The 72,089-nt window shown below is 38.8% G+C and overlaps 3 protein-coding genes across 10 annotated transcripts in view; all 3 read left to right on the plus strand.

The window, feature by feature from the left end:
- Window positions 1-1,114: 1,114 nt before the first annotated feature.
- On the plus strand, window positions 1,115-34,297 carry LOC132119236 (4'-phosphopantetheine phosphatase-like). 2 transcript variants are annotated; one of them, XM_059529035.1, is made up of 19 exons: window positions 1,115-1,269; window positions 1,682-1,774; window positions 5,230-5,440; window positions 5,574-5,757; window positions 5,869-5,961; window positions 6,064-6,217; window positions 6,520-6,701; window positions 6,888-6,969; window positions 7,066-7,166; window positions 14,103-14,258; window positions 18,120-18,232; window positions 18,433-18,520; window positions 18,748-18,899; window positions 19,000-19,055; window positions 19,152-19,201; window positions 31,324-31,428; window positions 31,530-31,630; window positions 32,856-32,924; window positions 33,044-34,297. In XM_059529035.1, exons 1-19 carry the CDS (start codon window positions 1,152-1,154, stop codon window positions 33,270-33,272), a joined length of 2,337 nt encoding a protein of 778 aa, XP_059385018.1. In that variant the 5' UTR covers window positions 1,115-1,151; the 3' UTR covers window positions 33,273-34,297. The 2 variants fall into 2 exon arrangements, with proteins under 2 accessions (XP_059385018.1, XP_059385019.1); XM_059529036.1 differs by having other exon boundaries at window positions 1,682-1,764; window positions 5,232-5,440.
- A 2,599-nt stretch (window positions 34,298-36,896) lies between these two features.
- On the plus strand, window positions 36,897-57,348 carry LOC132119238 (draxin-like). 5 transcript variants are annotated; one of them, XM_059529040.1, is made up of 7 exons: window positions 36,897-37,033; window positions 46,438-46,924; window positions 49,550-49,785; window positions 54,067-54,187; window positions 54,389-54,520; window positions 55,586-55,675; window positions 56,024-57,348. In XM_059529040.1, the coding sequence occupies exons 2-7, from the start codon at window positions 46,456-46,458 to the stop codon at window positions 56,134-56,136; spliced, it is 1,161 nt and encodes a 386-aa protein (XP_059385023.1). In that variant the 5' UTR covers window positions 36,897-37,033; window positions 46,438-46,455; the 3' UTR covers window positions 56,137-57,348. The 5 variants fall into 5 exon arrangements, with proteins under 5 accessions (XP_059385023.1, XP_059385026.1, XP_059385025.1 ...); XM_059529043.1 differs by having other exon boundaries at window positions 54,428-54,520; XM_059529042.1 differs by having other exon boundaries at window positions 49,550-49,749.
- Window positions 57,349-61,599: 4,251 nt separating this feature from the next.
- Window positions 61,600-72,089, plus strand: part of agtrap (angiotensin II receptor-associated protein) — an 11,644-nt gene continuing 1,154 nt past the window's right edge. For 2 of the 3 annotated variants that reach the window (XM_059529046.1, XM_059529045.1), the window contains exons 1-5: window positions 61,600-61,753; window positions 62,403-62,437; window positions 62,836-62,947; window positions 63,191-63,392; window positions 72,058-72,089. The exon at window positions 72,058-72,089 is cut by the window's right edge. In XM_059529046.1, the coding sequence (XP_059385029.1) occupies window positions 61,727-61,753; window positions 62,403-62,437; window positions 62,836-62,947; window positions 63,191-63,392; window positions 72,058-72,089 (408 nt within the window). In that variant the 5' untranslated portion in view covers window positions 61,600-61,726. Of the gene's footprint in view, window positions 61,754-62,402; window positions 62,438-62,835; window positions 62,948-63,190; window positions 63,393-68,071; window positions 68,389-72,057 lie in introns of those variants that run through there. The other variant, XM_059529047.1, reaches the window with a different exon arrangement.

The raw sequence follows: 72,089 nt of genomic DNA on the forward strand, positions 1-72,089 counted from the left end.
ATCACTTCAATTATTAGGCAACACAAATAATTCAAGAAGCCTCACATTGCCAAAGCATCAGTTACATTATATAGCAGTAGCAGTCATGCACAGCACAAACAGGTCATTACAGAAAAAAAGCAATTCACAAGATTTAATATTTATCATAGCCTAATTTTTAATTTAAATGAAAAAAAAATAAAACAATTTCTAATTCTTCATTTTTGGAGGGTTTGACATTGCAAAACAATTAATGCACTTTTTAATTTATTATTATTATTTTAACAAAAAATATCCTATAGCCATAAGATGATAATTTTTTATTTTGTCATTTTTTTTTGTCGATATAGCCAATAAATAGACAACATAAAAATGATTTACTAATTAAATGATTTACTTATTTGTCTGAATAATAATAATAATAATAATAATAATAATAAAAAAACACTTTTAAATCACTTTAATAAATTCATATAATTGATTCAAGTGATTTTGGCATAAGAATATAATATATGAAAATCTAAATGTTACATGTAAATCATTATTAAATTATAAGTGTTTTTAAAGTGTTTTCTAAATTTACAAATGAATTGACCAGGGGCCTGTTTATAAAAAAATAAAAATAAAAAACCCAGGCTTATTTAAGTTATTCTGAACCAAAATCAACTGATAAGTCTGACTAACTTAATAAACATGGCTTATTTGGTAAACTTGTTTTATGAAACAGCCCCCATGTACAATTACCCAATATTAGCCGAAATTAGACTACATACAATTTTTAATTTAACCAATAATTTAACAAATCTATAATATCAGCAACTAACCAATTTGTTACCACTAAATTGCCCATACTCAAATTATAAATCAAATAAAATCAAATTAAATTAACTTGTTCACCTACATATTATAAAAAAGTTAATAAAAAAAGTCTTTTTAAAATATTGTACAGCAAATTGGACAACTGTTGTTTTTTTTAAGTGCATTAAATAAGACGACAATTGTTTCCAATTGAAAATCAAATAGGTAGTTAAAAAAACTATTCTATTTTTATTCTATTCTATTCTATTCTAGTCTGCGTAGGAATGAGACTTTTACTGTAAAATTTCTCCATAACTCTGAGCTTTGATGCGTCGTTCACGTATCATAGCAGTTTGCAAAACAGTCGCAGTAAGATGGCGCTGTGTGGCGGGAAGGACAGAGGATCCCACAGCATGGATAAGAGCATTACACTCCCCCCAGATGAAATTTTCCGCAATTTAGAGAACGCCAAGAGGTTCGCTATAGATATAGGTATTATCACATGCCGACTCGTACACTTGTTCTTTTCTCGATAGTATTACAGTCACTTGTGGAGTTTGGACGTGAGTTAGTTGGCCAGGGCTGCGTTAGCGCGTGCTGCTAATCTGACAGTTTGTTCAATCCATGCGAGGACTAACAACACTATCATTATTTATGAAGAATTTGGGGCTGTAAAAATACAATAAATAATGTTCATTATAGAAATAGTGCGGAACGAGGACAGGTTTATTTGTACTGCCTTACTGGGCTTCAAGTGCAAACATGTCATATGCAGTATTTAAATGGACCTAAACAACCTGATGTAACGTTAATATGTTAATAACAGAATAACAATCGTATACGAGAAGGAGAAATGTATATCAGCTTAGAATAAAGAAATGATTTGCCTCATCTTATCTTACAGGCGGATCTTTGACAAAACTGGCGTATTACTCCACAGTCCAGCATCAAGTTGCCAAAGTCAGATGGTTTGATCATTCAGCGAAGGTAAGCTTGCAGATTTTTTCATTTTACACATAACATTAGGGGCCTTTTTTGGAGACAAGGGAGGCATTGTAAGAAAATCTAATGAGAAAATCACCCACTGTACAAAAAGTAAAACAAAACAAATATTACTTTTTGTTAGATTTATAGGGGTCCTATTATGATTTTTTTCTTTTCGTTTTCCTTTAGTGCATAATGTTTCTGTTTTTGCATGAAAAAAATCTGCAAAGTTAGAAAGCAAAAAGTGAATCCCGAAGGGACTTTCTGGGCCTTTCCCAATACCTACACTTGCACAGTCTTGGGAAGGTTACTTTGGAAATGTAATAGGTTACAGATCACAAGTTACCCTATTTAAAAATTTAATAGTAGTGTAACTTTTTCGATTATCTGTTAATCATCTTCAAACATTTACACCATGCAGGTTTAACCTTACAGTAGTGCTAAAAAATGTCAGACTTTCAAAATCCTTCATCACTTGAATGATGATCAAATTTGAACACATCTACCACAAAATCAGACTTTAGTTCTGCCTTTTACTTTGAGATTGATCTGAAGTTTAATGCAGGTTTAAAAGCATAAAAAATTGTTTAGTGAAACTGTTTTTGAAACCAAATCTTTGCATAATTACAGGAAACACTGCTTCTAACAATGGTTTGAAAAAAAAATAGTTAATTAAAAAAGAATAAATAAAAGCATATACATCAACTCAAATATGGTTATCTAATAAGCATACATCCTATTCTGTGTACTAAACTCCTGAAACATTGGTGTCTCTTTGTATATGATAGTTTTTTCAAAACAAGTTAAATGCTCATGAAGTGATTCAGAGCAGTTCTAGAGATTATGTTTATGTGTTCATGTACTCATGTATTGAGGCGGCAGAGGTTGAAAACACTACGAGTTTCAGTAGGCCTATGTATAGTAAATGAAACCAAATGTCTTTGCCATTAATTTCCACGAGGGGCGGAATAGGAAAAATCAACCGGGAAATCTCAAACTCATTCAAACTAATTCACGGACAACACTATGTTTTGTATGGACCTGACATAAAAAATGTTTAAATCTTTAGTTTGGGGACATGCATCTCTCCTGAACTGCATCTTCACTTCCATTTTTCTTTTCAATCTCTTTATTTTGCCCTGTTATCCATCTCTCTCATGACTTTAATACTCAAGATTTAACAAAACTATACTTTCTAAATTACCTACATGTCAAAATGAGTGCATCACTACAATATATTTATAGAAAAATCTTAATACTGAACATGAGTCATGCTTTGTCCCTTACAAAAATTAACTATGCTTTTATTATATAAAAGTACAGTAACCATGATTTATTTTTGTTTGTTTTTGCAAATGGATTACCATTTGTATTTATTTTTAAATAAATGAATCTGTAAATTAATTTTTAATTTGTGGCATGGCTTAACAATAGTAACCTTTGTCTCTGGATTTATAGCAAAATATTAAAACGTTAAGTTTCGTAAGGGTTGTGTAGTTGTCTGTCGTAGCTCCCCCTAAACCTATAATAAAATCAGATTTTTTTTCAGCTAAATTACTATAGTAACATTACAATTGATAATAATGATGTCGTTTATACAGTATTTTGAGTGAGTGTGAGCAATGTGCTGCTGCTGCTTGACTAAGTGAACAAATGCAAAACTACAAAAGCATCTTTACAGATGAAACTGACCTGCACTTGAAACCCTGAACAGTAGTTTTGCTTCTCTGCTCCAGCTGTGCGCTTCCACAGTCAACTCCATTGGAGAGCGCGCGAGCCCAAGGATTGCCAGTCACCGGACGTGCAGGATTCATATATTGTCTTTTGCGGCTTAATATTCACAGACACTAGTCCATAACATGCTTTGATTCAAGTGTACTGACCTACTTTTGATTTATTTGTCCAAAATGTGGCATATTCAATCCGCGTTTCTACGAACGAGACTATGTTTCTGCATATGGCCGTATGCCTCAGAATAGTCAGTGCAATTTGGTAAAGAAATCAATTAAATCTGTATGTGGACCTGAATCTCTTCTGAGTTTTATCCTGTCATTCCTCATGTTCAAGGAGCTCACAAGCCCCAAAATCGTGAAATGTCGAGGAAAACTTTGCAGTGTAATTAATTTAATTAGATATCACACAGAATTTATGTAAATTGTAAAATGTTGCACATTTTATTGGCACAAAGATGTTTGTGTATTATGTAAAATATTTGCTACTGCTTTTTATCACTTGACTAGAAACACCACAATTAAATTGGGTAATTTAAAGGGACTACTGAATGGAAATTTAGATGTTTATTTTAAAGTGCAATTTATTACATGTTCAAAATGTGTAAATAAAGCTCTGTGAAAACTTTGTTTGCATTATTACAAAACTATATTGTGAAATATACTGTAAGTGTGTCCCATTGGTTAATAAATATTCCTAGACACACTTGCGATCTTCACAGCAACTGGAACACTTTTGCCAAATACAGAAAATGTGTCATGCAAGTATCTTTATCATGCATTTTTCAACAAAATATCTAAAGTAAAAGAGCATAGTGGTCATTAACTATAGCTATATAAATTATAACTATATAAATTATCGATGTGCATGGCATATGGTCCCAGTCTATCAAGGTGTTGGAGGATGTATTGCAGTCCTTTTTTTGACTGCACAGCAGTCAACTTATTGACTGCTCACCTATTGACTGTTATGGGGAAGTCATGGCCTGGTGGTTAGAGAATCGGACTCCCAATCGAAGGGTTGTGGGTTCGAGTCCTGGGCCGGCAGGAATTGTGGGTGGGGGGAGTGCATGTACAGTTCTCTCACCACCCTCAATACCACGACTGAGGTGTCCTTGAGCAAGGCACCGAACCCCAACTGCTCCCCGGGCGCCGCAGCATAAATGGCTGCCCACTGCTCCGGGTGTGTGTTCACAGTGTGTGTGTGTGTGTTCACTGCTCTGTGTGTGTGCACTTCGGATGGGTTAAATGCAGAGCACAAATTCTGAGTATGGGTCACCATACTTGGCCGAATGTCACTTCACTTCACTTTTTTTTTAAACTTATTCATGGTCATGAATTCCTGGTAATTTTAAAATGTAAAAGCAATGCATATTGAAACGGTTTTGAATTTCCCACAGAACATTGAAGAGTTAATAAATAATACATTTTATTAAATAATAAAAAGGTTTCATGGATGTTAAATTAATGTCTATATTTTGTTATTAGAATACAGTTTGCTTTGTAATTCCTCCCATCTGGGAGCATGTTTTGGAAATTAGTCTGTATATAAAATAGATCAAAACTCTCTTACAGTTAACATTCTAGTTTAAAATATTACATTTTAATGTAGTTGTAATATTTTAAATATTTTAAATATATATATAGCACTTTATGTAAATATTATTTTCATTTATATTCATTACAACAACAGTTTTGTAATTATTTAACTGTATAATTTTTCATTATACTTGTTTCTAGGAAACAGATGGTGACCCACTTTATGAGATATCTGTACAGGAAGAGATCACTGCCCGTCTTCACTTTATCAAGTTTGAGAATGCTTACATTGAAACCTGCCTGGATTTCATTAAGGACCATCTGGTCAACACAGAAACCAAAGTCATCAAAGCAACTGGTGGAGGGGCACACAAGTTCAAGGACCTTATAGAGAAAAAGTTAAAGCTAAAGTAAGTGAAATTCTATTGCTTACAAATGCTTGCAGTTCAATGATTTGTTGTAGATTGTTGTAATGGTAAATAAATCTATGTATTTTTGTAAAAAAAAAAATATATATATATATATTGTTTGGTTTTCTTTTAGAGTGGACAGAGAGGATGAAATGACTTGTCTGATCAAAGGATGCAACTTTGTTCTGAAGAATATCCCCCATGAGGCTTTTGTGTATGCCAAACATGCTGATTCTGAATTCCGGTTCCAAAATACACATCCGGACATCTTCCCCTACCTGCTTATAAATATTGGCTCTGGAGTCTCAATAGTAAAGGTATATCTGTATTGCACTGGATCTACATGGCGTTGTGACATTATACCAAAAAAACAAAAATCCTGAGTTTACTGAATTTCTAAAGAGAGCACCCATATGCTGTTTTTGAAGGTTGAAGCAGAGGACAAATTTGAGCGTATTGGTGGCAGTTCTATAGGTGGTGGTACTTTTTGGGGTCTTGGAGCTTTACTTACAAAAACCAAGGTGGTTCATTTTGTGAAGTATTACTATGCATTTCTACATTTCTGTTTTTTTTTTATTCATTTATTATTTGTTTTTATTATCCCTTCCCATTCTCTGTCTTAGAGGTTTGATGAACTTTTGCAGTTAGCATCCAAAGGACAACACACAAATGTGGATATGCTTGTGAAAGACATCTATGGAGGTGCTTACGGGTCCCTGGGTTTAACTGGCGACCTCATTGCAAGTAGCTTTGGGAAATCAGCCACCACAGACAAAGGTAAAGCAGAATAAAAACTATATAGTGGTTTGATTTTAAACATGAGGCAGCTTGTTATATGGCCTGTTTTACTCACCCAGGAAGAGTCATTTGACCCTTCATCCAGTTTGCAGTGTTATTAATGTGAAATTAAGCCAAAGGTCTTTGGTTTCACAAAGGCATACATGAGGAAAGTGTAACAGAGAGTTTTAACACTTTTTATAGTCTAAATAACACAGGCACCATTGTGCACCATGAATTAGAATTAATAGTTTACATTGCAGATCTCACTTACTTGGGCATTTTGTTGCATATTTTTAAAGAGTTCTCCAAAGAAGACATGGCCAAGAGCCTACTGCACATGATAAGCAATGACATTGGACAGCTTGCCTGCCTCTATGCCAAACTGCATAACCTTACCAGAGTCTATTTTGGAGGATTTTTTATTCGAGGACATCCTGTTACCATGCACACCATCACCTATAGCATCAATTTCTTCACTAAGGTTTCCAACCTTTTTTTCTTAATCATAATTTGTGTAATACTGTATTGATAATGATTACATGAGTGTTTGATACAATCATTAATATTCCCAAATTCTGTCAAATATTTTTATTCTCAGGATTAAAAAAAAAACTTATATTGCTGTGTTATGTGAGCATTTTGAATAAATAATTGTGTTTATTTGTAGGGGGAGGTTCAGGCTTTATTTCTAAGACATGAAGGATATCTTGGTGCTATTGGGGCCTTTTTGAAGGGGGCAGAAGAAGACAGTAAGCTATTGCTGTGTACTAAATCAAACAGTTATTATTTGCTGCAGTGAGTGTGTGTGTGTGTTTTTTTTTTACCTACTTGCTTCTTTGTGTTAGATCCTAACCAGTACAGCTGGGAAGAAAACTATGCTGGCAGCTCTGGTCTCATGAGTGTTTCTCCGGAGCTGAATCCTGTGCAACGGGCTCGTAGTGGAACGGTAATTTGCACAAAGAAGAGGCTTAGAGTAAATTTGCTGTGTTTCCTCTTTTTTTGAAAGACAAAGTAGATTGTAGTTGGAGTAGTATTTTAAATGCACTATATTTATGGATTTGGCCAATTGAGATGCATGCTACTTATCTTTCATGACCCATTTAATGTTCTCATGATACTCTTATTTCATCTCTTTTCTTTTTTGTTTTATTTTCCACTTCTCCATCTGTCCATTCGTTCATCCATCCATCCATCTTCCCTATCTATTCCCTAATATTTTCCCTTCAGTTTCCAGTAAGTACATTTCTATCCATGCTTTTCTTGTGGTTTTCCCTGCTTGCTCTTTCCTTAAAAAAAAGAAAAAGATAAAAAGAAAATGTCATTGGTGGTAGCGTTTTCTGGAGCTTTTTTTTCTTATCATTATGAATGTATGTGGTGTTGCCATGGATATTATTCAGAGTGATGCAATTATTTTTCATGAGTATAAAAAGTGCAAATTATCTACAGTAGTTTTAGAAGAGTACTCACTGTCTTGTATGTTTGACAGTTGCTGTTGAGAGAAATTAGAAATTTTGTCATAAAGGTGGCGTTTTGATCGCACTGTTAGGGCCCGTTTAGACACGTTGTTGTGTTCCACTGTTTACTTGTTTCCAATGCAAACGTGCTAAACAGACATCTTTAAGTGTTGCAGCTTTGTCATTGTTTTTTTACAAGTGCTGCATAAAGTATGTGTCAGGTTAAAAGAAGTTCAGCTCTTAAAGATGTCTAGACACTGCCTTCTTTTCCAATCAGCAGCACTGTTGTTCTGTAGTTGGATACTGTTGCATCTGTGTGAATGGTAAATGGACTGCATTTATATAGCGCTTTCCACAGACCACATGGCCATCCAAAGCGCTTTACAATTTTGCCTCACATTCACCCATTCACACTCACATTCACACACCGACTGCGGTGTCTGCCATTCAAGGCGCCATCCAGCTCGTCGGGAGCAGCTGGGGTTAGGTGTCTTGCTCAAGGACACCTCGACACTTGGTCAGGTGGAGCCGGGGATTGAACCACCAACCTTCCGGTTTGTAGACAACCTACATGAACCACTGAGCCACTGCCGCCCCAATGGGCCTTTAGGGCCACAAATAATGGTTGGTTTGGGTAGTGAATAGTGTGTTGTCTCAAGAACACATTTAAGTTCTGGGTCAAGTGTTTTTGCTCGCTGGAGCTTTGCTATGTATAAAACAATGTGTGAAATTTATGTGAGCCACCACTTTTTCCACAGCATCGCTCCAGCACCGTCTGTACACACACTGATGCACTCACCCCACGACAGTCCCTCTTCTTTTAGTTTGTTGTCAAGTTTTTTTTTAAAAAGTCCTCACCTGTGCATGTTCCCTCAAGCGTGGTGCAACGCAGAATGTCCTCATTAAGTTTCCCCTCAAAAATGTATCTGACGAATAAAAGCAGCTGGGCAGGGTTTGATACATCTGTAGATTCATCAAACTGTAAAGCATATTTCCCTTTCTTCCCTCTGTCCACCAGCTGACACTTTATGTCAAGGGCCATGTCGGAGATGCGCCAGGCAATAGTCCCGTTAGACAGGCACTGCTTCTAGGTCATGGGCCAGTTTATCCCCATGCATAGCCGACTTACAGCTATAGCAGCGGGTTTGATAAGGGTTTCCCTGATTGTGTGTGGCTTTTTTGCCTGTGCAATTAAATATGCCACCTCATATGACAGCTGTAGAGCTTTTGCAGGAATTGTTGTGTGTTTAGTTAGGACTTTCTTTTGGCCAAATCTTGCTCCTTTCATTGGAAAAAAAAATCTACTGGTTTAGCCACAAGAGAGGGGTGCTTGGGTTTCAAGTGCCAGAGCATTTTTTTACAGGCTTTAGGCTTTCATGTGCAAGCACCTCAGTGCACACTTTACATTGGAGATGTTGTACTTACGTTGACAATGACACATGTGAATCCATACTGGATAAATTCATCTCTATACTTTCGAAACTTGGAGAAAGGCTGATCTGACTGCTCATGGATGCCCTTGTTAAGTACATGATAGGCTCTTTCCGTACCTGAGGTTGATGGCATTTCTAAAGGTTGTGCTTCTTTGCTCTCCTCCGCTGTCCTCTCTGCTGGCCAACATTGTCTTTGGTCGATATTAACCAGCATTTTATAACGACAAAAATCGGTTAATATACTAAACTTAAAGCCCAACAAATTACCTACGTGCACATGTCACATTTTGTAAATTTATCTGCTGCAAATTATGCTGTCGCTAATATGTTGTTAATCTGTCGTAATCACCTCGAGTCACGGATCTAGATCAGTGATTCGCAAAGTTGGGGTCGCGACCCACCCGTGTTTATTTCCAAAAAAAAAAAAAATACATTTAACGATTAGAAATGGCTAATTTTATCTGTTAAAGTAAAAATATAAAAACCAATATGCTGCGGCACCCGGGGAGCAGTTGGGGGTCATGGTATTTAAGGTGGAGAGGGTGCTGTGCATTTCTCGCAACATTTTGGATTAGAAGTCCAACTCTCTAACCATTAGGCCACGACTTTTGAAAGCTCCATACTCTTCTCAAACTTTTCTGCAGGCTCGACCTGCGAACCCCACGATTTGAGTCTATGCTGTCCACCACAGGTAGTGCTGGGCGGTAAACCGGTTCATACCGAAAACCGGTGTATATTTTTGTTACAATGTTAATTTTAAATGTACCGCCATACCGGTGTATTTAATTACTCAGCGTTCGGAACGAATGTTATGCTGCGCCGCGGCCGCGCTACACTGTTTCAGACAGACCCTTTACAATGTTGCACTTCTAAGCAGCGACTGTGAGGCGTGGTGAGGGCAAACTCAGCAGTGCTGTGGTGTTACGTTATAGCGCCTGTTTCACACATAGTCCGTCTGCTGTGCGTATTAACGGATTCCAGCTGCACTAGGTTGTGGTCAGGGTGTTCAAGGAGCGGTACGTCTGCAACAGTGCAGCGATTGTTACTGAGTCTATTTTTGCTGTGCTGCAGGCGCTGAATTAAAGTGAAAGCGCATTGTTCGCGGGAAAAATTAACAGCAGTCACATGGGTTTTTGGCTAGGTTTAAAACAAGAAAAAGAGCACTTTTAGATAACCAAGGAAAACAATATATATGTTCACTTTTATGGAAGCAGAAAAACAAAGTTCATTAAGACCCGTGGGTTTGCTTGTGATATGAATTTAAATGCAAAATGCACGAGACTGTTTCTGTATGTGGTGTTTTAATTTTAAATATTTTAACAAGAAAAGTAGGCTAATTATTGTTTAAATGTTTTGCCGCTTGCTTGAGCAGCTTATTATACAAACCTAGAAGTAAAATGCATGAATAATGCATTGTTTATATTTATTGAGTTTAAACTAATGTCTATATGAAAGATTGTCACTGTTCTGTGATAAAAGACTTACAATGCTGAAAAAAAAATACATACATGAATAATGCATTGTTTATATTTATTGAGTTTAAACTAATGTCTATATGAAAGATTGTCACTGTTCTGTGATAAAAGACTTACAATGCTGAAAAAAAAATACATACATTTTTTTTTACATGATATGAAATCAAAACAATGAACAAATGTGGATCAGTAGCGGACTGCAAACACGTCCTGTGTGAAAGCACAATGAGTCCGTACTGCGGACTGCATATGCACTACAGGCAGATTATGCATATATAATATCCATTTTATGCAAGTGCTGTCGGGCTAAAATTGTCGCCAAAGGCGGCAACACGAGCAATTTGCTCCAGCACCTTGGAATATCAACCAGCAGAAAATGCATTGTACACCTGATTATGCATGAAAAAAAAACGTCATAAACCGGAAAACCGGTATAATTTTGAAAAAAAAAAATGGTATATACATTTTTGGTCAAACCGCCCAGCACTAACCACAGGAATTAAAAAAATCAGGCAACCAGCTCAAACTCATTTACAGATCCAGCTGTATCACAGAAAACATTTTGTTGAAAACAAAATGTTAGAAACAACCTACGCTAATCCTCTCTTCCCTCTCCCTCCCTATTCTCACCACTTGATGTGAAATGTGCTACAGACATTTTATCTTCACTTTAACTTCCTGTCTAGACAATATCTGTCCTCTGTCCTCCAGGCCAGCATGTACTAACACCTCTGACCCCTGGTTAACCGATGTTTTCTGTGAACACTGGTCCAAACTCAGGGCTGCAGAGAGAAAATGAACTCAACTCTCTCCTCTGCCCCCTCCTACCGATTCTTAACAGCTGATGATTTTGCTAATTTCTTCACGTATAAATCTATAAACATCAATAGTTAGTTTTCAGCTCCACACACACTTCAGTCCAGCTACATCCACAGCAAACAAACTCTTCTCCTCCTCTTTTCTCAGGGTCAAAAGTATCTAAACTTCTCCTCTCCATTCATCCTACCACCCGCCCTCTAGACCCTGTCTCCTCAAATCCTCTAAAAGCCATTTCTCCTACACTTTTACCAGCACTTGCACACATCAACACATCTCTCCACACAGGCAACTATTTATTTTCAACCGGCTATCATCATTCCTTTCAAAGAATTAGCAGCTGGATGAGAATCAATCAGGGTTTAAAAGTGGCCATTCAACTGAGGCTGTCTTGCTGTCGATTGCGAAAGATGATTTCAGATTATCAGTTCTCATTCTGCTTGATCTATCTGCCACTTTCCACACAGTCAATCATAAGATCCTTCATTCCACCCTTTCATCACTGGACATCATAGCAACTCCACTTCACTGTTTTTCACTTTTAAATCCTGTCCCTCTGGTAAGTCTTTAAGGATTTCCTGGAGTATCCAAAGCACATCAGCTGGTCACAGAGGTTCCTTGTGGGTCAGTTCTCGGACCCCTAATCTTCTGCCTATACACTAGAGCCCTGCATTTCATCTCGGGACCAATGGGCCCCAGCTTTTTTATGCCACTTGGGCCAGGCCTTGGGCCTGTTTTAGACTTCTCCTTATTTTCATATTTTAGACATCCATCAAAAGTGATGAAAAAATAATGTCCTTGAGGCATGTATTCGCTGAGTTTCGGGTAATTTTTGAACTCCTGTTAAAGACGAGACAGCAGAAAGCGCATCATGTTTGTTTTCTTTATTTTATAAAAGCATAAACTTTTGTTTATATTGTGAATGCACACAAAAAAGTAGACCCTTTGCAGTTACGAAAAGATTACTCTTACCTTAATGAGCAAATATGATGGCGTATCCATTGGAAAAAAAATGCAAGTGATCACACTGGCACCTCCATGTCCCGCAAAGCGTCTCCGCACAAACTATTGAATATATTCTATATATTTGCACATTTATCTAGGTTTTATATCTATAGATAATTTTAGGCAAGTCATGATGATTTGAAAAGGTTCAATTGATCAAACATAGGCTCACTGTCTGCCGCTGGCCCTTGGTCGTAACTTAAAAAAAATAAAATAAACTATATTTAACAAACAAAAAATTGCTTCAAATGTTTTTCTAAATTAACTTAAAACATTTTTTTAACAAAATATAATCACTTTGCTATTACATATAAAACGTAACTATTTTAATAGCTAAAACATATAAGCTGTTTTGGGAGAAGGGGAAAAAAGAAGTAATTCTGATAAGCTGTCGGACACGGGCTGGGCAATGGCCTAAATCTGAGGCCCATGCAGGGCTCTACTATACACTACAGCACTGGGACCCATCATACAGGCACATGGTTTATCATACTATTGCTATGCTCTATTTTTCACTTCAACCAGATGGTTTAACGGTAGCTGTACGGATCTCAGACTGCCTAGTAGACATCTTGGATGAAAGAACATCACATCCAGCTCATTCTGGCAAAGATAGAGCTTCATATTATCCCTGTCACTCTGATTGTACAGCTTAATTTCACCATCCATCTACTGTAGGTTCATCAACAATAATCCCATTAAGTTCAGTCGGACGTCTTGGGGTAATCTTTGATGACCATCTAACCTTCAAAGACCACATTGCAAAGACAGCACAGTCATGCAGGTTTGCATTGCACAACATTAGGAAAATCAGGCCCTTCTCAAAGGAGCATGCTGCACAACTTCTTGTCAAGGCTCTTGCCATACCTAGGCTGTACTATAGTAATGCTCTTCTGGCTGGGCTTCCAACATGTACAGACAAACCCCTACAAATGATTCAGAATGCAGTAGCATGTTCTTCAGCGAGCCCAAGAGACCCCACATCACACTTCTCTTTATCTCTCTGCACTGGCTACTGGATGTGGCTCACTTCAAATTCAAGATATTGATGCTTGCATATACAACATCCAAGGGCCCTGCACCCTCCTACCTCCATTCACTCTTATGAGGCTACATCCCCTCCAGAAGCTTGATATCTGTAAATGAGCAATGCCTCATGGTAGCATCACAGTGAGGAACAAAATCACTTTTCAGAAGGTTTTTGTTCACTTCCTTGCTGGTTGAATGATCTTCCCAATCCTCAACTGGAACACCCACAGCTGAAAACTCATATCTTCTGTGAGCACCTAACTGCATCCTGCAAAAAAAAAAAAACCTCTCTGCTTACACTTTTCCTTAATTCCTCCCTTTTCTATCTTACAATTTTATCAGATATGTATTACTAGCACTTCTTGTGTTTATTGCCTCTTTATGATGAATTGCTGGTTTAATTCCCCATTTGATTATCATTTTGTACAAAACATTGTCTAAATTTATAAATGTTCTGGGTTGGCACTTCAGAATTCTAAATGAAGGAATCAATATTTATATCATCATTGAACCTTAAGTTAGATGTGTTTGCCCGATTTATTTTTTAACCTCTTCTTAGTGTCACCAAATGTCTGCCGAGGAATTATAGCCTTTCCTGTGCAGATGAATGCACAAATTGACGTTCAGTGCATTGTGGGTTCTTACTCCTCTTTATTCATATTCTCTCCAGTTTGACATGTTGGAGATGGACCGTCTGGAGAGGCAACTAGTCAACCTCCCCCTGCTGCAGGACGCGACCTCTTATATTCCAGACACAGTGGACCTGACTGAGGATGCATTGGCTAGGGAGTACTGGCTCTACTGCTTTGAGGAGGCATTAGATGGGGTAAGGCCTCAAGGCTCTGTTTTTTTTGTCTTTTAATTTTACATTTTTTGCTATGATAACTTCTTGTCATAAAATAAATATGTAATTCTCACAACTCAGCATAAAGGCTGGTCAACTTTGCTGCTTATTCTGACCAACAACCAACCACTGGGACTTTCTGACTTGAATTTCCATAAGTTCAAAAGTAGAAACAGGAGAGAAATAACTTTCTGGTTAGGTATATGTTGATATGTAGATATTTTGAGGTCACTAACCTGGCAAACTTTTTAAAATGTATTAGTTCTTTCACAGAATTGCTCATTATATGAGCTCAGAACCTACCCAAATAACCATGATATGTGACTGTTAAGTAACTTCAATGTAATATGATGACTAAACTTCCGTCATGGCAACATACTAGTAATGTTATCACAACTGGAAAAATGTAATTCCTGAATTCTTTTCCACAATGTAACTTTGTGATCTTTGTCAGTTAGCAGGTTAGGTGTGATGCTTTGCTCAATAATCTGCTCAAGGCCAGTATCGCCACGGCCCAAACGATTGCTCCAATCATACTGCTTACACTCACCAGTAAAATGTCGTCAGTTACATCTGCCTCTGACATTAAATTTCTACTGTACTATATGACGTTCTGTTTGTAATGAATTTGTCGAATAAATGTCTCAATTACAGTAGACCTATAGATAATAGTTATGATTTTTTTGGCTTTAAAGCAATATTTTAAAGTGGGTTAGAAATAAACATGACGTGACTTGATTGGATAGTGCCAACATCGCTTTGTTTAGATGTTTTCTTAACTGCTGTTTTCTCACTGCTGTTATTTTTGTTGTATATTTGTTTTGTTATTAAAGGGATAGTTCACTTTCAAATTAAATTTTGGTATGTTTTCGCTTACCTCAAGGGCACCCAAGATGTAGGTGTCTTTGTTTCCGCAGTTTCCCGCATATTTTTAGGTCAAACCGTTCTTGTCTGTGACTCATATAATGGATGTCTATGGTCACCACCTCAAAGAGCATGCACAGAGAAGTCCAAATTAAACAATTCCCCTTCGTAAGTACACATTGATGACCTAAGACACGAAACAAGCGGTTTGTGTGAGAAAACGAACAATATTTATATTGTTTTTACCTCTTGTACACAACCACGTCCAACTGATCTGAGGGCGCACGTGCTTCCTGGTGTGTGACGTGTGCGCGTTCTGGGTTAGTCTGCGCAAGTGCGGAAAGCGCCGGAAGTGATCTCTCGCCTATGTACGGCACTCATTGTGTACTGTTTACCACACGAAACGCCACCAATTACTTTATTTATTTATGTGTATATTTGTATGTGTTGTCTGTAACTGCAAATGCTGTCAATAATAATAATAATAATAAAAAACAATACACTACCAATCTGCACTGTCTGAAATATAATGTATAGGGGTGTAACGATACGCGTATTCGTATTGAACCGTTTGGTACGAGGCTTTCGGTTCGGTACGCGGTACGCATTATGGACCGAACGGTTCGTTGGACTAATTAATTATATTTGGAAAATAAAAAAAATTGTGAAATATAATGATATGCGTTCAACAAGGTAGCCCAATAACCCAAACGACGTAACAGGCAACGCCCCTGACACCCCCGAAGAAGAAAAAAACACCAACTTATATGTTTATGTTAGGCTACTCAGTCAGGCGCTCGCTCACTCAGTAATACAGGCTGAAGGCGCGTTGCAAAATGGCCAATGCGTTTAACAGGGAATCCAAAGTGCACCCAAACACCAGACCTGTTGGTTATTGGAGGATCTTCTATTTCTGGTCTGTTAAACGCATAAGCCATTTCACTATTTTTTTCACAAGAGCCACATTGGCAGAGCAAAATCAAAAAGCGAGCCACTTTTACGACAACATACTAAGTCACCTTTGCAAATGTGCATTTCTACATATAAATTGGACATCCCACAAAAAAGAAATAACACGGCCAATACATTTTCGTTTAAGAACAGATTTTCTTTAATAGTGGAATGAGCGAAAGCTGGCATGCATGTCAAACAAAATGCCCCCAAAAGAAAAAAAAATCTCTATGTTTTCAGTGCTGATGCATTCATGTAACATTTAAGGGCACCTAAAAGCTGTCACAACAAATTAATTATTACAAATACAAATTAATGATTATGAATATGTAAAATATAGCAGAAGACATTAAATTTTTTTTTATGTCTGTCGGCTAGCAAGATGCTGACTCGTGATCTTCACAGTAGTGAACGCGCCTGAGAGAAATGCACATTTCATACGGGAGGGAGAGCAGTCTGTTTTCTTTCGTTTTGAGTTGTTTTGTTTAAAAGTAGACATTTCAAGCTTTATATATAGCCTATTTGTCGGGTCTGTGAGGCAAGTAGGCTATACGCTGAGTTTCGGTTAATTCATGAGACAAACTCCAGGTTCACACCGGCTCCTTCTTTCTATTTACTTCTTATTAAATCCAGACAATTGGTTGATGAAACCTTGATTAAAATTAAGATACAATTAATACAAAACGAAATCAAATTTAAAGACAGGCTTTGTGCTTTCTGTTTGAGGTCTCAGTGAAAGTTTTAAAGCAGTCTTAGTGCCGCTGTCAGAGCGCTCACGTCCTTAACGGCGAACTGTCCCGTACATAAGATTTTTTTTATATTTTTTTTTATACATTTCTAAATAAATGTGACTTATAGTCCAGTGCGAGGCTATATGTTTTTTCTTCTTCATGGCGCATTTTTTGACTGATGCGCCTTATAGGCTACTCCGGAGCGACTTATATTGATAGGCTACACCTGTATGAATTCTCATTTTACTTTTTGAACTCCATTATTGAGCCGAGTTTTGCTTGAAAATAGTCTACTGTTGATGACTGTGCAAGACTAATGGATTCAGGGTCAGACTTGAATGAGCATGCTTCAGACTCGTGGTGTGAGCAGAGCGAAATTGGAGCGGGAAATGCGACGCTCAGTCCACCGTCCTTTTGAAATTGCCGCTCTGCGCTCTGTCCAAGATCCGCCTGCTCGCACTGCCCGCTCGCTCCCGCCTCACATGCTCTGAAGGCAAGTGGCAGTGTGATACTGTAAGCTACTATGCGAGCCGCCAGTTATAGCTTGACGAGACGCATGCGGCTCGCGAGCCGCGCAATGAGTAACTGTGCTGTAGTGGAAAACGTAGGTTTTAAGAACATGCTTAATGTAACTGAGCCCCGTTACAATATTCCTTCACGAGCTCATTTCAGACAGACCGTAATTCCTGCTTTGTTCCAACAAACATAAGCCCTATAGAGAACCAATTGAGTAAAAACACACTCAATATAAAGAGTTATAGAGTTCCATATAAAAAGTTACATCTTTGTATTTGTTCATAACTAATATGATTGTAATTGTTCATAACTAATAAAATTTTCATTTTTTTTATAAGGAGCTGTTTTTGTTTTATACAGTATGCTGCTAAGAAAACACCATAGAAGATGGGTAAAGAATAGCTCCATCATTGTTCAATGTAAAAAAAAAAAAAAACATACTTTGTTAGTTTTAATAAATAAAACATTTTTATAAAAATCAAGGAAATTTATCTGCTAATTTTTTCTTTTTGCTGTATCTAAAACGTACCGAACCGAACCGTGACACCAGTGTATTGTATCGAACCGAACCGTGAATTTTGTGAACCGTTACACCCCTAATAATGTAGTAATTTTACTATCATGACATAAAGCATTTGCAGCAGGCTAGCGTTTGTTTTGGTGTTGTGTAGTTAGAGGATAAGGTTAGAAGTGTCAGGTTTGCTGTCCACTAGATTTCCATAGCAAAACAAAGAAATAAGGAAATCATGAATGGTCATGAACTCATTTTGTTTTTTAACAGGTGGTGAAGCGAGCTATAGCTAGCCAGAAAGACCTACCAGAGGCTGTGGAAAGAGCAGAGAAGTTTTGTCAGAAATACCGTCATAAACTCCAGACTCTTCGGCACCAGCCTTTGTAAGAGCAACCATGAACCTTCAGCCTCTTCCACAGCTCATCAAGGGTTCATTCTTCAGCTTGGACTGATATATCTGTCGCTTAATATTCATCAAAATCTTAGTAGATATTAGGATGTTTTATGAGTTAAAGTCTAGTGTGTGTGTGCTGGATGAGTGTTTCTCTCTTCTAATGTAGCTTGCCTCTCCTCTCATCTCTAGTGCTTATGGATCCCTCACCGTCAGAAGTCTTTTAGACACAAGAGAACACTGTTTAAACGAGTTCAACTTTCCTGATCCCTATTCTAAGGTTTACATTGAATCTTGAATTATCCTTCAACTTGCCTGTGGTGCTTCAAAATACATCAGTTCCCCACAATCTCATATTTCAAATCTTGAAAACATGTTGTTTCTTTAATTAGATTGTTTCAGACTTTATCTCTATGCATGTGTGTGTGTCTATTTTTTTAGTGGTTAAACCATGTTAGGGCTGATCGAGTTCAACAGTTCTTAGTCTGATTCTCTGTTTGCCTGTAGATTAAGCAGAAGGAGAATGACATGGCCCTGAAATACTATCTGAAGGTGGTGAAGTCAGTCGAGGAACTGAGCTGGGAACAGAGACAGTTCACTTTGGCCAAAGGCCTCCTTGCTGGCAATGTTTTTGACTGGGGAGCCAAAGCCGTGTCAGAGTGAGTATATAAATAAGTATGCTTAGAGATTTTAGTTTTTTTTTTTTTTTTTTGGGTCACACACACATTGGTTATATCCTTACCTTTAATTGTTCTTTAGTGTGCTTGAATCAGATCCAGAGTTTGGGTTTGAACAAGCAAAACAGCAATTACAAGGTATGAAAACTTATTAAATTATAAAAATAATTATAATAATAATAATATATAATTTGTTCTATCTATATCTAATTTATATAAATTTCTTATTCCCAGAGAGGCCATGGCTTGTGGATGCCTACAACCAGTGGATTGAGAGACTGAAGGTCAGATCTTAAATCGACAATGTCTTTAATAGGCCTCTCAAATGCTGTATTGAACTTGAAACTCTGTCCTAACTAGGGCTGTGCAAAAAAAAATCTAAGACGATTTTCATGCGCATCTAGTCAGTAAAGGCCCTCCTGTAATTAATTAGTAGTATATCTCCAGCACGTGCGTTCAAGTCAGGATTGCCAGGTTTTCAAAACAAAACCTGCCCAATTGCTTCTCAAAACTAGCCCAATCGCGTTTCGTTCCAGGCGATAAAATACACATTTTTTGGCGGGGTTCACTTGGTAAAATTTGCATTATATGGGATAAATATCACGTTATTGGGATTGGGGTCGCTTCAACCCATGGACATGAAAAACAACTGCAGACTTGGCAACACTGGTTGGCATTTACTACACAGAGCCGTAGTTCACTGACAATCTACACAAAATCGATTTTAAAATCGCAGGCGATTCTTTGCCAATTTTGTCGGTGAACTACGGCTCTGGGGTGCATTTCCCAAAAGCATCGTTAGCCAACTATGGTCGCAAGTTCCATCGTTACCAACGTAGTTCAACGATTCGGTGTTTCCCGAAACCATAGTTCAATTGAACATTCGCAAACTGCGTCGCTAACTTGTGTCGTTAGAACTGTGGTTAGAAGCATGCAGAGCCCCTCTGACGGGCACAGCGAGTGTGTCGCATGCTTGGGGAAACCCCACGTTGACACAGCACTTGCGGGAAATTTCTGTTCTCATTGCGAGAATCGCTTTCTTTTTAGAGAGCGATCTCGCTCCTCGCGCCCTCCTGTTTTCTTCCTCCCGCGAGCCGGCAAGGAAGAATAGGAGGGGGAGAGGATTAAAGCAACAGGATGAAAGCGAGCTCACGCCGGCTCAGCCTCCGCGTGCCTCGTTTTCTCCACCCAGAGGGGATTCCCCGGCCCTCTTTATTCAGCCAGACCAATGTCCCTCTGCTGCCGCGAGTGATCTGGTCTTGTTTGGAGGGACTGAGGAGGAACTGCTAGAGGACAGCATGTCTCTAGCTGCTTCAGATGCTGAGGAGCTGTCGGTCTCGCCGGACCCCGCCCACTCGACGTTATCTGAACCCAGCCGCACGGAACTCGGGATGGATGCCGAACTTATCCGCGTTCTCTCCAGGGCAGTGGATGAGCTGGGTCTGGAATGGTTTCCTCCAGAGGAACCATCCCGTAGCCGTCTGGATGAATGGTTTCTGCCGGGGTGCCAGCAAGCCCCTTGTCAGAGAACCGCCCCGTTCTTTCCGGAGGTCCACGACAAGCTTATAAAATCGTGGCGCGCCCCCTACTCGGCTCGCTTGCGTACTTCATCTTCATCCGCCCTCACCTCGATTGACGGCGCTGAAGAGAGAGGATACGAGCAATTGCCGCCGCTGGACGAGTCTGTGGCCACGCATCTCTGCCCGCCCATGGCTATTGGATGGAAAGCCAAGGCCAACCATCCATCCAAACCCTGCCGTAGGACATCGGCGCTAGCCAGACGTGCTTATTCATCAGCAGGGCAAGCAGCCGCTGCGCTCCACTCCATGGCAGTGCTACAAGTCTTCCAGGCCAAATTTCGGACTTGCCACTGCGTGCTACCAAGAGCTCTGCCCAGGCCATAGGGTGCTTGATGGCTAACCTGGTCATCCTGGAGCGCCACTTGTGGCTTAACCTCACGGCGATCAAGGATGCTGACCGAGCCCAGTTCCTGGATGCACCGATCTCCCCCAGCGGCCTCTTCAGTCCAGCGATTGAAGGGTTCGCTAAACGCTTCACGGAGGCACAGAAGTCGTCCCAGGCAATGCGACACTCCCTGCCAAAACGCGCTTCATCTGCTACTGCCAGTTGCCCCAAACAGGTGCCGACTCGTCAGCCTCCCAAGTAAACGTGCACTGCTACCGCCGCTGCCCAGCCTGTGAAATCTGTGAGCCTCGACACTGTTCTCCCTCGGCCACCAGACGGTTTCAGTTCCCTAAATGCATGGGACCCCCGGCCCAAGGTAGTGCTGGACCCTGCGCCACCGCCGTCATCCTGATCTACAGCCAAGAAAGAGGAGGGGGCTAAGTCTCGCTGTGGCGGGACCACCCCCCCAAACTGCCCCGTGTGTTTTGCCGTCCATCTCCAGGTGTCGACGAAGTTGTTTTTGCTGCGTCTCAGGGTTTTACAGCCGTTACTTTCTAGTTCCCAAGAAGGATGGCGGGCTGCGCCCCATCCTCGATTTAAGACATCTGAACCACGCCCTCGCGCCAGCGCTTCAGAATCATCACGCTGAAACAAATCCTCTCACAAATATGCTCGGGGGATTGGAAAGACGCTTACTTTCACACCCAGATAGCCCCCCGTCACAAGCCGTTCTTGAGATTTGCCTTCGAGGGCGTGGCTTCCCAATACAAGGGCCTCCACTTTGGGCTGTCTTTGGTGCCTCGCATGTTTACGAAGTGCATGGATGCGGCTCTTTCCCCTCTCAGGCAGAAATGAATCCGCATGCTCAATTACCTCGACGACTGGCTAGTTCTAGCTCAGACAGAGGGGGAGGCATCGAGTTACAGAACTTTGCTCCTCAGCCATCTGGAATGCCTGGGGCTCAGGGTCTAGTGGTGTGACTATCGCAGAAATTTGTGCGGCGACTGGTTGGAACTGCCCGTCCACATTTGCTAGATTTTATAATCTAGACGTCCCGGCACTTCATGCTAGGGTACTTTCTGTGTAAAGGTCACCTTTTTGTTCCTCATTCGCATGCTCTTCGCAATTCTTTGCCCAAGACACAAACTCTGCTCGTATGCACTCGATCCCTTTGGTACTGAGGCGATACGAACACAGGATGATCAGGCTAGGCCAGGCGTAACCTCATTGAGCTTATTCTGCTCCAAGTTGCTATTATTATATCTTGGTATCACAAATCAAGTATGATTGCGTTGGTCGTCCCCCCTTCTTAGCATGGCGTGATTGAACTGGGTTCCCATAAGCGTCTTCGACTCAGTACGAGTGAAGTATTGAAAGGGAATTTACTCTGTTACTAACGTAACCTCGGTTCCCTGAGATACGGGAACGAGTACTGCGTTCCTTGCCATGCTAAAAGGCTGCACGACTCAGTCGTCGCTTCAGTCGAAGTAACCTGAATTCCTGTGGCAAAGCAGGCAATATTTAGCCAGATCCCCCGCCCATTTTGGTGGGCTTTGGCGGGCTTCGCTGGCATAGGTTTGTGCAGCACCGCTGCCGAGCCATTGGTTTGTTTTAATAACACTGCACGAACCAATGGCCGTGCAGTTTCACTGCGTGATTGAATAAGGCTTCAGTTCAGGAGAAAAAAATAGTTTTTCCCATAAGCGTCTTCGACGCAGTACTCGTTCCCGTATTTCAGGGAACGTCTGGTTACGTATGTAACCCTCGTTCCCTGAAGGAGGGAACGGAGACGTTACGAATGGGATCTCGCCCGAGAGCCCAATCACCTTCAAATGGTACAAAACGAGCTAATGGTACACAAAGTACCTTGGTCTGCGGAATCTGCATCGCGAGCTCCGCCCCGCAGAGCGGGTATATAAGGAGCAACGCGAGCAACTCGCATTTAAGTCTTCGCTGAGGAGCCGAGCCAGTGACCCGGCCGTTCAGCAGAACAGCGATGTGGCAAGGGGACCCCATTCGTAACGTCTCCATTCCCTCCTTCAGGGAACGAAGGTTACATACGTAACCAGACGTTCCCTTTCAGTCGGTCACGTTCGACGTTACGAATGGGGTCCCTTACAAAACGCCACATGGCTGTCTTCCAGCGACCCGTGTGAGTGATAGCACCCTGTCGTGAGGCCAGCACGAGTGAGGGCCTATAGCTCACACAGACTACACTGGGTAGCATATTCCATCTGGGCATATGCTAGCAGGCTGCCTGCCCGTGGGAGGACTTACAGAAGGCAGGTATCTACCAAGGTGGTGATACATAAGAACTCTGAGGTACCCAGCCCGCAGGGTGGAAGTTAAAACGACAGAGCTGGCAAGAGGCTTGCCAAGGGAAAGACACATGCTGCGGAGAGACTTACTGTGGACATACACACGTGGGGTTACCCAGAAGGGGAATCACGACACATGGAGGCACCTAGTCCCACACATGGCTGACCAAAGGGCATGTACACAAGTGTTGGACATCAACAATGCTGGAGGAACCCAGGGTTCTGACTGAGGAACTCACCTGAGGGAAATAGCGCACGCATCCAGTCCGCGGAGTGGAATGGCGCAGCAAGCGGATTGACACCGAGCAGGTCCTTACTGGCCCGAAGGGGCGAGTACCCGGGAGGACACGGGCTCTACACGGAGATTATAAAACCTCGCGAATGTGTTAGGTGTCGCCCAGCCCGCAGCTCTACAGATGTCTGCTAGCGAGGCGCCATGCGCCAGCGCCCAGGAGGAAGCTACGCTCCTAGTTGAGTGAGCTCTCACCCCTAGGGGGCATGGCAGGTCTTGAACCTGATAACCCAGGACAATAGCATCCACTATCCAGTGGGATAACCTCTGCTTGGAGACAGCCTTTCCCTTCTGCTGGCCTCCGTAACAGACAAAGAGCTGGTCTGAGGTCCTAAGGCACCGAGTTCTGTCCACGTAGGTGCGGAGCGCACGTACTGGACAGAGCAGCAACAGAGCTGGGTCTGCCTCCTCCAGGGGCAGCGCTTGCAAGTTCACCACCTGATCCCTAAAAGGAGTGGTGGGAACTTTGGGCACGTACCCAGGCCGGGGTCTCAAGATAACGTGAGAGTTAGCCGGCCCGAATTCCAGGCACGCTTCGTCAACTGACTTACCTTCAACAGGGTCATGGTGAGCCGAAATGGCGGCCACATAGACCTTGAGGGTGGAAGGAGACAGCCTTCGTTCCAATCCCTCCTGAAGAAAGGAAAGCACTGACCCAATCGGACATTTCCAGGGGTCCTCACGCCGTGAAGAACACCAAGTGACGAAGAGGTTCCACTTCAAAGCATAGGCATGTCTGGTGGACATGGCTCTAGCTGAAGTGATGGTAGCTACACCTTGAGGTGGCAAGGTACCTAAACCTTCTGTGACCCGTCCAGAACCCACACATGTAGGTTCCACAGATCGGGACGTGGGTGCCAGAGGGTGCCCCGTCTCTGAGAAAGAAGGTCCTTCCTCAGAGGAATTGGCCAGGGAGGGGCTGTCGCGAGGAGTATAAGTTCGGGGAACCAGGTCCGGCCGGGCCAAAAAGGCGCAACCATGAGGACCTGCTCCTCGTCCTCCCTGATCTTGCACAATGTCGGTGCAAGAAGGCTCACTGGGGGAAACGCAAACTTGCGCAGGCCCAGCGGCCAGCTGTGTGCCAGGGCGTCCGTGCCGAGGGTTCCCTCGGTCAGGGAGTAAAACAACTGGCAGTGGGAATTTTCTGGAGAGCCAAGCTCACTGGGGGAAACGCAAACTTGCGCAGGCCCAGCGGCCAGCTGTGTGCCAGGGCGTCCGTGATGAGAGGTGCCCTCGGTCAGGGAGTAAAACAACTGGCAGTGGGAATTTTCTGGAGAGGCAAACAGGTCTACCTGAGCGTCTCCAAAGTGTTCCCAAATCAGCTGAACCGACTGGGGGTGGAGTCTCCATTCCCCGGGGCGAGACTGCTGCCGTGAGAGCTCGTCGGCTGCACGATTGAGCCTGCCCGGAATGTGAATGGCATGAAGCGACCTCAGATGCTTGTGACTCCACAGGAGGAGATGGCGAGCGAGTTGCGACATGCGGCGGGAGCGTAGACCACCCTGACGGTTGATGTACACTACGGTCGCAGTGTTGTCCGTACGGACCAGAACGTGCTTGTCCTTCAGCAGGGCCCTGAAGCGGTGCAGAGCAAGACGTACTGCTAGCAACTCGAGGCAATTGACATGCCACTGAAGTCGGGGTCCTGTCCAGGAGCCTGACGCAGCATGCCCGTTGCACATGGCACCCCAGCCCGTGGCAGAGGCATCTGTTGATACAACAACATGTCTGGACACTGGTTCTAGGGGTACGCCGGCCCGTAGAAACGAGGGGTCCAACCACGGGGTGAAGTTTCGGCGGCAGGCCGGAGTGATGGTCACTCGGAGCGTGCCCTGTTGCCATGCCCATCTCGGGACTCGGCCGTGAAGCCAGTGCTGAAGCGGTCTCATATGGAGTAACCCAAGCGGTATGACCGCCGCTGCGGACGCCATATGCCCCAGGAGCCTCTGAAACAATTTCAGTGGAACCGCTCTCTTGCCCTCGAATTGTCTCAGGCAATTCAGCAGTGACTGCGCGCGCTCGTTCGTAAGCCACGCGAACATGGCGACCGAGTCTATTTCCATACCGAGAAAAGAGATCCTCTGCACAGGGGAGAGCTTGCTCTTTTCCCAGTTGACCTGAAGACCCAGTCGGGCGAGGTGTCTGAGCACCAGATCCCTGTGCTCGCACAACTGCTCTCGAGAGTGAGCTAGGATCAGCCAGTCGTCGAGGTAGTTGAGGATACAGACACCTTGTTCCCTGAGAGGAGCCAGGGCTCCCTCCGCGACCTTCGTAAAGACGCGGGGAGACAGGGCCAATGGGAGGCATAGCGTCCCTTAGCGGGGGCGGAGTGCGGACACTCATCTGACTCAAAGTAGCAAAGAGGGCATGAGAAGGCGGAGCTTTCTCGGGCCGGCTTTGCCTGGAAACTGGCAAGGGGAGAGGGGAACGAGAGCGGCGAGGAAGCACGTCGCCAACTGTCGTTAGTGGCCTCTTGGGACCCGGAGGTAGAGGAAACAGCTCTTTTAGTGAAGGTTTGGGTACCACCGGCCGCAGGGCCAGTGGCGGAACAAAAAGAAAACGAGAACAAAGGATTCTCCCCCGGCCCTCCTCCGGGGGAAGGAGTGGTCCTGCTACCATCTCCTGACGAGCTGACGTCTCCAACTCCGGGTCGCCCGTCTCAGGAACGCCGCTTGGCCTGGCGTTTGGCAGGCTTAGGGGCAGAGACGGGTTGCGCCGCCCTTCTGCGGCCATCTCCTCGCTGCGGCCGGGGTGAAGGCTGCTGCTGTGAACCCAGCAGGAGTGGAGGGGGCCGCAGGGGGGCGCCCTCGGCGACGAGCAGGCTGAGGCGGCTGCGCCGGCGGCAGGGTGGAGGCAGCAGAGGGCCGCCGGGGCAGGATGTGCTTGATGGCCTCGGACTGCTTCTGGGCGGCAGAGAACTGCTGGGCAAAGCTCTCTACCGCGTCGCCGAAGAGGCCATCCTGGGAGACCGGGTAGTTGAGGAGCTGAGCCCGGTCAGGCTCCCTCATGTCTGCCAGGTTCAGCCATAGGTGGCGCCTCCTGCAAAACCCCTGGGTCAGCACTGCCCTCGTGCAGCTGCCGGAGCAGCTTGGCCTGATAGACTTGAAGTGAGGCCATGGCATGCAGGGCAGAAGCAGCCTGGCCCGCAGCTCTGTAAGCCTTGGCCACAAGCGTGGATGAGAACTTACAGGCCTTGGAGGGCAGCTTGGGACCACCACGCCAAGCGGAGGCACTCTGTGGACACAGTTGCATCGCAACAGAACGCTCCACCGGGGGAATCTCAGCATACCTCTTGGCCGCCCCGCCATCGAGGGCAGTGAAGGCGGAGGAAGTACCAGAACGGTTTCGGGCAGTTAAAGGTGCCTTCCACCAACTGGTTACCTCCTGGTGCACTTCCGGGAAGAAAGGAACCAGAGGGGGGTGCTGGCGATCCGCATGAGCAGCCCCCAGGAACCAATCATCCAGCCTCGAGCGCTCAGGACAGGGTGGAGGGTTTCACTCAAGCCCGATGCTCTCCGCTGCCCGGCAAAGCACGGCCGTCAGCTCGGGATCGGACTCGGACAACGCTGGCACTCCCGAAGGAGGCAACGCAGCCGAATCCTCATCTCCCGAGGACTCAAGCCCGCCTTGTGATGCGGGGATCGACATAGGGTCCTCTTCGCGAGCCCCGAATGAGATGTCAGGAGCCTGAGTGGGTCTAGCGAACTCATCCGGAAACTCGACCGGCTGCGGCGTATGTGAGGGGGTGTGGCCCGAGGAGGTTCGCTCGTCGGGGAAGCCCACACAGTAACCCTCAGATCACCCTGGCCACCAGCCGAAGTAGCCCTCTTACGAGAAGAAGAGCTAGAACGGGGTGTGGCAGAGGGGACTCTATACCTTTTAAGGTAATCGAGTCTCGATCTCAACGCCGAGATGGTCATGTCCCCGCAAAGAGAACATGAGCCATCCACGAACGCAGTCTCAGCGTGCTGGAAGCCCAAACACGTGACACAGCGATCGTGACCGTCAGGAGGAGCGATATATCGACCGCACCCAGAAACACACGGGCGAAATGACATCTTTAAAAAGACGCAAATCGGCCCGTATCTCTTTTGTGAGAGAAATTGCTCTTTTAGCGGTGTTGAAGCGCTCAGGGGAACGCGGGAGCTGTCGCAGGAAACCCAGACGAACCGCTGAATCGCGCCGTCACACCAACACCAGTGACTCTTGCAGCACTCCGGTGAAAGCAGCAAGCGATGTGCTCGGCTCCAAAGCGAAAGCTTGAATGCGAGTTGCTCGCGTTGCTCCTTATATACCTGCTCTGCGGGGCGGAGCTCGCGATGCAGATTCCGCAGACCAAGGTACTTTGTGTACCATTGGCTCGTTTTGTACCACTCGAAGGTGATTGGGCTCTTGGGCGAGATTCCATTCGTAACGTTGAATGTGACCGACTGAAAGGGAACCGAGGTTACGTTAGTAACCGAGTACGTTTTCTTAATTATACATTTATCTTTTTTTTTTTTATGTAAATGTTTTTTTTGTGAAATATAAAACAACAGGCTTTTCAGGAAGGTTTAGTTGTGTATTTTGCAATAATCATTGAATTGCAATGAATTGCACATATGAGCCATAAAAATCTGATGTATACAATATTTAACAACTAATTTTTGTTGAGTATATTTTATCATATACACATATACATGAAATAAATAAAACATGCATTGTTGACCTAAAATATTATTAAATAAATATTTTTATACCCCTAAAAGGGCAACATATCCTCTGAGATAAAAACATTTACATATTATTATTTTTTAAATGTAAAAATTTAATTAATAAAATTTCAACATTTAACATATTTTGGGAAAATACTCACTCTCATAACGTTTATATGAGAGTGAGTATTTTCCCACAACAGGTGTCCATGATGATTTTAAATGCTGTCTGTGAGCTAAACAAAGAATGTATAAACAAATTTACCAGAGTCCCATTTCAGAAAGGAGGTTAAGTGAAAGCTCTGAGTATGTTAACCCTGAAATGAGGGAAACTCTGGGTTTTCATTTCAGAATGGTAGGTATGTGAAACCCGAGAAAGCAGGTTAAGTTGAGCCAGTTTCTGAAAGAAAGGTAACTTATACCATGGTAACTTAGTCTGTGAACCTAACCTGGTCAGGAGCAGGTTTTCTTCATTAAACCCAGAGGTACTTTCCGTCTCCTGCCCCTTTTTAAAGTGTAAGTAATGTTGAAATACATCATTCATTCATTTACACCGCAAAAATGTTATTGATATTATGATTACTTACTAAGTAGTTTGGAATCTAAAATAAGTGCATTTTACTTAAAACAAGAAAAAGAATCTTAATGCAAATGGAAACAGGATTTTTTTTTCACCCCATTGGCAGATAATTAGCAAAATAAGAAAAATACATTCTTGAATCTAGAAATACTATCTAGAAAATGCATCTTGATTTAAGAATCTTAAGATATTTTGGCTGGAAACAACAAGACAAAATACTAAGTAAAAAAATTCATTCATTGCACACGTTTTACCATTGGTACCATTTTTAAATGGTAGTTTTCTGTAACATCGGGGATGTAGAGCACTTTAGTAAAGCCACAAGTAAGGCAGAGCAGTAATGAAAGTGTGTATCACTCTCACGCTCTTTATGAGAAGTTTTGTGTAGCTTCTTGAGCCCAAACCCACTGAAAATTAAGATGATTACTGTATGAAATAAAAGGATGCCAGTAATATTGTGGCCATCTCCTCTTTATCTGTTCTTCATTATTTTTCAAGCATTCTTGCTGTTGGCTGAGTATAAGTCAAATGTTAATATCGTTACTTTAATTAAGAAATGCAACAGTTTGGATTAGAGAACATTTAATTATGTGAAAAGATCATTGGACTATGTGGAAAAAGGTACTGCACATTGAAATAGATGCTGAATGATATTTATTTAATATGTCAAATGTTTGTAAAGTCATGTAGCCTACACTAATGAAGCTTTTATGCTTAAACCTGGTTGAACCTGATATTTTTATACTTAATGTTTAGATGCTTTTTTGTGTGTACTTAAAAAAATGCCTGTGGGATACCATAAAAAAAATGTATATTAGTTCACTAATTTAACGTTCTGTTTTGACCTTTTACCTTTGATATTATAGCAGTGATTAAGAATTAAAGTTACATATCAGAAATATGCAGAGATTTTTTTGTCGGGTGCTACTGCCATGGTGAATCATCAGCTGTTCTGAACCTGAAAACTCAAGAGTTTCCAATCTCAGGGTAAGTAAACGGAGTTCAAGTTTCAATTCAGAGATGGCTGAACCTCCTTATTGAAATGGGCCCAGATCTAAATATTCACAACAAACACTCTTTCAACATGAAACCAATAAATAAGACCTGCACTTTCACTGCCTCTCCCCACAGCCTCTCAAATGTTTGTAACCCCCGAGGATACGTCACACCTTTTAGGGTTAATAAGCACCTTTGTCTGTAAAAACACAAACATCATTGGGTCTCAATTACACACATAGTATTACTATAAACTATATACTATTATAGTGTACTATAAAATCTGCAAAGAAATTAAGATTAATCTAAAATCAAAGTAAAATTTTTTCTAAATGTAATTTTTTGTCAATTAAAAGTAGTTTTTAAGATAATCTGCATTATACTGTAGGTTGACCAATTATGGATTTAACTGATACAAGTAGCTTAGGTAAGAAAACGGTAACTGGTAACTAATTAATTGACCAATAGTTACTTTTAAGTAATATTATAAATTAAACCATTCCACACCATGTAAAATACTGAAAGTTATAATGTTTTGTGATTTATAATATAAAACATCTAAATAAAAAATAAAAAATACTTCTTACACTGATTTTGTTTCATGTTTAAGAATATAAGTATAAGAAAAGAAGAGTGAGAAAAAGGGATTTTTTTTTTGTCTTTGTTAAATTTTAATTTTATTTCAACATTATTAGTAAACATGCCAGTTGTGTGTGTCATATATTTTTTTCTTATGACTATGACTATGTTCTTACTGACTGTGCTGTTGTGCAGTATTTAAGGAATAATTGATGACGGGCCGGAGTAAATTATTTTGCACAGAAAATAATTGCACACCTCAGAACGTCCGTCTACCAATCCGATTAAAGCATTCAATGGCCCCGAAGTATAAATTGATTTACTAATGTAAACAAAACAAATTGCTTGTTGAAAACTGGTTAGGATGGATTGACACCAACTGGCTTGAAATTTGATAGTGGAGTTTGTAACTTTTTTTTAACCTGCATGTTGTGTCTAATGTCTACCCCGGCAGATTTTGAAACATTACAAAAAACATATGTGACCCTAGACTACAAAACCAGCCCTAAGTGTCAATTTTTAATGAGTTGTGTACATCATCTGAAAGAATAATAAATAAGCTTTCCATTGATGTATGGTTTATTAGGATCGGACAATATTTGGTCGTGATACAACTATTTGAATATCTGGAATCTGAGGGTGCAAAAAAAAATCTAAATACTGAGAAAATCACCTTTGAATTTGTCCAAATGAATTCTTAGCAATGCATATTACTAATCAAAATTAAGTTTTAATATATTTACGGTAGGAAATTTACAAAATATCTTCATGGAACATGTTCTTTACTTAATATCCTAATGATTTTTGGCAAAAAAGAAAAATCTATAATTTTTACCCATACAATGTTTTTTTTTGGCTATTGCTAAAATTATAACCCAGCGACTCAAGACTGGTTTTGTGGTCTAGAGTCACATATATTTTGCATCTGTTTCAAGACATTGTGCATACTATGAATTCAATATTTAGTCTGAAAGCATGTTAAACAGTCTATGAAGTCTTCCTGGTCTTGATTGAAGGTGTACCTGCTGGCTTTCTTTTGCAGGGTCCTCCTCATAAATGTGCATTATTTTTCGTAGATAATAGTGGAATAGACATTATTCTCGGGGTTTTCCCTTTCATTAGAGAACTTCTCATCAGAGGCACAGAGGTAAGTCATCAGCAATACACAATTATTAAAAATCAGATTATTGAGTCTTTTCAGTGTGTTCTTAAAGTTTTGGTTACGTATGCAATTATGTTGGCTTTTAGGTTGTTCTTGCCAGTAACTCAGGCCCTGCCCTCAATGACGTCACTAACAGTGAGCTGCAGATCCTAACGGAGAGAATAGCTGCCATGGACCCTGTCATTCAGTGAGTGCGCACCCTCTTTACTAGGGGTGTTATAAAAGTGTACAGTCTCTCACCTATGTAGAATGTAAAGTATAGATAATGTCACATGACACTGCAGCCTTTGTGCACTTTAATAGAAAGAATGAAATACAAATTATGTGATGCGAACCCCGATGTGAAATGATCTTTGACAGTTGCAACAGAACTAATCATATCTCTTTTAAATTCCAATAAATGTTAATATTTCACATAATTTACATTTTTATCAGTAATTGTGATAAATGTTCTGCAGTATATGGCTTAACCCTGTAAAGCCTGACATATAAAGTAATAATCAGTTGAGCCTTTAGACAAAATTTGTGTGCATATATATATATATATATATTGTGACGGGAGGAGCACAAGACAGACACAGTGGGTGTGGCGTCAGGCCTCGTAGAGGCTTTTATTAACAGAAAATCAAATAAAACGGGGGATAAAGGTGGCCAAAGGGGAAGAGTGTCCAAAATAAACAGGGATTCTGGTGTCCTCGTCATGCTGCGGGGTTCGTGTGGGTCGGGCAGTGTTCATGGAGGAAGGGTCCAGGTAAGGGGCGGAGTTCGGCGGCCGCACACGCTCCCCTCTTCGGCCCGGGGCGCGAGGGGCGGCGGCTTCCTCTAGCGGCCGCATCACTCTCGTTGGCCGCGGCGCTGGCAGGGGATGGACGGCCCGGCATCCTGGCCCGACGGCCGTGTAAACGGGTGCGGTTGCCATCTGGATCGCGGGTTCGGCAGCTCACGTCTCTGGTGGCGCGGGAGTCCCTCAACGCACCCTTCCTGGACCCACGAGGACACCAGTGTGCATGCACGGGGAAGAGACCGGTCTCCCGAGGAGAGGCGCGTTGGGCTTGGGGTGCCGGTGACAATCAGGGAGACAATCAGGAACAATCTGACTCGTCACAATATCATGCTGGTACATCAGGCTTTCATGCCTCATATAGAATGAATTCAGAGGATCAAACTGCACTAAAATATGCAATAGGGTCGAAAGGCTTGTAGAAGATTGTGTTCAAGCGGTTTTTCAGCAAAGTTTGATTTATGTTAATAATTTAGAGCCTTAGAATTTTGTGTAATACAGTAGATTTTAAAGGGTTGAAGCTTATTAAAGAGGTTTCTTTGAAAAATAAATATTGTGAACAAATACATCCTTATTTTTTTTGTACATCATACAGTAACAGGAGATCATATTTCCATTTTCCCTTTTTCAGTGCTGCACTTAAAGAGGACAGACTTGCTTTGGTGCAGAATGGTTCTAGTTCTCCTTGTTTGGATCTGAGGTATAATGTTTTGCCGCCATATTTGTTTTTTTATTTTTTGGAGTGAAACAGAAAGCCAATGCTATGCGAGTTCCTTCTGCTTGTAACCATGGTCTCTCCCTTTGTTCTTCATTCTTCAGTCGCCTGGACAAAGTCCTGGCCACAGTCATCAGGGAGCGTGGCACAGATCTGGTGATCATTGAAGGAATGGGTCGGGCCATCCACACAAACTACTATGCCATGCTCAGCTGCGAGAGCCTTAAACTAGCAGTCATAAAGAACTCCTGGCTGGCCGAGCGTCTTGGAGGCAAGATCTTTAGTGTAGTCTTCAAATACGAGGTCCCTTCCAAAGCCCAAGAGCAACATTAGGGAAATTTAAAGGCTTTTAGGGGTAAAATGGCTAGCATTGAAAGGAAAGAGCACTTCCAAGGGTCCTCTGTGCTTCTTCCTGCGATTAACATATTGATTGTATTTGGGGTTTTCTTTTTCTTTCTTTTTTTTTTAAATCAAAATCAATAATAAGGGGGCAGTCGTGTGTGCCTGCTCTGAAATTGAATGTACACGTCTGCTGTTACCTCCCTCATAACAATTGGATGACAGCTGTAGGGGCTTTCTTTTGATGAGATTGAATTTAATTGTTCTCAGACCAGTTTTGGTTGCTGTTGGTTATTTTGTTGGATTCAGGATGAATTGCAATGACAAATATAGCATTTATGAACAGTTTTCAAATTGAATTAGCCCTAGTAATGAGGTTGTACACTTTTCTCCTGCTGGATTTAACAGTACTGTATATTTAAGTGTATAAACCCATTTATTGAATGTTGGTCTGTCTTTTGAAACACTGAAAACATAGCAGATTTGTTTTTCATTGCAGACTCATTTAGAAGCCTTTTAAATGATCATTTCCATTTTTTTTTTAATGAACAATCTGCTTTCAAATGAAGCTGGTATGTTTCTAATTTCACTCACTGCGTTTGTTACTGCCAAACTGAATCACATCTCATACAGCTGGCGTTGTCTTTTAATGACTAGCACCTCTGTTCCCATGACAACATTTTGTAGTGACTTTGATTTTGTGTTATTTTAATACATTAGCACTGGTGTCCCAACAGAAGTGAATAAGAAGATCATCTTGAACAAAATGGAATGCTTGGCCTTTAACAGTACATGGGTTCTTGAGTTTGTTGTTCTTTGTTTTGTTCTGTTTTGTGTGGCCAATGTGGAATGTGCTTAAAAAAGTGGTATAACTATTTGGACATACTCAAATATAAAGAGACAAAAGGCAGATTTTATAATGGATTATGCATCCATTAACACTAGATGTCAGTATTGTATTATAATTAGTTCAAAACAGTTAACTTTCTTGATAAAGGCAGATGGTATTGTGACAGACATCGTTTTCATTGTTGTTATTATTTGTCAGATGCTCAGTAGAAAAAAATGAGAGGGAACAGAGTCTTCAATGCCTGCCTCAGATATTGCACCATTATAATGTAATGCATTTGTCCTCAGGTCTGATGCAGCTCTCACTTTCTACCATCTGTGGAAATCTTTGTAATCTAAAATCAATTTCAGGGTTCTATAGCACAGCATTGCCTCACTATCTCAGCTCTTTCTGATTGAGAGAGAGAGATGGAGATCGACATTTTATGTGTGTGTGTGTGTGTGTTTATGTGAATAAGAAAAATTTCAAATGTTTGACACAATTGGAGGCAGTTAACATTAAAGCACAGTATTTCAGTATTACTCTGTTATGGAGTAATAAGCTCGCTGATTGCTTTTTCATTCTGATGGATTGGTTGGTTCTCTCCATGTATCTTGTGTGTTTATTCATGTGTGTGATCCAGAAAAACAAAATGTCCATACAGATTTGATGGGATGTTATATATTTTCAATGTTATAAGCGCAGTATGTACAACATCATTCTGACTGAAGGTTTTGGACTAATGGTCAAGATAGAATATTAAGTTTCAGGAAGACATTCATTTGGGTGGTAGCTCTGAAATGTGTTTATTCATAGACGTTGAGAAAACAATGATCTCGTTCATACTGAAGCTGATTGTACAGTCCTCATTTATTATTCAGCCAAACTTTGTAAAATCAGTTGCAAATATAACGTAAACTTGTACATGGCATGTACTGTTTGTTTGCATATCTTAATGCATTGTCTGGATTTTAGAAAATAAAAAAATGCTCACTTGACAAATCATATATAAGGCTGTCAAATATATTTTACGCTGTGTTCAGGTGTCTTTTATTTCTGCATTTGTATTACCTTTCAAAATTATCAAGGACATCAACAGTTTTTTAGCATAGCTCAGTCACAGCTTTTCATAAACATTAAACTAGAAATATAATTTACATAATTTTAGGTATTTCTAAATGCCACAGATTTTCTGTGAGGAAAAATAATCTAGAAAGATTATTAAATTTTAAAATATTAAATCTAGATGGCTGCCAGTAAATAAAGTAGCTTTTTTTGTGTCCAAATGGTGTAATTACAACATCTAGCAACGGGCTTGATGGGCCAAGCTAACCAGCAAAATCTTAATCTCTTGACCTGAACAGCCTCATGAATCACATGATGAGCCAAGTATTATTTATTTATATCATGGTAAGACCTGTAAAAATTATTTATTTTTTTAAGTAGGGGGAGCAGCATCTTTACTGAGATGCAGTTGCAGTCTTTTGATTAGTACTATGTTTTTTGCACATGGTATTTCTTGTGCTGAAATCTGCTGATAATGTGAAGCCGCTTGCAGAGGGGCCTCCTCGGACCCTTTGTGTTTCAACATTTCAACACATTTTTAATTTTTATTTTATTTTATTTTTTTGGCTGTTTAGATAATTATTAGAGTGATTATTTATGTTTTTAAATAACTGATTTCCACCAACACAATCCTTTTTTTTCCGCTTATGGCTATAACACTAGTTTAGATGTGATTTAGTATTACTTGCTAAATGGAAACTCCACCTTGTAGCCCTCTGACTTCTACAAGTTATTACATTTTAAATATAATTGTTTTAACAAGGAAAGTGAGAAAACAATTAGTTATTTAGTCGTGCTTTGTTTTTGTTTTGTTTTTTTGTTTTTTTTGCTATTTCAAGCAACAGTTGCATTATGTTAGTCAAGTCAAGTCACCTTTATTTATATAGCGCTTTAAACAAAATACATTGCGTCAAAGCAACTGAACAACATTCATTAGGAAAACAGTGTCAATAATGCAAAATGATAGTTAAAGGCAGTTCATCATTGAATTCAGTTATGTCATCTCTGTTCAGTTAAATAGTGTCTGTTCATTTATTTGCAATCAAGTCAATGATATCGCTGTAGATGAAGTGACCCCAACTAAGCAAGCCAGAGGCGACAGCGGCAAGGAACCGAAACTCCATCGGTGACACAATGGAGAATAAACCTTGGGAGAAACCAGGCTCAGTTGGGGGGCCAGTTCTCCTCTGACCAGACGAAACCAGTAGTTCAATTCCAAGCTGCAGCAAAGTCAGATTGTGCAGAAGAATCATCTGTTTCCTGTGGTCTTGTCCTGGTGGTCCTCTGAGACAAGGTCTTTACAGGGGATCTGTATCTGGGGCTCTAGTTGTCCTGGTCTCCGCTGTCTTTCAGGGATGTAGAGGTCCTTTCTAGGTGCTGATCCACCATCTGGTCTGGATACGTACTGGATCCGGGTGACTGCAGTGACCCTCTGATCTGGACACAGACTGGATCTGGTGGCTACGGTGACCTCGGAATAAGAGAGAAACAGACTAATATTAGCGTAGATGCCATTCATCACAAATGTTCAGTAAATGTATTGCCTTTCACTGGATTAATTAGTTTAGTTTACAAATTTATAATTAAACAAAAACGTTCCCTGTTTGTGAGGACTGTTGCTTGTCCCCTTTTAAGTTTTCCATCTGAGCAGATGTGTGGGAATAAATGTTCATTCTTTCCTGTGGGATAATTGCGTGGTAAGCCTGTTCGTTGATTTTTCTCTTTTTTTTCCCCCAATCCATCATCACTGAAGACTTCACAGCGGCGCGCATTCGGGGAGCGCGCTCGTTTGTCGGAGCGCGAGACAGTTCATCTGTGATCCTCTTCTTCACTCGGCTCCTTCTAAACGGAATAATACACGGTGAGAGTGCATCTCTTTTACTCATTCTCGTGCTTTAAAGAATGTGTCATATCGTGTTTGTTTGCGCAAATATTTTGACGGAAACATTACAAACGTTTTTTTTATTAGGCCTATTATTGTTTCGCTTGGGGGTTACAGTAAGATAACTTTTGCCTCTTCCTTTTCTATCCTTATTATCTTTTAAGTATGTTTTTCATTTATATTATTTTCAAATCTCAAATTATGTTAGTCTCTTAAAAACTATGGATAACAGTTTTCTTTTAAAACTTGACCATTAAGATAAGCATTGTCGCGTTTGCCATCTCTTCTTAATGTGCTTAAATGATTTATAAGCAATTAAATTTTTCGTAAGATGTTCATGATATTTTATAAAGAGGAGGAATAGAAAATGTAGGAGAGTGCGTCTGTGTGAGTGCACAAGCTTGATCGTATCTTTATGTTCTTAATTCTGTGTCTTGAATTGAGCGGGCAGCTGAGTTTGAAAGCATGTAATTATGAATTTCAGTTAGACTCCAAATAAGGCTCTTTCTCTTTCTGCACTCATAATTATACATCAACTTGGTACATCCATGTGAATATTAAAAGTAAATTGCTTTCACACATAGAGTATGGGTATACATTTGATGAGACAATACATCATTTTACTATAATGTAAAAAATAACGCAAAATTTATACTTTTACAGTCAAATATTGTTGCAGTTATTAATTTAATAATTTAAAATTAAATTAATAATTTAATAACTTTAAGTCATCATCTGGTCTTCAATTGTATTATTTTCAATCCATTTTATGGTAATAAACAGATTTTAATAGCTCAAATAGGTAAGTATAATTTACATTATGTAAGTTAATTTAATGACATATACAGTACATGTACTGCAACATATACAGGAACAAAAATGCCATCCAGTAATACTTCTATAACATCATCACTTTGTACCTTAAATTTTATAATTGCGGACTGCAGTTTTCTACTGTACATGTATCAAAATTTGTTTTTACAGTTCCGCAAAACTGTGATTCTGTGACTTTAGAAGATTAGTTTAGATGCATTTTTTTCTGGCCCCAATAAATGCTTAAGTCTCATGTAGGCTCTATTGTCATACTAACACAGCAGCACAGCTTATTAATGGTGTTGAGAAGTGCGATATCCATATCTCTTTTTGGTCATTCGTTTCCATCATTCGGTACCTTTTTTTTTACTTAAATGTGTTACATTTTATTGTAAACCTGAAATGTTGCTTGGTCATTGTGTTTTCCAAATGTGTGTTGTAATTACAGAGCCACACTTCTAATCAATTATGTTTTTAAAGATGATGCACAATGCTGAATGAATGTCAAAGAAGCTATCAATTACCATGTCTGAATGACCTTCTGCTGATATAGACCATCGCTAAAACACTTCCAGTCATTTCGGCTATTAAGAGATCCCAAATCAGATCAATAAAGACCTTTGTGTGATTTGTTCTCCAGCCTCAATCTCCTGCTGGCCAACTGGGAATCAGTCTTTGTGGAACACTGGAGACAGCTGGTCTATTGCTTAACAAATGAGACACTGTTTTTGTCTCCCGCTTATCTTGTACGGAAACTGCTTTTACTCAACAGAGACATTTCCATGCAGAGTAGTTTTTCGGTTGATGGCATATGGCATGGTTCTCCATGTTCCATTCTTTTTGTTATCTTCACACTTCACAACATGCCTATAGAGACTGTACTCCCACTCAGGAGTGTGTGTGCTTTTGCGTCTGACTGTTTTTGGAACAGGATGAAGGAGGTTTCCCTGCTGTGAGGATGAGGAGCATTCTGCCAGGATGCTCAGCTAGAAGATAAGGAGACACATTGCAGGGAGCCAGTTGTGATTTGCGAAACAGAAGTGATATTTGCTGGAGCACCACGTGTTGTAAGCAGTCACATTGGAGACAGGATCTCTGTCTTTTCCTCAGCTCTTGGCACCAGATGGATCCTCCTTATGGCAGTTTTAACACTTAGCCTGTTGCTATGCGTTTTGTGTCCTTGACACTTTTAAAGCTGCCAAAACGAACAATGTGAGGTGTGAAATTGCTGAAACTGTTAGTCAAGAGATGGGTGCTCTCATTTGAGTTGGTTTATTTCCCTCTTTTGAAGCATTCTTTTGTTTGATTTTTATAATTTAATAGGAGGCTGAAGTGCAAGATTGGAACGATGCAATTTGCGAAGCATTTGTTTTTTCCCCTTTGATTGATCTTCACATATATAATGTGCTTATGGACCAACACACCAGCCGTGCAATTTTTGACTACCATTAAAATAAATTGTGATATATCAATACTCTTTACCTGAGTATGAAATTGTACTTATGATATTTGTATTACAGTGTCATTGTAGACTTTCCACATTTAGTTCAAGGATTATGGTTGGCTTAATAACAGATTTTTGTTTTTGGTACAATATCAGTAGTTAGACTGTGAAATATGCATGATAATGATTACATTTACAAATCTAATGATTTAAATGCTGTCATGTATAGGCACACAAAGGACATCTTTAAATCGGGGTCATATAATGAACAACTGATGACCTTAATAGCAATCAAACCTATTCAATAACTCAATAATAAAACAAATAAATATAAGTTCATAAATTAATACCAAGGTGCATCTTAGCATATTTTTCCACTTGTGTTTTCAAATAATTTCTTCAAATATTCCAGAACTTAAAATGTATCGTAATTGAAGAGAAAACAACAAATAATTAAATTAACAAATATGCTCAAATTAGACAGAAAGCTAAACTCCAGCATTAACTTTCTTAAATTAAAGTTGCATGAAGTTCTGAACTCTGTAAAACAGAAGCAACCTGCTAACATGAAATCAAATGTAAGTCAAGTCCCCCATGTTCTTTGCACTTTTCATAAGACATACAAATTCAGTGGGGATGCTGCCTTTTGTAGGCTGTAAGCAACAGCGTTGTAGCAAAATGTCTTTGAGGCTTCACAATAGTGCCACCCTTTCTTGATGGCTAGGACTGTCTTCACGGTCTGGCAGATTTGGTGGGTGTGAATCTGACGTGGCCAGTGGAGTGCAGCCAACTGCTTCTACACACCAAACTTGACCTGACCTAAACAACATAACTAAGGTAGACCTACATATAATACCCAGAATAGAAACTAATGAGAGTAGCCTGGTATTGACTGAGGACATGTTCTCTGTGTCCCATATGTGGTCTGTTTCCACCTCATTCAGCATCAGAAATCTCACACAAAGATATAACCTTCTTAGATCTTCCAGTTGAGAAAGAGAAAAGGTTTCAACCTTTCATCCTGATGAAAAGGTTTTTTTTTTTTTGTTCTTCTGCTTTCTGGAGGTAGCAGGGGTGCAACAGATGGCTTATGAAGCCCCAGATCTCAGCAGGAGGAGATGTTGAAGACCTCACAGTGGAAGCTCTCCCTCCTCTTGAGATGTCAGTGAGTTCATTAGTGAGCTCCACATTCCTTTCAGACTTTTGCACAGTATCATCCAAGTCTCTTGTGAAGGCTTTTATCAGTTATTCACACAGTAGTAGGATCTGAAGTTTCTGAACACCATGTTGTGCTCACACATACTCACCACCTCGCTGTTTTCTTTCTGGGATTTTTTTTCATCATCTTTCTGGGTCTGGCTCTCGTTGTCTTTTGCTGAGTTTCCAAGCACCATGCTGGGCTCCATGCTGTGACCCTTTGCTGAATATCCTATATGATCATAACTTGCCTGCTGTTACTCTGCAAACAGCAGAAGTACTACTGCATGAATCCACTGAGATCTTTGTTTGTTTTATGGCTATACTTCTGTGTCTTGTATCACATATGCACTGACACTGAAGCATGTGTCTGTGATTTGTTTTTTATGATACTACACAGGACTATCAGTTGGTTACTGGAATGTGTTTACAGGATGTATATTTGATTATTTATGTTGGATGGACTGGAAATGTCAAAGAAATGTAAAATTCTTTCTGTGCATTTTAAAAATATATTCAATATTTTAGCTTGGTGAATTTAACATGCTGATGATGTCAAAGTTACGATATTGTATAGTTTGACTATTTAATGTGTTCTTGATTCACTAAGGCAGGGATTCCCAAACTTCCCCAACGGCTCTACTCTGAGCTCCTCCCGAGTGACCGAGCTTCTCACCCTTTCTCTAAGGGAGCGCCCAGCCACCCGACGGAGAAAGCTCATTTCGGCCGCCTGTATCCGGGATTGTGTCCTTTCGGTCATGACCCACAGCTCATAAAGAAAGTTGACATGCACATAAAGAATTAAATGATTTCAATATTTTATATTGATTTAATTTGGTAATTATTTATTTTAAATTGACATGATTTAAAGAATTATAAGCTTTTTATAAACTCACACATCACTATTATTATTGCTCATACTCAGGGTGATATGAAGATTTAACAATTAACTGTTAACATTTATAACATATTTGTAACTACTGAGATGATGATATCTCAAACCCTTTTAATATATCCTGTTAAATTTGATAGCAAACTGGCAGCTATGGTTTTGTAATTTTATTATACCAATTTACTTGAAATAACAAAATCAGCCCCACTCCCCATACCTCAAAATGTGCGGATAACCACCATAACAAAAGATATATCACATGAATGAATCAGAATTCATTGTAAGTGGCCTGTCCATAAAACATGGTCAGTACATCTCTATGGATGTTGCACAGGGTCATACAAAGAAAGACAAACACCACACACACACACAAAACTTAATTAATGCAATAAACAAACTAAATAAAATACATAAAATGTAAAATAAAACACCCGGAAGAATAGCACATAACTGATGATAAAAATAAGAGGAAAGTATTCAAATTAAATATAATCAATATAATCATGTTTGAGAGACCTTTTTACAGTTTTTGCTTGCCACAAGCATAAATTTGATTGTATTTTATATATATACATATATATATATATACATGTGTATATATATATATATATATATATACAACAACATATATATACATGTGTATATATATATATATATATATATATATATATGTATATATATATATATATATATATATATGTATATATATATATATATATATATATATATATATATATATATATATATATATATATGTATATATATATATATATATATATATATATACATATGTATATATATATATATATATATATAGCACAATAGAGAACACATATTCACTATCAACTAAGCTTTTTCCCTGACCAAACTCCTTATTTGCTGCTTATTAATAGTCAGTAAGTTAGTGGTTAATTTTAGATGTTGGGTAGGATGATAACACTTTAGTATAGGGACCAATTCTCACAAACTCAGAGCACATAACCTTAGTAGCATGGTACTGTATAAACCACTCAGAACACCTTAGGATAACACACTTGTAATCTTCAGGAACACAGTGCTACTCACCACTCATATTTTCTGGGTGAAATATTTTTATATTTACTCTCTTGTTTTGATCAAGGCCTTTTCAAAATCTAGAAACCATATTTTGATAAACAGCCATTGTATACAAAACAAATAGACAACATTTTAACCAATGGCTGTATTATTGATTTTGCACAGCCCAGCATCTTTATAAATCATGCATTGGATACATAAGGTTCACCATCCCCCTCTCTTTCTTGTCATCTCATGGTTAGCATCTCACCTCATGGCTGAGCCCTGGGCCTTTGCCATCTCTTGCCAGATGTTGTATATGTTGTCAATTGCTCCTATTTGAATGGTGTGTGGTCTTTGTGGGTGAGGTCCTTCCAAGCCCAGCAGGGTGCACAGCTCCCACATCTCAAGACTTCATTTCATCCCATCATTCAGCTCCCTCAAAGCTCCACCTGTTAGTCACATGACATTAGGCAGTTTTTATATGAGATCAGCATGAATCAAATCAGCCAGAGCCTTAATTTATAAAGACTTTTTTTTCAGGAATCTGAGCAGCTTCCAGACATTTTGTATGTTTGTTTATTTTTTACACAATTTTTACTCTTGTATTTTTGTGTGGTGGACGAGAGACTAATGAGCTACTAACAAACACACTTGTCATCCTAACAAAGTCTACAGGGGGCTCATACTGAATAGAGACCACCAATTGTGTGGAGACTAAAGCTCAGTGGTCGCTCTAAATTCTCTGCGGTTATAAAAACGCACAGTTGTGTACAAATGACTGACAGAGCCCAAAGCAGTCAGTGTTTATTCCCAAATGAAGCACCTGTAATCTTGATACAAATTTTTTCTGGCAGGAGTTTTGGCTACCTAGCATCATATGCAATTTCCTTCACATAGTCGTTGTGGATGGGTTCTTAAATAGCCCACAATAAAGTCCTCTGGTTAGCAGCCCTACACAACAATCACTGCAGGATGTGAGGTGCATTTGTATGTCTGTGGCTGGTAAGGCTGGTCCAACAATTGACCCACACAAGCTCAATTCCCCTTCCCCATTGATTTATCATACGCCGATGTCTTCACAGAGCAGAATGCCTTCCTGAGCGGGTTGCCAGGTAGATGAACTACCCCCGCCCACATTAAGAAAGTCTCAGTGAGACCTAAATAAGCTAATGCTGACACCAACACAATGTAAGCACACACCTAAACCCATAAAAGCATTGGCAATAACTCAATACAAGCACTAATTGATTCTAATGCTAATGGTAGCACTAACACAATGTGAAAAACCTATATGTACACTGCCATATCTCTGGATGAGAGTATGTAGCAAAGAATGGCGGTAAAAAGTTGTCCTAAACCTTGCTGTGTGTGCATGCAAGACATTTTTGAATCTGATTGCAAAAGTGAAAAATGTATAAAATAAACCATGGCATGTCAAACGCTCCTCATTACCAGCCAGATATACTAAACCCTCCTCATTAAATTCTGCTTAATTTTACTGAGCTTGATTCATTACCTAAATCACAGCACTGAGATACCAATTAAAAGGCAATACTGGTGAGAGATTGAGCTGCAATTTAAGTTTTGCTATCTTAATGTGCTTTCAAGTTGCAAAGGCAATGAAGAGTAATGTTCTCCTCTGATAATTTTACTTGTATCCTAAAGGCGGCAATACACATTTTGAAGATTTTTAAAGATGTACTGTATGGAATTTATGATCATTTATTTATCCAGCCCAAATGAATCATAGATGTACTAATTCATTTTTCTATTGAATAAATTTAGCATATGAAGAAACTTTTGTGAAATATGATTAATGTGATGCACACTCACATATCGAGTCAAAAGTCATATCCAGAATGTTGAGATTAAGCAATCTGATGACTGAGGTACTACTACTGCTACTACTCCTACTGCTACAACTAATGCTACTACTACTGCTGTTGCTACTACTATTACTAATACTACTAATAATTGTACTTTCTGAGTGTAAAGTAAAATGTTACTGCAAAAGCAATTATACAGGCTGTGACAAATCCTACCACACACAGAATCCACAGCCACCACCTCACACATTTTTGGTCCATAAAACAGCCTCACAGCCATAAAGCCTTAATCTTATCCCGGATTTTGGTAAAGCTCTGCAATTCAGAAGATAGCCATGAAACAGAATGAAACGTAGGTTAAAAACAAAAAAGATGTTCCATTCTGTGAAATGTAAACAATAAATATAAGATAAAACTGGATGTGAACTTGTCTTGAATTGAAATTAATTAATTGAAAAATCATTATTCATTTTGAAGTTATCATCTGTGCCTTTCTGAATAAGAGCTTCAGGTAGATCTCTAATAGATAACTTTTCAATTTTACATCTGATGTATTAATTCAATTGGCCCAATAGTCTTACAACCTACAAGGAATCTTTAGCATTAAGTGATTTTAATTTGGAATAAAATGGACTCATTGGGCAGATTTTCCATTTCTTGCACTCTTTCTCACTTGTCGAAAACATTTACAGGTGTGCATTTCATCAGTTCATGCATCCCCTGGGAATCAAACCCATGACACTGGCATTTCTAGCACCATGACCTACTCTTTGAGCATGGTTATCTCTACTGGAAATGTGGTTTGGTCACACAAGCCTGACAATTCATAAACTGGCTAAATTATAACTTTCTAGTTTCATTGCAATTCCTCATCTATAATATACAAAATGCATAAAAATGGATCCCACAAGTAATTACTGGTGACTGGAAGCCATCAATAATAGCCTTACTCCATCATTATAAACATGACAAATCATCAGAAATGTAAAGACATGTAAATTTAGCATGCTTGTATCAGTACCACTGGTGCCGGTCTTAAATGTAACGTGAGCAGCTCTCAGGGACAAAGGGGCCAGATTTACTGAGGATGAGAGCAGACCTCAGATGATCAAAGTAAAACCCATGTCACTGATTTGCATGGTGAGATCCATGGTGAGAACCTCCTCATAAGCTTGACTTTGATATGCCACCTGAGGAAAGATTCTTCCTTTGGATCCTCTTATTCTTAGTCTATGGGAATCCAAACCTGATATTTAGTCTGGCAAGTTTTCTTAACACATTTAGGTTGCCTTTGAGCTCTTGTTTATTTCATGTCAAAGCAAAGCAAAGCAAAGCCATTATTTAAATATGAAAGTATATTTGTGGGTGTAACATGATGCTCTGGCTTGAGATGTCCTGATTTAAAATTCAAAAGTTTACTTGAAAATTATTGAAACTTTGGCGTATTTTTTTCAGTTTTGATAAATTTAAGCTAGCTAACTAAGCATTATTATCAAGGTATATTGGCTATAACATCCAAACTTATATGGCTGGATTCTTGGATACATGGCCATAGTGAGATGCAAACTTGATGTTATGAATGGTCTGACTATCTGCCATTGTATCAATGATGGTTAATCATATTACAAATACAACATAACATTACAAATATAATATTACAAATGTAATTCATACAACGATGATGCTTTTTATATCTTGAGCATGCATTTTTTAGGGCGGATGGTGGGGTGGGGGTGGTCTTAACATCCTTAATATTTAAAAGATGTTAATATTGATAATATTGCCATGTAATATTGCCTTAATTCTTGTTGTAAAATGTTGTCACACTTTAGTGTATGTACTATTCTCATGATAAACTAATTGCTTATTAGCATACATATTACTAACACATTGGCTGCTTATTAATAGTTATAAAACATATATTTTGTATGGCGATGAACTTAAACTTAACAACTACCTTAAAAAACATTAATTAGCAGCAATTAGTTTATTGAGGAAAAAGTCAGAGTTATTGATAGTGAGAATTGGACCTTAAAATAAAGTGTAACCTAAAATGCCATCTGTTGTTGTTGATATTTAGGAATTAACTATTCATGATATATCAAAAAAATTCTTAAAATAATACATGTATTCAAAGTGCAAAAGTCTGACTTGATCTTGCTCTAAACAACAGGTTGCACTGTGTTTGAAGATGGCGGCTCCTGGCTTTTGTCGTCTCTTAGCTCTGCTCCTCATCACACTGTCCCACACCTCGTACAGCTCTGAGATCCCATCAGAAAATTCCAAACAGAGTCTGGCTCTGTCTTCCACCTCTGACTCCAAGCAACACCATGACATGGGACTTCTGGGCGGCAGCCAACCACGAAGACACTGGTCACGTAAAGATAAGGATAGTGTTGCCCTTCACTCTCGTAGGCTGCTGGATCGACCGGAGGATGATGGGACAAGTCTGGAGGGTCTAAGCCCTGTAAGGCTGGAGATAGGGCCTGGGGAGAGTATGAGGACAGAGGTTCATGAGGAGGTCAGGGGTCCTGCTCATATGCGGCGGGGAAATCATTCACCAGAGGGTGAGTTCAATCGTAAAGGCAGGAGACATGGCCACGGGCATCAGGCTGATCACAGAAAACAGGGAGGCAAAAGAGACAAGGGTCGAGCTAAAGGTAATTGAGATTTGCTGAATTTTCAACTTAGATAATATGAGATGTGCAATATGATAAGCATTTTATTTCATAAATAATCCTACCTCATATTTCTGTTGTTGAAACATCTATGCCAAAAGGACAAAGGAATCACAGTGCTGCCACATTTTTTTTTTTAAGTGGTCAGTCTTTACAAGAACCAACTAAGACCTTTTTTGGTTATTACTAGGGTTGCCAACTTCACAAAAGGAATCATGGTATCATGGTTTTTCATAGAAAAATAAGACACTCACACACACACAATATATATATATATATCTATCTATATATATATATATATATATCTATCTATATATATATATATATATATATATATATATATATATATATATATATATATATATATATATATATATATATATGTATACATATATATATATATATATATATATATATATATATATATATATTATTCTTTTTTCAATTAAAGAAAACATATATTTAATATGGGCTGCTTTTGGTGCTTGACATTTTTTTATTTGTCATTTTGTGTTTCAAGAATAAGGTCCAAGGTAAAGAATACGCTGGAAGTATTGTGTTGAAATGTAAAATGTTTTTCTCTTTTTAAAGGGGTGGATTATTGCGTTTTCACTTTTTAAATGTTAGTTAGTGCAATATCTGCAAAGTTACGAATCTGAAAGTTCAATGCAAATGAAGATATTGTCTTTTAAAATTCTGACAGTTTAATGCCTCAAAAAACGGTGGTAGGGACTACAAAAAATGTATTTCCCGGGTTTGTGATGCTACAAACCCAGATAAGAGGAAGAGAAAACTAGAGGTGCACGTAAAAATCTATTTTGATATGAATCACGATTATGTCTTCTAACGATTCTAATGGATTCAAAATCAATGTTCTAAAGCAGCGGTTTTTAATACTGTTCCACACGTCCCCCTGCTCTGCACGTGCTCTGCATCTCTCTCTGTCTCTCTCTCTCTATTTCATTCAGCTCAGCTCCAACAATGAACTGTTCCAATTATACACTTATTTTCACTTAGCTATGAGAAGCATTAAACATGGGTGCACGTGCGGTTGCCGTACTGTATTATAGCTTTAATCAGTATAAAACCGTATATTAAAAGCTAACATAAACAGTAGCATTTACAAATAACAGCATTTCTAAAAGTATGAGACAACAACAAACAAGGGGCTGTAACTGGATGATGATGTAGAGGATCATTCTAGAATAAGTTTCATGATCAGCATAGCAGTCAATCAATGGGACTACAGGTCATGTATGGGACAAATCAATTAGGCCCAATATATGGGATGTCCTGGCTGATATGGGACAGTTGGCAACCGTAGTTATCACAAAAAAATGTAAAAGTTAAACCTCGCGAAGCGGAGGTGTCTTATATCAGACTTAAGGGGTTTATTCTAAAATAACAACCGGCTGGATATACATTATCCCGCTTATTACACGGCTAAAAAAAGAAAATTGTTTTTACCATATATGTTGAAATTAATGCTGAAGTCTTCCATTGTAACACACGGTGGTTAAGTGTTTACAGTCACAATGGCGCCAGAGAGTCAACGGTAGCGAAGTGCCTCATTAAGCATATAAGTAGTACCGGTCAAGATAACTCGTAGTACCCAGATGAGCAATGTTGTCTGGGAATAACATACCGCTGGATGGCGCGATTGACCAATCAGAATAAAGTATTCCACAGAGCCGTGTAATAGTACTATTTTAAGAGCAGAGATTCTTCAAAATGTCTCATTTGTGATCCACAGAAGAAAGAAACTATAGTTTGGAACAACACAATAAAGTACGTGTTGACAGAATTGTTAAATTTGGGGAGAAGTTTACTAATCTATATTAGCGGAGTGACAAATAAAAACTTTCACTGCTCACTGGCAGGTAGATATAGAATATTATTTCAAATTTATCCAGCTACAAGCCACATTAAAATAACAAGTACTATGTATTCTACTTGGTCCACTACTGGAAATCAGTCTAAGTTGATTAATGTGATTAATGATTAATAGAAAAAAAAAGAGCAGCATGTATTTGAAATAGAAATCTAACATTGTAACATAATAAAAGTTTGATAGTGTCATCACAGCTTTCTCAAAAATATTAAGCACCACAACTGTTTTCAAAATTGATAAGAGAAAATCAAGCAGAAAATCAGCATATTAGAATGATTTTTGAAGGATCATGTGACACTGAAGACTGGAGTAATGGTGCTGAAAATTAAGCTTTGCTGCAGGCATAAATGAAAAAAAATGATACATTTTAAAATATATGTAAACTTGTAAAATTGTAATAATATTTAGCAATTTTGTTGTTTTTACTGTATTTTGATCAAATAATAAATGCAGCCTTAATTGGCAAGCATAAGAGACTTCTTTCAAAAATATTTACAAAAATCATAATATTCCAAACTTTTGTACAAACTTTTGCACTAGAATTTAATATTTGCAACAATAATGCCCTGAGATGTTCAAAAGGCCTATGGGGTAGAGTAACATTGGGTTTGATTCTGTGTCTATAAGTAGCCATATGAGATGTTTTTTTCAGGTCTGAACTACGAATACTAATTTTATTAAAGACCGACCATAGTTTCTCTCTCTTTTTCTCCTAGGGGATATCTATGACCCTGAACCAGAATTAGGCTCCTTGTTGAAGGATATGAATGCATTTGAGGATGGTTTTTACACCTCCCCGCCCAGTCACGACAATGCCCCACTCACTGAAGCTCCCTCCCCTCTCTTCCCCATTTTGGTAACCACGGCAATCAACGAGCATCCCCCAACACTGTCCCCAGCCTCCACCAAACCCCAGGTACCCTGGCAAGCAGGAGCGTCCTTGAGTATGAAGGTCTGTTGTGTTGTTCAGAGTGTTTAGTTTCATAAGATGCTGTTATTCTCTGATTTACACAGAGGACTGTGTTCAATATGTCCCGAAGCATTTTTGTATTGTTTGGGGGGGGGGGATTAGCGCAGAGCAGTTTGCCTTGACTATATATATAAGATCTTTGTTAAACAGTTCACCAGCATCCTGGTTTTATTGTTAGAAATACTTAGTGGCATTACTCTTGGGACGTTTCGCTGCTTTCAGCCTGCGTTAAACCGCCTTGAGTCTTTTTCCACTCTGTCATTTTGTTGTTAGATCCCAAAATGAACATCTTCATTGGAACCTCACACTGTGGCAGATACTGAAATGCTGTTTGGAGCCAGTAGTGGTAGTACTTGTCAACCTTGTGGTGTGCAGCGCTTCATCACACAGATTTATTTACCTGTGCTTCTGTGCCGTGCTTATTACTGAGTGCCGCCCGGGGCTGGATCATACACAAGCAAAATTACCCAACTCGCTTTGCACCAAGGGGGAGGTGGAGGAGGGGAGCTGTCACCAGAGCGAGTGAGGGGTGAGATGTCGCTCGCTCGCCCATCCTCCTGCTCCTCTTTTTCACAGCCATCTGTTCTGCTCCATTCTCCTCCCTGGAACTCTTTTTACCACTCCCTGTATATATTCAGATTCTCTTGAGGGACATTACTAGGCCTGGATATTAATGATATTAATAAAAACTACATTTGTATTTCCTTAAGGAAATACAGACGCTTACAAAGCAGCAAAACAATAGTGTTTTTGCTAAAATAATCCAGAAAGCAAAGTAAACTGACAGAATGAGACAGAGAGATGAGCATAAGCTGATACTGGTGAAAATTCTATGACTTAAAGTCAATAGGCGATTTCTAAATTTTAATCTTAAATAGATTAAATCTTGAGGTATCAATTTAATTACATTTTTATTGTATTTTATTTTGTTGTATTTTATTGTATTTTACTTTACCTTACCTTACCACACCTCAGCGGTAATGGTCTTTTTATTTAAATTAAATAAATAATAAATTGATTTTTGGGAAATAAAGACAAATAAAGAAGAACAGTAAAAGAGCAAGAATAAGAATTTTATTTCAAAATATTCACCCATGCAATCTTTTTTTGTGTGTGTGTCAAGTCAAGTCACCTTTATTTGTACAACACTTTGTGCAATACTGATTGTCAAAGCAGGCTTACAGTGTAAAACAGGAAAACAGTTTGTCAATAATGAAAAGGACAATAACAAAGAGTTTTTTTTTCAGCGTAAGTCAGCATTTTTGCATTTTTGTGTGCCCTATATGTTGAATATATATAAATGCATGTATGTATGAAAAAAAAAGAAATGCTAAAAGCAAAATGGTGTACAAGCCTGTATGTTAGTGGTATGGCTACACAGAGCATTATGGCTACACAAAATTTAAACTGTAACACACAAGCCCCAGCTGCTACTCAAATGCTGTGAATTGCAGTTCAATTACTTAAATTACCGTAGACAGTTCTAATTATGCTTCGATCACTAACAGCCTTAGATAAAGAAATACAAAGACAGATCTTCAGTTTGCACTTAATCTAACTTCCATTCCTCTAATATATCAGCTGTAGTCTTTAGAGACAATCTATATACCTATCCATCTATCTATACTACTCCAAATAGTTTAAATACAAGGTATAATTTGATCACAAAATAACATTTCAAGAGAGAAAGTGGAAGAATGTGGTATTTTGATTTCACACAGTGTTTTTTCCTTGTATTTTTGAGGCACTGATTAGCAGAAGTCAGTCATTACTCTGGTTAGATTCTCTCTGTCCTCTCCAGTCATTCAACTCCCAGAAGAGCACCATCCTCAATGATGTTCACTTGTACTGTGTCAGTGCTGCTGCTGCTCCAGCCGCTGGCAAAAACTTTAAAGGAGCACACACACATATCAGCATGTGAGGCCAGAAGCTTTAGAGTGCAGGATTCAGTGTATACACATCTAAGAGTCAGATTTACTAACAGCTTGCACCAGCGCAAACTGTTTTACTAAAAAGACATGCAGTGAAAAATTAGTGATGAAAAGTCATTTTTGTGGCAGACCCTATTGCATATGGAGTTGTAAGAAAATTGATTGGAGGTGACTATTTAAATGAAGTATGTATAGAGATTTATTAAAACTTGCGGTAGTCAATTATGATTATAATTTTTTTTTGGCAGAACTTTCCACTCTCATCAGTGCTTTTATGGGATTGCAGACTCATGCTAAGTTGTCTTGTTTAGTAAATCTAGCCCTAGGAATGCTACATTTTGAATGTTACAGCTCATACACCTCTTTTTAGCATTTCAGTGGACATGGAAAAAGTGAATTTCAGGGAACTTTAGAATTGGGATTTTCAGTTATGTATATTGTGGTGTATGCAAATTTCCAATATTGTTATAGTTTTCCCCTTATCTTTTCAAATTCTTGTTCATTATTTATAGTCAAGTCAAGTCAAGTCAAGTCACCTTTATTTATATAGCGCTTTAAACAAAATACATTGCGTCAAAGCAACTGAACAACATTCATTAGGAAAACAGCATGTCAATAATGCAAAATGATAAGATGGAAAGTGCGCCAGAAGCCCATGGTGTTACAATTAGGTGTGTGCAAAACGAAAGACTAAAGAGCTTGAGGAGGATGGTGATCAAAATGAGGTGTTTACTAGAAAACGAAGGAGAATAACAGACAATATACTATATTACATTAACTTCACAATACAATAAATAACAGCATTGACATAGACATTCACACTAGGTTAAGTTACATTCAGATGCACATTCACATTCAACATAACGCTAATCACGGACAAGGGAGAACTAAACAGACCAGGTATTTAAACACACAGGTGATGAGGGAACTGGGGACAGGTGAGGATCAATCAATTAACTAAAACAAGAAAAGGAAGATGACCAAATAAGGAAACCAAAGTTCATAAACGTGACACATGGCCAGTTTAAGGTGACCAAATCTGATATGGTCTAGTGGTTAGGATTCCTGGTTTTCACCCAGGCGGCCCGGGTTCGACTCACTGTATGGGAACGAATGTTCCCTTTTGCTTCCCTCCTCAAAAATCCAGCACATCTTCCTGCACAAGAAGTGACTTTTTTGGCCAGCAGTAGAGCTACAGAACCCTGATATGTCGAGGTTCTGTCAAGCACTTTGCCCCTTCGATAGCTGAGCTGGTAAGGGGAAGTCGTGGCCTAATGGTTAGAGAGTCAGACTCCCAATTGAAAGGTTGTGGGTTCGAGTCCTGGGCCGGCAGGAATTGTGGGTGGGGGGAGTGCATGTACAGTTCTCTCTCCACCCTCAATACCACGACTTAGGTGTCCTTGAGCAAGGCATTGAACCCCCAACTGCTCCCCGGGCGCCGCAGCATAAATGGCTGCCCACTGCTCCGGGTGTGTGCTCACAGTGTGTGTGTGTGTGTTTACTGCTCTGTGTGTGTGCACTTCGGATGGGTTAAATGCAGAGCACGAATTCTGAGTATTGGTCACCATACTTGGCTGAATGTCACTTCACTTCTTCTTGGTAGTCAAGTCAAGTGACCTTTATTTATATAGCGCTTTAAACAAAATACATTGCTTCAAAGCAACTAAACAACATTCATTAGGAAAACAGTGTGTCAATAATGCAAAATGATAATTAAATTGAATTCAGTGATGTCATCTCTGTTCTGTTAAATAGTGTCTGTGCATTTATTTGCAATCAAGTCAACGATATCGCTGTAGATGAAGTGACCCCAGCTAAGCAAGCCAGAGGCGACAGACCAGTTCGTAACACACAATAGTGTGAGGCCAGGCAGTCCATTGTTAAATGATATCAACATTGAGCCTATTTATGATTATAAACGCCCTTGGTTTTATTATGCAATATTTATCAGTGTACATTATTTCAAAAGTAAATAAAATATTTAAAAAAAATCTTAAAATCTTAACAATTTTGTCCAGAAGATGACCAGTAGGTGGCGCTATCACTAAACTTGGCTTACATGATGCTTCCTCTGACCATGTGAGCCGGGACTAGCACAATATGTCACTTCACAGAAGTTAGCATTCTGAAAACTATATAGTATCTTTAAGAATTTCTTTGTTATTTTAGTGTTGTTGGTATTTCAGAGTTTTCCTCAGCTATCCTGTAATATAAATCAGTGCAAAGTTGTTATATCACAGGTTTTAAATTAGCAGCTTGCTTAAAGTTGATGTCAAGTTGATCACCCAGAATAAACCTTTCTAAAACCATGTTTTAAATACGTCTCATTCAGATGCCGGGTCGAGGGAAGACTCAAGGGGAGGTGATGCCGACTCTGGATATGGCACTCTTTGACTGGACTGATTATGAGGATATGAAGCCTGTAGACACTTGGCCATCCAACAAAAGAAAAGGTATGAAAGTACATTCTCAAGTTTAATCAAAACAGTTTTTACTAATATGTTTACAGCAGCAGTTTTTTTAGATATATATTTTTTACATATATCAAAAGATCTGAATAATATTTGATTATAAGATTGTATGTATTTCTCCCAGATCTTTAAACCTCTAAGTGTAAATAATTATCAAAACTCACAGCTGATTTCTGAATAAAGGATTTGGGAGTCCTGTGTCTGTCTATTTCCCCAATAAAGATAAACGCCGTGGCAAAAACAAGAGTAATGGGAACACAACGCTTGATGCTGATGTCATTGACCCATGTGACCATCATCTCGACTGCCTTCCTGGTCAGTGCAATGCTATATTTGTTTTTATATTACAATTATCAAAGGAATAGTTCACCCATTCACCAGATTACAAATTTACCATTACTTACCATTCTTTCAATCAAACTTGTATGATTTTCTTTTTTCCCGTGGAACACTGATGGTACATTAAAAAAAAAAGGTCTTCTGGGCACATACATGGCCAAATGAGATTAACACTTTGAGTCTAACCTTTTCAGTCAGAATAGTTCATTCACAAATCAGATTGGGGTACAGTGATATAACTCTCTGCCTTACTATTGTAGTATGATGTGTCGTTACCCAGCTAGTCACACCGTGGTTTGTTGCACATTCATTGTCCGAACCACATTGGTTTTGTCAGGAACATGTTTGGGTCATTTCGCCAATAAACTATTCAATCCAGCAAACTACTATTAGGAGTTTTTACATTTCATAAGGGCACTAATCGGACACGATGTAATAAAGCGAAAAGAAACTAAAGCTCTCTTCTAAAATCTCTTCCAAATGCAGTATATCTTTTGTCCTAACCTGCTGTGACAAATAATAAACAACATTTCTAAGTTTGTATTTCGACTGCATATGAAATATGTAATATCTCCAGCATGCAAAATTTTTGGTCAAGAGCATTAAATCCACGTGCCACATGTAACATGCTTCTATCCTGTTAACTGTACAGTAATTTCAACCACATAACTTTTCAATGATGTTTGCAAAAGTATGTTGGAACAATGGTTTCAGGAAATGGCAAATTGATGAAGTAAAAAGATTATAATATAGCTCTTCAATACAAAAGAGTGGCCAGGAATTTGTTTTCTTTCTTTCTTTCTTTCTTTCTTTCTTTCTTTCTTTCTTTCTTTCTTCCTTTCTTTCTTTCTTTCTTTCTTTCTTTCCAAAATATACCTTCGGTGTTTCACAATAGAAAAAAGTCTTATTGGTTTGCAGTGATGTGAGTAAATTATTTTTTTTCCCAGTGGACTGTTTCTTTAATATGATATTTATTAGCAAGAAATATTATAAAAATCTTTCCAGTGTTTACATTTATGGTTCATCTTGTGCTACATCCAGGTTCCTGTTGTGATCTGAGAGAACATGAGTGCAAACCTCACAATCGTGGACTAAACAACAAGTGTTATGATGACTGCATGTGTGAAGAGGGTGGGTATGGCTTTTTTGGTTTCCTTAGAAGGAAAAATAACATTCTACAGCAATAGACAAAATATAGAACGGAATCTCATAAAACTCAGGGACATGTCTGAGTCTTAACAGTATTTCACTAATAAAACAAAAGAAAGAAAGAAAGAAAATACTGAATTTTACTTAAAGAAAATGAAGTTTATTTTTATAACTATAGGCAAGTCAAGTCACCTTTATTTATATAGCTCTTTAAACAAAATATATTGCGTCAGACCAACTGAACAACATTCATTAGGAAAACATAAAGATCTATAAAGATTTTTTACGTTGCATCAAGGCACTAACCTGAGAAAATGTAAAATTCTTTAGGTCTGCGTTGTTATGCCAAGTTCCACCGCAAGCGGAGGGTGACCCGAAGACGGGGCCGCTGTGTGGAGCCAGAATCAGCCAACAGCAACCAAGGGGCCTTCATAACCATCTGACATATAGAGAGATACCCTATGACTGATGATGGACTGTTCTTTGAAGAATGTGGGTCAAAGTTAAACGTCCTCAGCCCACAGTATAAATGTACATACACTGTTCATCTGCCTGTCAGGGGTGAGCACGATTCAGACTTAAATATAGAATGGCTTCTTGGATTTAAATTGAGGTAGCAATCAGGATACAGAATTAATTTGAAACAGGAAGTCGAATTTTTTTTTCATTTTGACTTAACCATAAACGTTGTCACACACTCAACATATGGGATATAAACACTAGATGATATTAATAATACAGTTTTGAAATGCCATCTATTAAAATTTGTCTGTGATTTGTAATTTCATTAAATATAATCAAATTATGTTTTTGGACCATGGAATTAATCCAAGCCAATTAATGGACCACTGAATTTTTTTAATACTTTTATTAGTTGTACACTTTTGTGGATAGATAAGATAAGTATATTATGTTATTGATAGACTCAAATTTCTTGTTTTCTTTTCTTTTTCTTTTTTCTTCAATAAAATTATTTGAAAACAATTTGGAAATTTTTTTGGTGATGCAGGGTGGCATAATTAAAATATGAAAATCTAAATATGAAAATTCACACTTATGAATTTAAAGAAAGCAGATTCTTAAATTATGAATTTTGCCCAACCCTGCTATTTGTTAAAACTTACATATAAGCTCGTACAGAATCATTTGTGTCTGAATGGAAGGCTTTTTCTAATGATTATTGTTGTTCTACTGTCAATAACTACTGCTACTCCTGTATTAATGGATATTGATTTGTTTGGTTTATTTGTAATTTATGCTTTATTTATTCAAGTACCAAACAGTTTCTTTTATCGAGAGATGTATCAATGGGCTATTCTTTAACGACTGTGCGTTTTGACAGAAAGATGTTTGGGCGAATGAGTGACCTGTATGGGTTTGAGGGATAGAGATGGACAGAGAGAGATTGAGGGAGAGATGGATGACTTGTCAGTTTAAACCACTGAGCTTCTTTATGGTCTGATACACCTCTGCGTCCCATCAATGTCTTGATTTAACTGTTTATTAGACTTTTATGATAGTGGAGCTGAAATACTTTAGTCTTTGTAAAGTCTTTTCTGTCACCTTGTTTTCGACTTGAAATTTCTCACACTTGATAAATTGTTGATTATTTTTAACTGGTATACCAGAAATAAACTTAACCAAGGACACTAGGATCCTAACAGTTTTTTTTAATTTATTACAGATGCTCTGAGCCAATGGCACACTCTCTGATATATTGTAAATATAAGTTTCAAAACGGTGCAATTAGGAAATACAGTTACATTTGAAGTAGTGCACTTCATGTTACCATGCACTGCTACTTGTAGGTTCAAGATCTAAATGCATGGGGTACTCTGATGTGCAGTGTAAACAAAAAATATTTTGTTCTGATATTTTTTAGGTTAACATGACTATTTATGTGACAACTTGTGATATTAAGTCATTATTTTAAGTTGGGTGGACTTTAGTCCCATTTATTAAGTTTACTCAAAAAAGCGCTTGCGATAAGTTGCCTTATTTTTTTTAAGTTGCGCAACTTTTTTTTTAACAGTGCAGATTTGCTGGCCATATCAAGTTAAAACATCAAACTATTCTCATATTACGTGTCAGTGAATTATAATGAAACATGATAATGAAACAAATCATCTAAACAGGCGAAGATACAGACAATATGTGATTATGACTCTTGATTATGTTATTGATTTATTTGTATTTTTTTCTATTTTTTTAATTGTGCTGCAATATTCAGAATGGTTTGCTTAATAATTAGTTCAAACTTTATTGCATGATTTATCTAAACTACAGGAATTTTGATATCAATCAGAAAATTCATTATCTGTAGATATTAAATAATTGTATTAGCACAATGTGGTAAAGCCTGGACTTGGCATTGAATCTAGAACATCAGGCAGTATATGATGCCTCTGAAAAACTTCCTCAGAGAGCTCTATAATGCATTGATGTGTCCTCTAAACTGACTAATAGTCTGTGGCACCGTCTCTGTTCGGGGACTAGAAGGCTCTCTGCAGAGCAGGTGACCTTGCTTTCTCTGTCTTTGTGTCCTTCTGCCTTCCTTGCTGTTTATTTATCTTCCCATTCTCTTTGTGTATTCTGTGTCACACTTGCTTCCTGGGTATCATTGTTTCTTGTTTTTCACCTTCAATTTATCACCCCATATCAATATTTATGAGGTAAGAGTCCAAATCAGTTTTTGCACATTAGTGCCAGTCGGTGGACCAGGATTGTGGGTTAATGCTACACAAGGCCTTTTAATGCTAGAGGCCTTCTATAGCCTCAGGCTGCATAACTCCAGACTGCATAAACTTAACACTGGGGTCTTAGGTGCATACAGTCCGAGCTGACCATTGAAGCCTCCAGGCCATTCATCTATACAGTATGAAATAACCACCGGGCCCTCAGCAACTTTTAAATGAGGGACCCACATTGTGAGCTGGACAACAGGGCCACCAGGTGACTCCACCTGCACAATGCAAGCTTAACACAAGAACTGCATGTGAATCAATAATAAATTAGAGTGTCTACAATAAAGAATTTTTTTTGTTTTCCTAAAATTTAGTTTAAATTGGCTTTGAAATGTATATTTGTATTAAAATTGAAAAATTTGAAAATTGTTTTCATGTTGGTATCACCTGTTTTTTTTTTTTTTTTTTTTTTTTTAAGTTTAAATATAATGACTGTTATTTGTAAATGTTGTTCATCCATCAATTTAAAAGTGAACACACACACACACACACACACACACACACACACACACACACACATACACATATATACAGTATCATATCTCTTATATTACTTAAAGATCCAGACATCTTAAATTGAAAAGCACAAAACCAACACCTTAGAAGTTCTAAAGGAATAATCTAAAGGAAAAATTTCTCTTATAATCTGATGCCATCCCTTCAAACATAGTTTTTATTTATTTATTTTTATTTTTTTTAAATAGGCTCATTTTCCAACTCCCTTAGTGTTAAATTGTTGAGTTTTACTGTTTTCGAATCCATTCATCTGATCTCTGGGTCTGGTGGTAGCACTTTCATCTTAGCTTAACATAGATCAATGAATCTGTTAGCACTCTAGGGGAGCTGGAAAATTAGCCTATTTTCAAAAAAGTGGAATGCTACTTTAACCACATCAACTCTGGGGACCCACCGGTGGGTCCAATATTGCATATGCCTAATTCTCAAAAAATCAAAATAACAGCTGAAGTGGTTAAAGATAAAATTTAGGTAAAAGGTCTGTTTTGTTTAATTAATTATTTTTTTTTTTAAAGAGTTGCAGCTTTGACGTTTTACATCCTGAACTAACTGCTTGTCATAAAAGACTCAAATTATGGACATAAGTGTCTGCAGTGTCCTCTATGATTTAATATGTTTGATATGTGTGTTATTTTTTCTGAAGGTTGAGCACACCACATGACTTTAATAATACGATGTTAAAAGAATTATGCGTACAGAACTGTTTAAAATTAGCTCCTACAAAGATCAAAAGACGTTACCTTCCTCCTGTACCATGCAACTGTAATTCAGCCTTCAAAAAAAAAGGCATCACATTCTTCAAGCTGATGTATTTTTGATGCAGTCTCGTGCTGGGCTTGGCTGGTCTTGGAGTGAGGCCACAGAAATGATATATAACATTCACACACATCTAGATTGCACAGCACTGTCACCTCAGAAGCTGCTTTGACTATAAAACATTCAATAAGCATGGGATATGAGTGAGGAACAGAGAAAGATGTTTCCTTATGCACTGCTGTTGAAATGTTTAAATGAACATGGTAGCAGTACGTTTTGTAACACACCAGGAAGATTCGACTTGTTTTTTTTATGTGTTTTCAACATATTCTGTAGAAAATTTGATACTTCTTGACCATAGCACAGACATGTTGGAATTAGTGGCATACAAATGCTCAAATTAACTCAAATTAGGAGTTTGTTCAAACCCTAAGAATGAACAAGAGTAAAGTTGCAGACACGCTACATTTTTCATCCATTGGCTCTCCTATTTCTGCATTTAATAGGAAATAAAGGTAGGAAATGCATGTCAATGTAAATTCATGTGGATTTTGGTGCATTCTGAAGTATAACGTTCATTGAAATCTGACCTGCAAATTTGCATCAAGTGAAGATATCTGACCATAGAAGACCTCTAGGCAGACATAAAAGGATGAAACCATTAAATATGCAGATTTGCACCATTTTTCAGTATATTTTTACATTTAGATGTACTACAAACCATCCATTATCCATAGAAATTGTTCACGTTCAGTCTAGTGTCACTGTGACTTAATAATGAAACTGGCTTTAGCAAACAAACACACACACGCACACTGGTTTCTGTGTTTTATGGGGAAGTATACACGAAACGTTCTGCATATTTAGATTTTCAAAAAACGTATGATTTATAATCTGTTTTCCTCACAATTTCCCCACAAGGTCTAAATTTACTGGTATTACTATCCTTGTGGGGGACATTTGATCTCCATAGAAAGACCAGGACCACACACACACACACAGCTACAACTTATATCCATCATAATACTGTAATTTGTGAAAACAAAATATATATCAGAGGTCAAACAGGAAGATGAACCTTTCTGCCAGACTCTCAAACAACAAAGTAACTAATTTCCCATATGACGTGAAAACCTTGCAAAGTAGCTTTTGGTTCCTCTAGGCTAACTGGGCAGATCTGAGCTATTCGTCAGACTTAGTGTCATATGCTTCCAATGAACTGTGCCAGGCGTTGGACCACAGCTGGCTAATTGGACCAGCAGCATGAGCTATCAAATTTGGCTTTATTTTATTTAGTAATTTCATGTTCATACGTGTGTGTGTGTGTGTGTGTGTGTGTGTGTGTGTGTGTGTGTGTGTGTGTGTGTGTGTGTCTGTGCGTTTGCTTGTAGGAGCATTTAACAAATAATTTATGGGCACAGGCTATATCTATTTAGTTATGAATGAGCCAAGAGGTATGTGGAATTTATTTAGGTTGTTTCTCCTATGACAAGTCTTTAAATGACTGCGTATTAAAATAACATGAGCCACAAAACGATGGGAGCTGAAGAATAAACCTGTCTAAACTCTTAGATACATTGATATTTTTCCAGAGCCAAACAACCCAATGACAGAAGACATAAAGGAAAAGTAAAAAAAAATAAACAAAAAACCTATGGATGGTTGGGAACAGTATAACTCTTTTCTGCATTGAGATATTAGTTAGTTACATTTCAAATTTTGATTTGAAGCCTTGATCTATCCTATAGCTTTCAGAAAACAAGATTTGATTGTAAATGTGTACCGGGGTGAATCTAGAAAACTTTTATGCTCTCATATGTTCAGATTGAGTAAAAGGTTGTGGGAAGTGTAGTCACATGGCTCTGGTCAGGCTGGTGTCACATGGTTTATGTTTGCAGTCACTTCAGAGAGCTCAGCAAACTTCTGTTACACAGTTACGATGAAAGTGTTTGAGGCTTCCTTTGAGAAATACTGAAAACTACAGAGGGACACTAAATCATAAAGGGGCAGTGAAACTATGGAAATACCAGCCATAAATCTCAAGGTAATGTATCCATGTCTCATTATGTTTCGTTCAGTTTGTGTGTTGTACAGTGAGTACATTGATATAAAAAGAAATCCATTGCTAAATGATCCATCAAAATATTAAAGATAAAAAAGAAAAGGTCATTGTTGTTTTATTTATAATATTTCTACACTTTATGATACAGGAAACATTCATTTTGTTAGATAATTTATCAGTAAGTTACTTATCTATTGCTTATTACCTATTATCTATTATCCATTAAAGCAACTTTTTGTCAGTTTTGTTACATTATTTCCTCAGTTGTGCTTTATTATTATCTTATTATTATAACCAGAAACCAGTAAGATTCTGAGTTGATATAGTAGTGTTGTAAATACATAAATTTTCTTCATTTTGGACATAATCGTTCTTTTGTATGGGTTCATATGCTCATCATTTTAGAAACACATTGCATTTATTACATTTATGTAATAAAGAGAGCTGAATATTAAAGATAAATATATTTGTTCTGGGCACTGTGAATTTTAGAGATGCCCAGATCATAGGTGCAGCAACAATTTTCAGCATGTAAGCCCAAAAAGGCCCATGACTGTGTAGAGAACATATTTGTACATTTACTCATGAGCTGCACTGTGTGTGTGTCTGTGTGTGTGTTTTTTCTCTGCAGGCCATCGTGTTGGCTCACTGGTTACTGACACTCTGGTGAGAGTTATGCTCCTTTTGCATTTCTCGTTTGTGTTTTCCCACACCAACCTGAGGAATTTCACCATTAGCAAAACTTTATTATCCAGTTCTTAGTTCAGCATAAATGGAAATTCTTCTTCAGACTAGAAAATCCAAGCCTTTAAATGTATGTGTATAACATCTGAAACCATGTTCATATTGTATTGTATAAAAAATAAATTATTTGATCTGTTCTCTCAGTTAGTGTTGTACATTTTATGTAGTAGCAGCTGGATCTATGCACAATTCACGGAAATATTCTTTGCATTTAGGTGGTACTTGAAGCTTGAGTGCTCTGACTGTAGAAACATTGCATATTATAACATTTATGTATGGATAATGTTTTACACTTATTTTACATTTATGGTTGTATGCAGGGCATGTTCATTTCCCTGGCTTCCTACGTCTTATGTGTTGGGGAACATGAGTGTTCTTGCAGTGGGAGTGTGGGCCATTGCACAAAGAGACTCCATAGATGCTGTATTAATGGTAGGTGTGACTTTCTTCATCCAAGATTAACTTGATTTTTAGGGCATTAAGGCTTATAAAGACAAACATTCAATATTGATGACAGATCTACAGATTGATTCTTGCATAGCCAGAATTTTGACTATAAGGTCTGGTCCAAATTACAGTTACCTGTTGGTATAAACCACCAATTTGACCTTCTTATGTGTTTGTAGATAGTCTATGTGTCATACTAATATTTGATCTCTACTCTCCTTCATTTAGTTCTTGATTGGCTTGGCACTGACCATCCTGACTGATATTGTTCATTTTGGGCTGTACTATGCGAATGCTGAAGGGGGAAAAACTGACTTGTTCCGCTTTTGTGGGGGCATGGCCATCCTGAACCTGCTGCTCAAACCTGTTTCCTGTGTCTTTGTCTACCAAATGTACCGTGAGCGAGGTGGCGAATACAATGTCAACTTTGGTAAGTGGGTGACCAAAGGCCTGGGAGAGAAAGAATAATGGGTGATTGATTGAAGTTTGGTTCAGAGTGCTTTCTGATGCAAGTGAAAGTCTTTCTGTGAGGTTAAAATGCCAGCATTGTTTGCTTTGGTTTGTTTAAAGCATTATTGAAACTATTTATGCATTATAATTAATAGGCCACTGATTGTGGAGCACAAGCAGAGTATTTCACGCAAAATTGCAAGCAAAATGAATAAAAAGAGGAGCGGGTAATTGAGTTTTAGGGCTGTTCACAAGGCAGATGTCTCTGACAGACTGGCCCACAGAAAAGACAAGACAGACAGCTTGACTGATCTCTGCAGTCTGAAAAACAGGGCTTGGGCCTAAGGGGATCAGGCCAGTTTCTACTAATTCTGTTAATTCTTTATTCTCTGTATTTTAGCTGTTTTGTTGAGATCTTAATCCATTTATAAAGTTTTAGGATTATTTATCTAGGTCTTTTATTAACCCTGTAAAGTCAGACATATTAAATAATAGTAAAAAAAAAAAAAAGCCAAAAAAACTTGCATTTGTTGCACAAAAATTACATGTGTTTTGTTGTTGCTGGATATCATAGACCACTTGAATGATTACAGTATGATACAAATATGGACATAACATCTGGAGCACTGGAGCACTCTTACTAAGGACTCCTGTAAGCATGAGCCAATAATGAAACCCAAGCCATTTAGGCTGAGGACTACTGTACTAAACATAACCATTTTCATTTATAGGTAAGTTAGTTTTAAGCAGACAAAATATGTGTCTGCAGGGCAGGGATGTCCAAGTTCTAAAACCTGGTAAAGGTAGATGGCAACAACCAGCTGGTTGCTGCAGAAATATCACCAATAGAAATCCTGCTGGACCAAGCCCAGAATGAGGCCCTTCCTCTGGTGGAGTGGGCCCTAAAACCCATAGAGCACTGCAAGCCTGCTGAAGCGTAAGCCATGGCTATAGAATCCACTATCCTGTCTCTGCTTTGCACCCAGCAGCCCTTTAGAGTGGCCTCCGAAGCACACAAAGTGCTGCTCTGAGTGTCTAAACAGGCTCGAGCGCTCAACATACACTCTAAGAGTCCGAACCGGGCAGAGTGGATTGGGACCCTGCTTACCATCTGAATTGAGGAGCCAGAAGGGTGATGACTAGTTGTAGACCGATATTGTTTTTTTTTTTTTTTTTGACAACCGATGCCGATGCCGATGCTGATGCCGATTTCTTGGAAAGCAGGGGGGCCAATAGAAGTGAAAGTGAAAGTGATGTGACATACAGACCAGTATGCTGACCCATATTTAGAGTTGTTCCGATTCCGATACTAGTATCGGAAATATCTCCGATACCACAACAAATTCTGGCATCGGCATCGGCGAGTACATGAACCCATATACCGATCTGATACCATTTTCAAGACCTAGTTATGAATGCTAGCTTTGCATAACCGCTGCACGGTTCTTCTTCGCTGCTCAGAATGCATTGCAAACACAGGACGTTGTGCTGTAATGCCACAAGCAACCCCTCTGTAGAGCAGCGAAGAAGAAATGAAAACGCGTTAGCAGCACTGATCTATATATGACTGGATTGCTCATCGCGTTCTAAACTGCCAACAGACAGTGAAGCCGCTTCTATATTATAGATCAGTGGTTAGCAGTATGTCCGCTGTTTAGCAGTATTTCAGACTGGACCAACCAGACAGTAAAACGGCGACTAGGGACCAAGACGGTGCTGAAAATTTAAAAATGTGATGATACCAGCGTCTCTGTAGAACTGGTAGTAAGTTTGAGTATATTCGTTACCCGCAGCTGCGTTCAGTCGCTTCCGTGTTAGTCTAAGCGCAGGGCTCCAGACTGTAGCCGAATATATATACTAGTGTCTGTGAATATTAAACTGCAAAATACTATTTAAATATTACTCCTGCAAAGTCTACATCTCTGTGGGAGACATGCGCAGATGCACGGGAGCTCGCTGTTTTGTGGCCTCTGCCGTGTGTCACTATATGAGGACTTGAACGCATAAACCGTCACTTCATGAGAATTTAACGTTTCATTTGAGAAAACTGTCATATCATAAACACAGACACTCAAAGATCTTCATGGCGAGTAAATTGACAATATATTAAGCTACTGTTGTAGCCTACAGTAGATTTAGCTACGTCTCTATGTAGTAATAATACGTCTCTATTAATAATAATAATTATGCCTAGACGGTTGCTTGTTTTTTACTTGTTTTGTTGTAAAGAGATTATCTGATTAATATAGAATTTTTTATATTCCTAGACTTATTTGTTGCAGTTTTTTATACACCAATATTGTAAAACTAAAATACTAAAATACCTTTTTTAGTTTGCGGTGTTAGATTTTTGGCTGCATTTGAAGTTCTTTTTCGCTTAAGAAATTAAATAATATTACTGTCAAATTCATGTCAGATAATAAAAATACTGTTATAAATACAGTAGTTAACCATGTATTTGTTCATGTTTTATCAAGGCATAAGTCTGGAGCACACCATAAAATAATTCTAGAAATTTACACAGGGCTAGTAGTATATACAGCTGTATATACAGATACACACCCAGGTATCGGATCAGTACTCGGTATCGGCCGATACCCTGAGCCCAGGTATCGGAATCGGTATCGGGAAGAGAAAAAGGGTATCGGAACATCTCTACCCATATTCAGAATTCATGCTCTGCAATTAGCCCATCCAAAGTGCACACACACAGCAGTGAACACATACACACCTTGAACACACGCCCAGAGCAGTGGGCAGCCATTAATTGAAAATTTGAAATAATTTGACAATGGAATAAAAGATAAAGGTGTAAAATAAACATACTTTAGATGACAAAGTATTTTTCACAAATAAATAAATATTTAATATGTCTAATATTATTAGACAGACTTAATTAATTGTGACAGAGAACAAGAGGGAGATTGTGAACTGTGTTCTGTGTTCTCAACGTTCTCTCATTGAGAGGAGTTTATCTTGTACCTATAGAAAATGAATTAAGCAAAAGGTGGTGCTCCAGGGCCCTTCTGAATGAAGGATTTTAAAGGGTATAAACTGATGGACACTTCTGGCCCCCATGATTCTTTGCACAGGGAAGTTGTTTGGTTTCACAGAGTTTGACTTCACCAATAAATACATGCATAGTATTTTTCTATACTACTGTCATATTTATATGAGTTAGATTTGGTACATTATTATGGTCAAAACCAAATTGTACTCCAACAAAATACAGGTGCTGGTCATATAATTAGAATATCATCAAAAAGTTGATTTATTTCACTAATTCCATTCAAAAAGTGAAACTTGTATATTATATTCATTCATTACACAGAGACTGATATATTTAAAAAAAAAAAAATTCTTTTAATTTTGATGATTATAACCGACAACAAAGGAAAATCCCAAATTCAGTATCTCAGAAAATTTGAACTTAAGACCAATACGAAGAAAGGGTTTTTAGAAATCTTGGCCAACTAAAAAGTATGAAAATGAAAAGTATGAGCATGTACAGCACTCAATACTTAGTTGGGGCTCCTTTTGCCTGAATTACTGCAGCAATGCAGTGTGGCATGGAGTCGATCAGTCTGGCACTGCTCAGGTGTTATGAGAGCCCAGGTTGCTCTGATAGTGGCCTTCAGCTCTTCTGCATTGTTGGGTCTGGGATATCGCATCTTCCTCTTCCCAATACCCAATAGATTTCTATGGGGTTAAGGTCAGGCGAGTTTGCTGGCCAATTAAGAACAGGGATACCATGGTCCTTAAACCAGGTACTGGAAGCTTTGGCACTGTGTGCAGGGGCCAAGTCCTGTTGGAAAAATGAAATCTGCATCTCCATAAAGTTGGTCAGCAGCAGGAAGCATGAAGTGCTCTAAAATTTCCTGGTATATGGCTGTGTTGACCTTGGACCTCAGAAAACACAGTGGACCAACACCAGCAGATGACATGGCACCGCAAACCATCACTGACTGTGGAAACTCTTCACTGGACCTCAAACAATGTGGATTGTGTGCCTCTACTCTCTTCTTCCAGACTCTGGGACCCTGATATCCAAAGGAAATTCAAAATTTACTTTCATCAGAGAACATAAATTTGGACCACTCAGCAGCAGTCCAGTCCTTGTTGAAGTGAGACGCTTCTGATGCTGTCTGTTGTTCAAGATTGGCTTGACACAAGTGTCTACGCCTGTGCCTTGTTAAGGTGACGAAGTGCATTCCAAAAAGGTAAAACCTTTGAAGGGATTAGGGCATAGGGATGCGCCCTTTTGAAAAGAACACAGGGATATACAGGTTGGCTCCTCCCCTTTTGGCGGTTTGAAGTGCCATTGGTTTGTGCAGCTACACAAACATGGAAAAATCAGGCTTCAGTATCAGAGTAAACAAGAGATTCCCAATAAGGGAAATGCAGTCTGCCATTATTCTTTTAATCCACAAATGAATATCCAATAATAGAGTGTTACTGAGATAAAGGAAGCAGTATTTGATTGGTCATGTTATCTCCACCTATCAGCCTTAGAAAGGTGTGTATAAAATTCAGGCCTATTTTGTGTGTTCATCATTTATTTATCATCATTTTGTATGTTCCTGTCCTTCATGATCTGTCTTGACTTCCTGTCTTCATTTACTGCCCTGCTTGCTGTTGTCTTCTGTATCTGTCTCTCAGACCTGGAAACCTCCGTGGACAGTCGCTGCACCACAGATAGTGCTGATAGCACACTGCTCAGCCGTCGCTACTGAACCTTCCTTCCTTTTCCTCCTGCAGTCCTGTTCAGCTTCCTCTAAAACAGGAAGTTGTCATCCCTGAGCTGCCGTGGTGTATTTCATGTTGACTCATTTTCATCTTCTCTTTTTCACATTACTTCTTGATATTTATGTTGTTAGCACTTCATATTATTTCCTGCATTTTAATGTCTTGTGTAAGTGTTTTTTCGTTCTTTGTGCATTCCCTTTTCTTGATGTTCATTACATTTGTTTACTGTGTGTGTGTGTGTGTGTGTCTGTGCGTTTACATGAGGTTTCAGTAGAATCATCAATTCTGTTTTAATATGCAGAAAATTACAGAATTTAGAGAGAGAAAGAGATCATAGATCGCATTGCGCACACAGAGAAACATTAAGGAGCACAGATACTTATTGTCAACCTTGCTCTGCAACTTTTATTAATAAAATAGAGTTATATACACTGGGTCACTACATTATATTCCTCTGCAAAAAACGATATAAAACCACTGTTTAAGTCAATTCACCTTTATTTATATAGTGCTTTAACAATAATGACCGTGTCAAAGCACTTTACAGTATTAAAAATGAAAATAGTGTCAATAATGCAAAATAACAATAGTAAACAGTCAACTTTCAATTAAAGACAGTTCATCATTAAATTCAGTGATCAGTTCAGTTTAAATAGTATCTGTGCAATCAAGTCGATGATATCGCTGGATATTAAGTGTCCCCTACTAAGTGTAGCAGAACAGGAGGAGAATAATATAGCACCCTAGGAGTACCAAAACTCTAAGGTGATGCATTAATATTGACTACACCACCCCTTTAAAGTGAGGGGAACTAACCACTTAACAGATTTTAGACACACAGGTTCGCTACCAGGAAGGGCAGACACAAGAAGGTATTAATGTACACAAATGTTTATTAGGTTTACAAAAATCAATTACAATAATTTACTTTTCTTCAAAGCACCAAAAGTTGATTAAATAACCATGGTGTTGGTGTGCTTGACTGGCCAGCAAACTTACCAGACCTGAACCCCAGAGAGAATCTATGGGGTATTGTCAAGAGGAAGATGAGAAACAAGAGATCAAACAATGCAGATGAGCTGAAGACCACTGTCAAAGAAACCTGGGCTTCCATACCACCTCAGCAGTGCCACAAACTGATCACCTCCATGCCACGTAGAATTGAGGCAGTAATTAAAGCAAAAAGTGCCCCTACCAAGTATTGAGTACATGTACAGTAAATTAACATACTTTCCAGAAGGCCAACAATTCACTAAAAATATTGGTCTTATGAAGTATTCTTATTTGTTGAGATTGGTGTTGAATTGGTGGGATTTTGTTAAATGTGAGCCAAAATCATCACAATTTAAAGTACCAGAGACTTAAACTAGTTCAGTCTGTGTGCATTGGATTTTTTTAATACATGAGTTTCACAAATTTAGTTGAATTACTGAAATAAATGCACTTTTCCTCGACATTCTAATTTAGTGAGAAGCACCTGTATATTTTTGAGATGGAAATATGCAGTTTTACAAATGCTAGAAATGTAGCTTTCAAAGGAAAGATTGCTATCAAATAGCACACCTAGGTTCCTAACTGATGGCCAAGAATTGACAGAGCAGCCATCAAGTCTCAGACAGTGTTCTAGGTTATTACATACGGAGGTCCAAATAATTACCACCTCTGTTTTTTTTTCAGAATTTAGCAGTAAGAAATCACTTATCATCCAGTTTTTTATATTGACTATGCGTTCCGTTAGTTTTTCAGATTGGTACGTTTCGTCGGGCCGCAAATTTATATAGAGTTTGAGTGTCAGCAGCCAAACAGTGAAAGCTAACACCATGTTTCCTGATGATATCTCCTAGGGGTAGCATGTAAAGCGTGAAAGTAATGGCCCTAGTACTGAGCTTTGAGGTACTCCATACTGCACTTGTGATCGATATGATGCCTCTTCATTCACTGCTACGAATTGATGGTGGTCAGATAAGTATGATTTAAACCATGCTAATGCACTTCCACTAATGCAAACAAAGTTTTCTAGTCTATGCAAAATCATTTTGTGGTCAATAGTGGTATATTGACATATCCTAATGACAATGAGGAATTAATAATAGTCAGAAGAGGATCTATGACTTCTGGAAGCACCGCTTTTAGGAGCTTAGATGGAATAGGGTCTAACATACATGTTGTAGGTTTAGATGATTTAACAAGTTTATACAATTCTTCCTCTCCTATAGTAGAGAATGAGTGGAACTGTTCCTCAGGGGATCTATATCTATATCTGATGTGATACTATAGCTGACGGATGCTTGGTTACAATTTTATCTCTAATAGTATCAATCTTGGAAGTAGTTCATTAAGTCATTACTGCTGTGCTGTTTGGAAATGTAAACACCTGTTGATGTTTTATTTTTTGTTTAAGTAAATAAACTCACAACTTCATTGTTTGTAGAAATGACAATGGTATAAGCGGTGTTTTTTGGCCTCATGTTGTGCATTAAAATCATTTAAAATTTACTAGCCATGCATTTTCCCCTTACATAATGGATTTATATAATTCTAAATATTTACTGACCATGCATTCAGGTTATTTACCTGCTTCTGGCCTGGGACACTAGGCTCCATGCACCCCTGCAACTCAGGGAAACGAAGAAAATGAATAAAAATATTTTGTATATTTCCATTTTCGTGGTTAAATTATTATTATTATTATTATTTTACAGCAACATGTCACATAGTCTCAAAATAGTTTGTTTAGTTGTCTCTATTGAGTACATCATCTACTGTATGATTAAAAAAAGCATTTTGCATTTTTTCTTTTTAATTCCCATAAAGGAACTTAAATTACTTCTGCAGTTTCGTGTATTAAATTGTAAGTTATTATAAAGTGTTAAAGAGAAAATAAAGTTTTTGGTTGGTTTTAAGACTGGGTGCGGGGTCTCTGTGTTGAAACCTTACAAGAACATTATTAAGAACCACACCACGTAAAGCAAAGGCTTTAGTTTCTAGCTGTATGTAGTATTTTCTGCCTAAATGGTCACAGAAGTGCTAATTTACTACACTGTCTTAGCAATCAATATTTGCCTGGGTTTTTACTGCACAATATAAGATAATTGTGTTATTTGAAATGATTTATTGACCCTTGGTTTTTCAAGTTGTTTTAATAAATGGAAGCAATAGCAAATTGATCCTTTTTCTTGAATGATGTTTTGTTTTTACAAAGCACTTTCTCATGCCTGAGATATTAGGCCTATAATGTAATTGAAAACATTCACCTTTGTGCCTGAATCGCACAGTGAAACCATCTCATCATTAGTATTCTGTTGAGGTGTGATGGGATTTCTTCAGTTAATCTTTTAAAAAGGGAATCTTCAGGGAGAATAAAGAAGAAAAGGCTAGCATATTGCTCCAGTGCTACCTGTGTAAATTACATATGCGGCAGATATCCAGGAATTATATGGTGTGTACAAAAAAATCGGTATGTTTTTTGTTTTGCAACAAGTGTTTAACTCTCATTAACATGTGCCTGAATGTTGAGCCCAATCTCATGGAAAACATGCATTTGTAAGAATTCATATGAAGAGAATCAAACTAAAAATAAATAAATAAATATATATATTAAACATCCCTAAACCCCTAACTGCCAATGGGACATACAAAAATGAAGGAATGAGGAATGAATTCATACAATTTGCAAAAATGTAAAACAGTTACTAACTGCCATTAGATTGTGTTGCGATGTTCCAGTTGTGCAGCTGAGGAATGCCATTGAGTCTTTTTCAATTAGAATGCAATTTCTGAAACAAGTACAATTATGATGTATCTTATAATCACAATATATTTTAATGATACAAACTGAAATTACTGTTGAGTAATTGCAATGCAAAAGTTCACAGTTTGTTTTTATCTTTTATTTTCAGGTTTTCCAAAGATAACTCGAAACAGAGATGCC

Source organism: Carassius carassius, chromosome 38, assembly GCF_963082965.1.
Source record: "Carassius carassius chromosome 38, fCarCar2.1, whole genome shotgun sequence".
Classification (NCBI taxonomy): Eukaryota; Metazoa; Chordata; class Actinopteri; order Cypriniformes; family Cyprinidae; genus Carassius; species Carassius carassius.

Excerpts from the sequence above, each read along its gene's own strand:
- LOC132119238 (XM_059529040.1), top strand. The coding sequence starts at position 46,456 with ATGGCGGCTCCTGGCTTTTGTCGTCTCTTAGCTCTGCTCCTCATCACA. Across the intron at positions 54,188-54,388 it reads GCCATCCAACAAAAGAAAAG|GATTTGGGAGTCCTGTGTCT; the intron begins GTATGAAAGTAC and ends TTCTGAATAAAG. Across the intron at positions 54,521-55,585 it reads TCATCTCGACTGCCTTCCTG|GTTCCTGTTGTGATCTGAGA; the intron begins GTCAGTGCAATG and ends TGCTACATCCAG.
- LOC132119236 (XM_059529035.1), top strand. The coding sequence starts at position 1,152 with ATGGCGCTGTGTGGCGGGAAGGACAGAGGATCCCACAGCATGGATAAG. Across the intron at positions 14,259-18,119 it reads TTGAGGAGGCATTAGATGGG|GTGGTGAAGCGAGCTATAGC; the intron begins GTAAGGCCTCAA and ends GTTTTTTAACAG. Across the intron at positions 19,056-19,151 it reads AGCAAAACAGCAATTACAAG|AGAGGCCATGGCTTGTGGAT; the intron begins GTATGAAAACTT and ends TCTTATTCCCAG.